General features: G+C 28.0%; 4 protein-coding genes and 1 pseudogene across 4 annotated transcripts; all 5 read right to left on the reverse strand.

Annotated features, from left to right (window-relative positions):
* Positions 1–4,824: 4,824 nt before the first annotated feature.
* LOC111042277 (RNA polymerase II degradation factor 1-like) lies at positions 4,825–6,410 on the reverse strand. The gene is made up of 2 exons (XM_022326825.1): positions 6,399–6,410; positions 4,825–6,326 (listed from the first exon to the last, which is right to left on the reverse strand). The coding sequence occupies exons 1-2, from the start codon at positions 6,408–6,410 to the stop codon at positions 4,905–4,907; spliced, it is 1,434 nt and encodes a 477-aa protein (XP_022182517.1). The 3' UTR covers positions 4,825–4,904.
* A 7,842-nt stretch (positions 6,411–14,252) lies between these two features.
* Positions 14,253–16,257, reverse strand: LOC111042298 (annotated as a pseudogene).
* Positions 16,258–19,603: 3,346 nt separating this feature from the next.
* Positions 19,604–21,337, reverse strand: LOC111042299 (nuclear transcription factor Y subunit beta-like). The gene is made up of 2 exons (XM_022326862.1): positions 21,216–21,337; positions 19,604–21,127 (listed from the first exon to the last, which is right to left on the reverse strand). Exons 1-2 carry the CDS (start codon positions 21,225–21,227, stop codon positions 19,967–19,969), a joined length of 1,173 nt encoding a protein of 390 aa, XP_022182554.1. The 5' UTR covers positions 21,228–21,337; the 3' UTR covers positions 19,604–19,966.
* A 16,002-nt stretch (positions 21,338–37,339) lies between these two features.
* Positions 37,340–43,294, reverse strand: LOC111042313 (atrophin-1-like). The gene is made up of 2 exons (XM_022326883.1): positions 42,693–43,294; positions 37,340–39,318 (listed from the first exon to the last, which is right to left on the reverse strand). Exons 1-2 carry the CDS (start codon positions 42,708–42,710, stop codon positions 38,047–38,049), a joined length of 1,290 nt encoding a protein of 429 aa, XP_022182575.1. The 5' UTR covers positions 42,711–43,294; the 3' UTR covers positions 37,340–38,046.
* Positions 43,295–50,919: 7,625 nt separating this feature from the next.
* Positions 50,920–57,496, reverse strand: LOC111042287 (DNA-directed RNA polymerase II subunit RPB1-like). Its single transcript, XM_022326839.1, has 2 exons — positions 57,297–57,496; positions 50,920–53,074 (listed from the first exon to the last, which is right to left on the reverse strand). Exons 1-2 carry the CDS (start codon positions 57,315–57,317, stop codon positions 51,263–51,265), a joined length of 1,833 nt encoding a protein of 610 aa, XP_022182531.1. The 5' UTR covers positions 57,318–57,496; the 3' UTR covers positions 50,920–51,262.
* Positions 57,497–60,948: the final 3,452 nt, after the last annotated feature.

Consider the following 60,948-nt stretch of genomic DNA (forward strand, 5'->3'; position numbering starts at 1 on the left):
AATGAAATTCGGAGTTTTTCATACTTAGTGTGTATTAAAATCTAAAACAAAATAATAAATATCATAATATAGGTAGTTTTATATTATTTAACTTTCGCTGGAATTTAGAAATTATTAAATTCCTATTATATTTTCATTATTTTCTATGCACTGAAGACGGAATCATTAAAATTGTCTGAGTTTACTGACGATTGTATAATATTGGAACAATTCACAAGGGAAAGTATTTTAGATTTAATATAATATGATGGTTCTAATACACATTTTTTCGTGTCTTAGTGTAACCGTCATCTATTATAAATATTTTTTTCATTTTTTTTTATTGATCATGTATTAATAATATGTTACACAATGAACTGTATAGTCCAAGAAAAATACGTAATATTTACACGTGGGTAAAAAAAATGTTTGAATCAGTAGGTCGGGCAACATTCAAATTAGACGAAACAAATGTCATGCAACGGTTCATATTAATTAATCGTTTGCATAATAATAGAGGTTGATTTCAAATATTAAAATAAACATGTTATAATAATATAAAAATTACCATTGTTAACTATTAGAATATTATGTTACTTGCTATCGATTAATCTACATATTTAAATATAAATTAAAGTAACTCTATATACAATTTGTATAAAATTCTAAATTCTGTAGAAACTGAATGGTTATAATAATAAATTGAAGTGAATTTATCATTTCAGGTATTACAGCTAAAATAGCTAGTTCAAAATAATTGAATCCTATTTTGTCGTTTAAAAATAATCTAGTCATTCTTAAATAAAAAATAAAATAATGGATGGATAAAAAAATAAATATTATTATAATCCTAATTACTACTAAATTGTAGAGATTTATAAAACACAAACAAATTTTATTATTTGAATACAAATAATGTATATTTTTAGTTAATAATAATTTGATGAATATTTTAGATGGTATAGATCCATATCCACATCAAGATCAGGTATGCATTTAAATATTAAATATAAGCACGAATATAAATTGTTTATGTATATCAGTTTATATAGTACCTATATATTATGAATTATAATGTAGTATAACTGGTAGGTACTATTAAAAATATGTCGAATAAGTTAATTCTATCGTGTAAAATATTAATAATCTATTAGTTGTATTTTGTCATATAGAAAGTTGATATATAATTCATAAAAAATTAAAAAAATCATTTATTTTGTATGAAGATCCTTTCACATGTAGGAAACTAATATTATACAAAAAAACTGTTAAATAATATAATACATCGAAAAAATATATTTTAGATTCTGAGCAGAGGGATAAATGTATTGATTTAACAATGTTGTGTTTCTTTACATTTTTTTTTTTTGTGTCTGTCATCACTTTTTGGGGCAGGAAAAATTCGCTTTGATTTTCTTCGATATCTTTTCTGGTAGGACAGTAAATCAAATCAGCACTGTGTTTTCAAAAGTGGCAATGAAAACAAACAAAAAATTAAGGGAAAACGGTAATTTTTGAAACCCGGTTTTTGACGAAATAATTTTCCGTTTTAGATGTAACTCTAAAAAAAATTACCGTAGATGCATGAAATTTTCACTGAACATTCGTTATAGCATTTTCTATTTACCACCAAATATTTAGACTCGTGATGAACTATTTATAGGGATATGCAATTTTCGATTATTATAAGTTTTTTTTTCGATTTATGTCTATGAAAAAATGAAAGCCCTGTAAAAAAACTTGATAATACAATACAAGGTTCCTCATAAGATGTTGTCAGTGGAAATTAAAAAAAAAAGTTGAGATTAAATCCAAACAATTTTTATGAGCATTTAAATTTAGAATTTCGACAGCATAAGTAAAAATCACAAACATTTGTTAATTATTTTGTGTTAGAAATTCATAAACAATTTTCTTTTCACATCTAAGATTTGAAAAATTATTACACGATTCCTTACAAAATTCATCTATCCTTATCAAATAATAAAATTCTATCGGAAAGTTAAATTAAATTTTTAAAGTGTTTAAAGTTGTAATTTTTACAACACTGGATATACACTAGATTTCCCATGTAGCGATTTTCTTATATTGTTGTAATTCAAAAACAAATTACTGTAGATACTTTAAATTTACACCATACGTTTACTTTGTCAATTCATATACTTGATACAATTTTCAAAATATTTTGACTTGTTTTGAACTGTTTATAAAAATTTTTCATTTACATAATATGTCAATATAATTTTATTGATTAGGTCAAAAAGCATGAAAATTTAAAACAAAACTATTGATATATTGTGATAACAGCAGTTGAAAAATATATGCATAATTTTTTTATAAGTATTTAAATTACAAATTTTGACAATATTTCTCAAGTTGAAATTGAAAAGTGATTTTGTAGTTAAAAATGTATGAAATGTTCAACTTGTACAGCTAAGGGTTGAAATGTAAAACAAGGTTCTACGTAAGTAGTTAATTCTGTAACCAAAAAAATTTAAAAACAAACATAAACGTAGCTTTTTTATAGTTATTTTAAGTTCATTTTTACTCAAAATCACATACAAACACAAATCATAACGATTTTAGTCATTTTTTGGTAATTCGGTTCCAAAAGAACCCAATTTTATAAAAGTATACATAATATTTTTCCAGCATCACTGATAATTTAATAATAATATTAATTCAACTTACCAGCTACTGCTGTACTAATAATAAATAATAAAAATATAAAATATCATGGACTGATATACAGTCTCCGTTTAGAATCGTTTTTCGTATACAAATATATCATTGAATTCAAATTTAATACCATCCATTATAGCAAACTTCTAGACACCTAATGTACAGCTGGCGACATCCAGTTAAGTTAGTTTTTTATTCTGGTTTAACATTTTAATAATCATTTAAATATACAATTTTATTCTTCTATTCGTTACTTTTACCTAGCTAATAAATTCTATTATAGAAAAATTATAGTTATAACAATTTAATAATGAATATAAATTAAAGTATTATATTGCAATGGAGAGTAGACTATTACGTGAAATATGAGCAAAAGTGATTTTTATATTTTGACAGTGAAATATGAATCAATAGTGACTAAAATTGTTATTATTCAGACATTTTCGTATTATATGATACACATTACAAAGAATTCTGTTTCGCCACAGATTTCATATAAATCCATATCTTCAACTGTTTAAGAACAGGATAATGTCAGATTTCAATACTATTTATATCATATTATAATATTTAGGTATTGTGAAAAGACTAATTCATTTATTTAGTGTCTCTCAATTTTAAATTACCACCCATCAATAAATGTATCTAACAATTATAAATTAATTTGTAGCTTATTTTTAAAAGCCATAAAATACAAAACAAAAGTATATACTATAAATTAATTAAAATTAAAATGGAATAATTAATATTTAAAAAGAGAGATACTGAAAGGATACAAGGCACTATTTGAGTTATCTATTGATCCACGTGTAACATAATAATGCAAAATAATTTTTTTTTATGCTATTAAGTAATCTTAGAGTAAAATTACGATTGGAAAAATTATAGAGGTTTATATTTTTGTGGGCATGAGTATAATTAATATGACTTTATTGTCTCAAAAAAACATATACCTACTATCCATTTAAATTAATATTTTTTTATTTCACTTCATAAGTTGAATGTAAAGTCAAATAATAATAAAATATAGAACTACAGATACATTTTTTTTACGAATTCCACAATCTGCTATCCCCAAATAGCGAAATGTATGTTATTTTTCGTATTAATTCGCTACTGTAATAAAAGGTAACTGAACTGTTTTATTGTAGTAATTCTAGTTTGTCTTTATTTATTTTTTATAAAGTTCATAAGATACGTGTATTACAAATATTATTATCAATGTGAACATTTATATAATGGTTTTCATTACATAATAGTATAATACTGCACAGTGCCCTGTTAAGCAAAAGTATTCTACATCTATCATATTATTATTTATAAGCATACAAGCAAATTGAAATAAACATACTGCCAAGGTTTTTAAGATTATGATAACAAACATGGTTCAATATCGAAGGTTCTATTATCAAAATATAATCTAAAAACTAACATTTTATGTTAAAGATTGTATTTAGATAAATATATATATATATTTATTACCGTCATATTAAATAAATTGTTAAATTATTCTTTCTTATATCTTCAGAAAATATATAAAATAAATTCACATACTATTTGCCATTGGCTTGTAATTATGGTTTTTACTATTATAGAGAAAAATCAGTTACTGGCGCCACTAACTGCATAATGTCATTAAAATTTAAAGGTAAGTACAATAAGTGTAATTACTTATAACTTGTAATTGTAAAATTATAAATGTTATATAGTGTTTTAGTGTCTCGTACATAATATTGTTATAAAACTATCAACCAAAAATTATTAAACGAATTAACGTATGTGAAATAATGAAATTCATAATGAATACATAATTAAGATGATATAATGCATTATTAACCCATTTACTTGGCTTTTTTGTTCTGAAGATTACAAACATTAAATTGTTTCACTTAAACAAAACCATCATATTGTATGAACTTTAAAATTTTAGGTGAATAATTGAGCAATTATAAAAAATTTATTGACAAATTGAAGTATTTCAACATTTATTTTAAAACCAAGTAAACATAAAATATTTTAATAAATATTTTTTTTTAATGGAATATTCACCCAAACACAAGATACACACCGTAAAGTGAAAACCTGCCAGCTGAAATAATACCGAAAATAAATACTTACACTATACAATAAAAATAGTAAATATACGTATACTGTAATAATAATAATAAATAATATAATATATATACTGTTGCATTATCGCGGTAATGATAATACTGAATATACTGCACTATTATGTGTAACTTCTAAGCGATGACTCGGAGATTGCTGTAATCAACTTTTCGTTGTTGTCGGGGCGTTGGTGTTGATTCAGGATTGTAGATGACCGATTCCTTCAATGGGGCTTGTGTGGTGGATATGACAACCACTGACGACGATTGGGTCGTTGCTGGCTGTTGGACGCGTGGTTGTTCGGTGACGGTGACCTGTGCGGTGGGCACGGTGTAGTACTTTTGGAATTTCGGTTGGGCGGCGGCGACGTATGAGTTATTTACTGGACCGGTGGCAGAAACGGTGGCTGGTTTTTGGATATTGTATTGATACCTGGGTGCTGGACCGCCGAATCGCTGTCTGTAGTCTTGTCGACCCTGGTCTGGAACGGCATACTGTTGTTTGTATACCTGTTGAGCTGGAGCACTGAATCGCTGTGTGTATTCATGTGGTATCAGAGCTGTTGCCACGAACTGCTGTTTAAATTCTTTTTGAGCTTGAACAAGTGCAGCAAATTGTTGTCTAGACTCCAGTTGGGCTTGTGCTAGGTCGGCGAACTGTTGTTTGTACTCTAGTTGAGCTTGAATTGGGACGGCGAACTGTTTTTTAAGTTCTTGTTGGGCCTCATTAAGAACAGCGAACTGTTGTTTGTACTCTTTTTGAGCTTGTGAAAGGGCGGAAAACTGTCGTTTATACTCTTGTTGGGCCTGTGCAAGCACGCTGAACTGATGTTTCAATTCTTGTTGAGCCTCAACTGGTACAGAGAACCGTTGTTTAAGTTCTTGTTGAGCCTGGCTAAGTGCGGCGAACTGTTGTTTATACTCAATTTGAGCCTGTTCAAGAGCAGCGAACTGTCGTCTGTACTCTTCTTGAGCTTGAGCAATGGTGTCGACATGTCTGTACTCTTGTTGAGACTGAGCAGCGTTGGCTGCAGAAATGTCTTGTTGGGTATGAGTTGGAGTGGTGAACTGTTGTTTGTAGTCTGGTTGCACTTGTGCTTGGATGGTTGGCTGAGATGGGATGACTTCCGGTAAGGTGGCTGAGTACGATTCCTTTGTGATAAATTGAGGTTCAGCTGACTGTTGAGTGGCTGCTACGTAATATTGTTGATTATCCTGGTTGGCACGGTTAGAGTTTGTAGTATCGATTGAGTACTGCACTCTAAAGTTTTCAAACGGTGTTTCGTATGATTGAGCTAAATTTTGTTGTTGTACAGCATCTTGGTAAGGCTGTGACTGTCGAGGGACTTCCAAGTTTGAAGACGATAGTTTATTAGGTTGATTTCCGATGTCCTCGAATTTAGTCTGTGACGGTTGGACAGCTGCTGGCAACCCCTGGAAGGGCCCTTCCGGTATGGTGGACGGAAAGTATTGTGACGGTAAACCAGCGCTTAGTTGTTGTTGTTGACACAAGCTCATACCGGTGACAGCGAGCACTATCAGCCCGATGGAGAACATCTGTCGGTGGAAGGGAGTATAAGTATTTTTGAACGTAAATATTTAAGTAAAAATTTATTTTTGAACACTTACCTTGTATGCCATTTTTGGTGGTTTTTATAAGTCTCCTGTGTACTGGGTATGAAGTGCGTATGCTCTGTGAAGCTCGATCGAAGACGACTGATACATTTTACGAACATCAAAAGGGTTTATATATGTTCGTACTTCACGGTAATATCATTGTGAGTCTAATCGGGGGGACCTAATCGATAATTAACAGTTTTTGTTAATGAGATACAGACAGTGTATACTGTTAATATATAGGGATACACTAATAATAAATTAATATTTTTCATTGAATTTACGGACAGTATTATTTTAATTTATATTTTTTTTGTTTTATAACCTCGTCTGCTTCGAACAGTATTAGTATCAGCTTATAAACATAAGCGAAATAATTTTAAATAATAATGATGTGATGTTTGCATTCTGTGACTTTTTTATGGGCTGTACAAAACATTTGGAAATCGAATTGTTTCTCCTAGGCGTGTTTTTAAGAATATTTAATGTTACGAAATATAGTAGAGAACAATATGGATGTATTTTATTGTTTCATATTTTAATTTATTATTTTACTACGACTATTGGTGAACATAACAGTATAAATTATTATAAATTATTAAATGAAATAACTAAAATATTGATTTTATCAAATATTTGGTTAATTTTAATATTTAATAACAAAAAAAAAATATTAGTCACTTTTGAAATAATCAACATCACACATTAAAATATTTTAAAAAAATATTTAGAGCAATAGATATGTATTCAATATAAATTCTCGAAAATACATAATTTTACTTTAAATTAGTAACTTATTATACTAATAATATTTATAATAATATTATACATAGTATATTAATGTTTTATTTTTTTAATATTTTTTATTATTTATTGGAAAAGATCCAATATAATATAATAACTGACAACAAATTATTTTATTTTATTACAAGGTTCCTTATAGGTTGTTGTTAGTGAAAATTAAAAAGAAGTTGAGAGTAAATCTAAACAACTTTTATGAGCGTTTAAATTTAAAATTTCGACAACATACGTAAAAATCACAACAATTTGCAAAATTGTTTCGAGTTAGGAATTCATAAAAATTTTTTTTTTCATACCTAAGATTTGAAAATGTATTACACGATTCCTTATAAATTTATCTACCCTTTTTATAAACGTTTAAAGTTGAAATGTTTTCAACATTAGATATTCACTAGATTTCTCATTTAGTGATTTTCTTATTTAGTTGTAATTTAAAAACGACTCGTTTTTAACTGTTAACAGACATTTTTCATAATCATTTTTTTTTCCATAAATGTCAATTAAATTTGTAAGGTCAAAAAGCATACAAATTTAATACAAGACTATTGATATATTATTACAATAGCAGTTGAAAAATATTAAAAAACACATGCTCAATTTTTTTTATAAGCATTTAAAGTTCAAATTTCTACAACATTTCTCAAATTGAAAATTGAAAAATGACTTTATAACTAAACATTTATTTAATGTTCAGCTTGTATAGCTAAGGATTGAAAATTTAAATTAAGGTTCTACGCAAGTAGTTAATTCTGTAACAAAAAAAACTAAAAACAAAAACATAAACACAGCTTTTTTTATAGTTATTTTAAGTTCATTTTTATTCAAAATTACCTATTGACACAAAGAATATCGAGTTTAGTAATTTTTTTGTAATTCGGTTACAGAACAGCCTAATTTCACATAAGTATATAATATAATATTTTTCCAGCATTAATGCTAATTTAAATCATAATTTTGAAGTGTTATGGGTTCTCTTCTTTTACGTTTTTGACTTTGCACTTTAAAGAAAACAAAAAATGATAATAGTAATAAATAACCACAATGAATTTATCATATTCAGATAATAAAATCTAAAAAAGTGATATTAATTAAATAATATGTTAAAGTTGTTTCTAACCACCCTCCTGTAGTTAGTGTTGTTCATACTATATTATCATTCTCATCACATAATTCTTTTACTTTAATCCAAAATATACAGAATGCATCATTGGAACGTAAATTGTTAAATGACAATATAACACTTTTTATCACATTTACAGATTTACCCAACGTAGCCGATTTGCTTTGAAGCTGCTGACTTAAAACATTTATGATTGATAACACTTCATAAAGTATGAATAATAATATAACAAAATCACTGCTTTGTATTGAATTTAAAAATGTAAAGAATTGTTTATTTATTTATTTTATACATAATATTAAAGTAATTATATTAATTTAATACTTGTAAGTTAAGATATGGGTTGTTAATTTTTCATGAATAAAATTTAAAATGTCTAATTATACCTCTTTGTCATATTGATCTTCAACTTCTTCTTGGATAGTAGCAACATTTGTTTATAATTATTAATAATTGCTTCACAGTTCTTATAGCGACAAATCCAACAGGTATCACAAATTCGCATTACTTGGCCTTTTTTAAGACCAAGTTGTGTTTGGATATCAAGTACAGTGTCTAGTTCAGCACTTTTAGATGGTCAAGAAAAATTGACATAAGTTGTTTCTAATATACTCTTAATACTCTTTGGCCATTCTATAAATAAAATGTTTTTCATTGACAATAGTTAATAGTTAATACCTACTCACTTTCTTTTAAAATGAATTACCTTTATTATTTTGGATACATCTAAAACAACTAAATTAAGTTGATGAGCCAGTGTGTATATAAGGTTGTTGGATATTGCTTTTGCGCTTGAGCTTGTACTCCATTTAGATGACCGGACATGATACTACCTCCATTGTAAGGTTGAAGCACTATATGAACAATTTCCATGTTTATATTTTGTTCTTCAAAGTATTGCATTATAGCTGAATAAATTTGTGTTGAATTTTGGCTACTAGAAACGTCTATAAAACCCAAAAAAACTTTCAAAAACTTTCAATCCTACAGCATATTGTGTACATAATGAGAGTAGTTCTTCTTTTTAATTCCTAAGAACATAATTAGCAATTATTAATTACATAACCCTTATTGTTTCACAACATGTTTTTACTTTAATAATATTTATTATAATATGTAGAATGCACCTTGATTAATATTGATTCATCATTCTCATATTACCTACTAAAGGCAACACCTTGTTTCCCTAAGAGCAACACTATGTGGATTAGATTTGAAATGTACAGACAATTTTTTCTAATTTTTTCTTTGTGTTGATGATAATTGAGCTACAACAGATCTTTTTGATTTACTTGAATAAAAAGATGAACATTTTGTAACATGTAATGTGGCTAAGAGTAATATTGTGTTTTTTTAATCGTTCACTCACAAAATAATTATTACAATACTTTGATAAAAATAAAATAATAATAATTGCTTGAATAATTGGTAAGCATATTTTTAAAAAGATTGAAGGCAACAACTTTAAAATCAAATTTATGTTTGTTTTTAAATAAATATTGTTTTATAATATTTATATATAATTATATATTTAAAAAAAACAGTCACTGTATCAATTCAAAGAACTGAAGAAATTTAATTTTGATTCATACATTTTCGACTAATCAATATAAAAGTTAATATATTTACTTATCATTAAAACTACCTGTAGAAGTCAAAGTTATAAAGTAACACTGTTAATGAATCATATTTAAATTTAACTATAACTTTTAATTTATTATAATCATTAATTCAAACGTTAATACCTAACACAATGATGAATTAAAGCTATAAAATATAAACATTTGCTTTTTGACACTTGTTAAATTCATTTTTGGTCCAAGTTTCTTCATTTACACCGTGTTCACCAAATATTCTACGAGGAAAGCAGAATGCAGTCTTTTTTATAACTGTACTCTAACTACTGGTATTCCTTGAAGTATATACTACTAAAAGCCTTTTTTTGCTGACCAAATTGCGTTCTGGCCTCTAGGATATATCTACTTAATATTTAATTAGTAAAAACCAAATTGTAAAAAATAAATTATGAATTAAATATTGGCAAAACGATACCTTATGTTGTCAAGGTTCCGTTCCCAAATAACCCATGTTATTAATCTCAATAAATGGAAATTTCAAAGGTGTTTACATCAGTCTATACAAATATTTTGTTATTTATGTAAATAAATTAAATAAAAACATTTAAAGATATTAAATGTTAAAACTATAAACTATTGTCACTAATGCACATTAGTACTAACGTGAATACTAAACTACACATTATTTTTGTTTCACATATATCTTCAAATTGTACTTACGACTACTACATTATTCGATGAAGAAGAGATCCTATCTGGGTCGTCCATATTTTCACCACTTCAATCAATTTCATTTTGTTTTTTTTTTGTTTTATTCAATTTATTAAATATACTAAATATATTTAAACACGTTGTATGTACAAAAAATAAATATAAATCACATTAACAGACAAACTAAGTAATGGAATCGACTATCTTCGATTATAGTAGTATAGTACTACACTGTGATTGTCTAATGTCTAGTGTCTACTACTAAGAATAAACGGATGAAATGTCAAACTAAATAGTATTAGTTTATTAATATCATTATTTATATACCAGTAGACAGTAGGTATACAAAAATAAAATCCTATTCAGTATTTCATTAATAAACAGCCAAATAGGTACTAAAAATAAACTTGAATTAAGTCAGCTGATAAGATAATATTATATTAACATGCGCTATAAATAGGAATAACATACTAACATTACAAATGCAATTACCCAATATTGTATACATTAATATAATAGCATAAGTTACGTATGATAGTGGAATTAGTGCATTAGCTTTACCAATACAAAGTGGAATAAACTCATTTTTATAAACTCAAAATTACACTTTTAACTATATTTTTAGTTCATAATAATCTAAAGGTGCTAATTAAGGACTAAGGGGTGCTAAGCACCCCCTGGCTCCTCGTATGTGTGCCAATAAATGATAAGTATGTAATAACAATATAAAATATCCTAGATTGACATGTCGTCTCCGCTCAGAATTGTTATTCGCTTTTCGTTTTTCGTATGCAATGATATTATGTCATTGAATTCAAATTTAATACCACCCATTACAGATACCCTCTAGACAATTAATGTACAACAGAGCGACATCAACTGGACATTGGAGGGGGGTGGAGAATGCAACTTTAAAATTAAAACGTTGGTACCTACATTTAAGTTTTGAAATTTTGTGATTTCGAAATAGGAAGAGCCGGTCGGAATATAGTTTTTCCGGGCCGAATAGTTGCCCCTAAATTACATTATAATACAAAAATAATAAACATTATTATAAAGTTATAGCAAATAGTTCTAACCATTTAACGACATTGCAATTCTAAATGTTATTCAATGAATTGTGGGATTTATGTTTGTAGAACATTTTGTATGAATTCTGCAATATTTATACAACTTCGGTTGATAAAGATTTAACATAATAATATGGTTGTTCTAAATTTCTAAAACCTATTTTTTATGTCCAAGAGTAACCGTCTTTAAAATTTATTTATTTATTTTTCTATTCATCGTGTATTATTCATATGTTACACAATACATTATATTGTCCAGGAAAAATACTTCATATTTACACTTGAGTAAAAAAAAAATTTTGAATCAGTAAGTCAGACATACATTTCAAATAGATTAAACAATTAATGCCGTGCATCGGTTCACATTAAACAACAAATGTTTATTTTTGAATACTAAATTAAATTTATTATGTTAATATAAAATTGTTCTATGTTAAGTATTATGATAATTTTTTTAAAAATATCAAGTAATTTACATTATTGATTGTTTATTATTTATTATTGATGATTTATATAATTCAAATGCACATATTTAAGTATAAAATCTCCCCTCTATATATCTCCCTTTTATTTAACAACTATGCCTCGGATCAACCAGTTTTGCAAGACACTTTAGTTCCCGATTCCGCTGACAATACAGCTATAATTTCAATCCATGAAAATTCCCTAATAGCCTCTGATAAACTGCAAACTAATCTGAATCTTATTTACTTTTTACTTGTAACTCCAAAACAAATAATAGTAAAAACATGAAATTCGCACTGAATATTTATGTTATCAATTTCAATATACTATAACGTTTTCAAAATATTAATTTTTTGAGCTATTTACAGATATAAGACAATTTTGATTTTTATTAGTTTTTTTTAAAATTATTGCTGATATTGAATACAACATTCTTCATAAGTAATTTTAATAGCAGTTGATAAATAATTAAGATCCACAGGCACGTTTATTTTTTAGAAGTATTTAAAGTTCAAATATTGAGAAAATCTAGAAAATTTTGAAATATTTTTTTGTTGAAAAAATGCCAAATGTTCATTTTTTATAGCTAAGTTTTAACATATTAAAAGAAGGTTCTTAATGAATAGTTTATGCTGTAACCAAAAAATCTTAAAATACATAAAAACACAGATCTTTTTTACATACATTTGATGTTAAAATTTGTACGAAATTACATATTACAACAAAGAATAACGTTTTTAGTTATTTTATTGTAATTTAAAAATATTATTTGTGAAACTTTTAGAGTAAGCACACCATTATATGTTATACAAGCAAAGACATTTTCAAATGCGTTATTTTAAGAAAATATGAATTAACCTGCTGTTGTACGAATGCTAACAGTAAAATAAATTACTTAAATCACAATAATATCATAAAATATACTCAGTAATATTGTTGGTTGACAAACCTTCACTGTCTTCGCTAAGTATCGTTTTTTTTATACTTATTACAAGAGTTTTAAATTTTCCCTTACTATTATAATGTCTATATAAATAAAACATGTAAAATAAATTCACATGTTATTTGCCACCGGCATATAATTATGATTGCTACTATATAGAACAATATCAACAACTGTAAATGCACAGGTACGTAATTAACATTTTAAACTAAGAATCAATTATATAAATTATTAAGTGTTATAAGTTATAACTCATAATTTGTTATATATGCTGTTCCTTGAACATAATGGATAATGATGCTATGAAACTAACATATTATTCAATGTTTTTTTTTTTGTTATTTATACAAAAATTATTAATCGATTTAATGCAAGTGGAATTCATAATCAAAAAATAATTAACGTAATAATAATGCATTACTTAGCCATTTCATTGGCACTTAAATATGTTTAATTAGTGGATTTATTATTATATTATATAAATTACATAACGTAAGCTATACAATGTATGTGATTTCACTGATGGGCATGTACTTCAATATTATGAGTGATTAAAATATTAAATATTCTATAATACACTGCATTGAACTATTACACACCATGTTCTGGTCCACGCACCGCCGGTTTTAAAGATTACAAACATTTCAAACTGTTTCCCTCTAAACCGAGATTTTGCATAAACGCTTTTTACCATAGGTAATATTTTTCTCATTACATATAAAACCAATCATTATATTTTATACCATACTTCCATTATCTCATGATATAATATTATTTAATTATGATTTTTGTATCTTGCTACATAGCACATTATATAATATTTAAATATTTTTATGTTGTGGAAAAAAATATTCATAATTATATTATATTAATGCAGTAGTGCTGTATAGACAAACGAGTCTCAATAACCATGTGATGAAATTAAATGGTTTTCTACAGTTATTAACTAAATAATTATACGAATAATTGTAAAAATTGTAGGTGCATTAAAGACTAATAAATTATATTGATATAAAAATTTCAATATTTTAACATTTATTTTAAAACCAAATAAACAACAAACATTGTAATAAATAATTGTTTAATGGAATATTCACGCAACACGATAAGCACACTGCAAAGTAAAAACCTGCCAGCTAAAGTGTGCGGCAATAATACCGAAATAAATAGCTACCCTATATAATAAAAATACATGTTGAAATACAAATACTGTAATAATAAATAATAATAATAAATAATATAATATACTGTCGCGTTATCACGTTAATGATTACACTGAATATATACTGAACTATAATGTGTGACTTCTAAGCGATGACTCGGAGGTTGCTGTAATCAACTTTTCGTTGTTGTCGGGGTGTTGGTGTTGATTCGGAATTGTAGATGACCGATTCCTTCAATGGGGCTGGTGTGGTGGATATGACAACTACTGACGACGATTGAGTCATTGCTGGCTGTTGGACGCGTGGCTGTTCGGTGACGGTGACCTGTGCGGTGGGCACGGTGTAGTACTTTTGGAATTTCGGTTGGGCGGCGGCGACGTATGAGTTATTTACTGGACCGGTGGCAGAAACGGTGGCTGGTTTTTGGATATTGTATTGATACCTGGGTGCTGGACCGCCGAATCGCTGTCTGTAGTCTTGTCGACCCTGGTCTGGAACGGCATACTGTTGTTTGTATACCTGTTGAGCTGGAGCACTGAATCGCTGTGTGTATTCATGTGGTATCTGAGCTTTGGCCACGAACTGCTGTTTAAGTTCTTTTTGAGCTTGGATAAGTGCGGCGAATTGTTGTTTGAACTCCAATTGAGCTTGTGCAAGGTCGGCAAACTGTTGTTTGTACTCTTTTTGAGCTTCGACAAGGGCGGAAAACTGTTGATTATACTCCTGTTGGGCCTGAGCAAGCACGCTGGACTGTTGTTTCAATTCTTGTTGAGCCTTTACTGGGGCATCCAACTGTTGATTAAGTTCTTGTTGAGCCTCTTGAAGAGCGGCGAACTGTTGTTTATAATCATTTTGAGCTTGTGCGAGGGCCGAAAATTGTTGGTTAAACTCTTGTTGAGTCTGCGCAAGCACGCTAGACTGTTGTTTCAATTCTTGTTGAGCCTTAAGTGGTGCAGCAAACTGTTGATTAAGTTCTTGTTGAGCCTGGCTAAGTGCGGCGAACTGTTGTTTGTACTCACGTTGAGCCTGTTCAAGAGCAGCGAACCGTTGTTTGTATTCTTCTTGAGCTTTAGCAAGGGAAGCCAAATGATGATGTCTGTACTCTTGGTGATGTCTGTACTCTTGTTGAGCCTGAGCGTTGATGGCAGAGATGTCTTGTTGAGTTTGAGTTGGGGCGGTGTACTGTTGTTTGTAGTCTGGTTGAACCTGAGGAGAGATGGTGGCTGGGATGACTGATTGTAAGGCGGTTGAGTACGATTCCTTTGTAATGAATTCAGGTTCGGCTGACTGTTGAATGGCTGGCTCGTAATACTGTTGATTATCCTGGTTGCCACTGTAAGAGTTAGGCGTATCGATTAAGTACTGCACTCCACTGTTTTCAAACGGTGTTTGGTATGATTGAGCTAAATTTTGTTGTTGTACAGCATCTTGGTAAGGCTGTGACTGTCGAGGGACTTCCAAGTTTGAAGACGATAGTTTATTAGGTTAATTTCCGATGTCCTCGAATTTAGTCTGTGACGGTTGGACAGCTGCTGGCAACCCCTGGAAGGGCCCTTCCGGTATGGTGGACGGAAAGTATTGTGACGGTAAACCAGCGCTTAGTTGTTGTTGTTGACACAAGCTCATACCGGTGACAGCGAGCACTATAAGCCCGATGGAGAACATCTGTCGGTGGAAGGGAATATAAGTATTTTTGAACGTAAATATTTAAGTAAAAATTTATTTTTGAACACTTACCTTGTATGCCATTTTTGGTGGTTTTTATAAGTCTCCTGTGTACTGGGTATGAAGTGCGTATGATCTGTGAAGCTCGATCGAAGACGACTGATACATTTTACGAACATCAAAAGGGTTTATATATGTTCGTACTTCACGGTAATATCATTGTGAGTCTAATCGGGGGGACCTAATCGATAATTAACAGTTTTTGTTAATGAGATACAGACAGTAAATATATGGAGACATGTTCCTACTGCTCATTTTAATAATATATTAATATTGGCATATTGCTACATAGAATTGTCGTACAATCCGATTTTCAACTATATATTATTTGTTTTAGAACCTTGTCTGCCGGCAAAAGTAGCATATAAACATAAATTAAATGGTGTAATAATAGTGATGTGCCGATTGCATTCTATAACTTTTATGATAGACATACAAAACATCTGCATACGTTTTGAATATGTTTGAAACTTTAAATTTGAATTGTTATTCCTAGGCGTGTTTTAGAACATTTTATTTTATTAATCAGTGTCCAATATGAATATTTTTTATTGTTTCACATTTTTATATTTTGGTTTGATTCTTGTTTAAAGTAAAGTCATTAATTATTATAATTTATTAAAAAAAAAATAACCAAAACTTAGATTTTTATAATATTTTTTTATTACATACCTATTTAATTTTAAATATTTATTAACAAAATGATATGTCCGTTATTTTTTCAAATAATCAACATCATATTTTTAAATGTAAAAAAATATATTTAGATTATAAAATACTGGTAATTTTTCATGAAAAAAATTTTCATTTTAAATTAAAAAACTAATTCTATTGACAATCTTTATAATAATAAACTTAGTATCTTTATTATTTATACTTCATATTAAAATATTTATTGTAACTTTTTAAACAATATAAATTTATAATACCTAATTATTTGTTTCTATGTGTAGATTTTTCATTATAGTACGTTCTTGTAAATAATTTATAAAATTAGTTTTAAATTATATTAAATTTAACACAATTCCTATAAATAATTATACAGACCACATTATAGTGATTTGCGTTAGAAGACACCGATTGTTTATTTAGTTATATTTTATTTGCAATATAATAATTAGAATTTATAGAACATTATTTGAAGTATCTGTTAATAAAATATTTTATGAATTATTTATTTGCTACTATAGGTAATGTACCTATAGTTAAACTTATTTGATATCCAATGGCTTGAATACGAAATTCATTTATCATTTTAAACCATATTTATAGAAATTATTGATTCAATCAAGTCTATAAATGTATGTCCTTATGAAACTTTTTAAAAAACACACCATAAGAAGTTAAACAAAATTGACTTTTACTTTAACATTATTATAATTTAATATTTAATATACATGTGCCTACGTTAACTAAGTACATAATTTAAATACTTTCAAGTTTAATTAAAAACAATTTGTGAAGTCATTCTTTTGTAAAGAAAATTTAGAGTGCACTTTTGTATTGGTTAGGTCGGGATTCTGAAAATATTTGTCACTTTAATACTTAAGTTTTTTTATTATATATTTATATTTCAATTATTAATTAATTTTCTAATAGTATACCTACGGTCGACTAAACTAATTTTTGCCAAAAACAAATTGCATACATTATAAAAAAAATATTTTAAACTTATTTCATGTACTACTGGCTGTTATTACGTACCTATAAGTCAATATACGTAAGTACCGTAGGATGGTAAGAATAGCTTCGTAGCCTTCGTTGTATAAATATTAATAGCTATGAAAATGAATCTAAATATTTTTTAAATGTCATTGTGTATGGTGAAAAATAATAAACGTTATAACAAAAAGTTGTAGGCCCCTGCTAATAGTATTTTTTGAATAATTTAAAAATATTACGACAACACAGCTATAAGTTAAATTTTTTAAAAGATGCCCATTAAAATTTCAACATTCATTGCCTAGTATAATTTTTTATCAACATTCTTTGAAAACAAATTAAAATTTCAATGAATAAATACCTAAAAATTAGTCTAATGATAAATAATATAATGTTTCCAGTTTCTATGAGTAATATATTTTGAATAATGACAATATAACAAAAGAGGTTTAAGTTGAAATCGTTATTTTACGTAAGAATATTCAATGAAGTCGAAATTTGAATTTGAATTCCTCATAAATACTGTGTGAATATATACGATATACATAACATAAACGAGACATTTCATAATATATATATTTTAAAAAAAGTCAACAATTTTGAATACCTATAAACTATAAATAGCAAAAAATTATTTTTTAATTTGTATAACTTGTCTAAATAATGATAATATACAAATTTGGTGAAAAATACAACTACTACAATTTATTATTTTTTGAATTACTAAAATAAAACAAAATTGATTTTGTTTAAAATTTCCTGTTTTCCTTAATGGTTTTTTCCCCGACTATTGTAGTAATTACTAAGAATTTTTATTTTTTATTCCCCAAAGCAATAACTCGATACAATTTTTTACCAGAACCACGCTCAGAGTTGTTGATTGAAGCAGTTTCTACTACTGGAAAAATAGTGTCTTCGAACTAAATAAAAATCCACATAAGTATTATTGTAAAGCTAATACATTCATCTACCTCTATCATACCTAAAACAAAACATATTAAAAATTGAAAATTGCTACTTTTTTTTCTACTAGTATCAACTCTTCAATATCAATGTTGTACCATGGTTATAAGAGTTAAGAGTTCAATATGCTAGTATAGGGTTATTTAAATCTCTTAAATTATTGTCATTCGATTAAAATGTTTTCATCAACATTTTATTTATATAAAGTGGTGATCCAGTAATTGTTTAATAAATTATACAAGGTAATAAAAAATTAGGTTAAATCAATAATATGTAATCACATAGGTATTCAAAAATCGCAACCAAAATATTGTATTTTGAATACTTCACTGAATATTTGAAATAAAATGTACTTGAAAAAGTATTTGATACTAAAAAGTATTTTAATGTCAGTACTCAAATGCCTACGTTTACTCTAATATTTTACAGCACTGCAAATATTAGTGAAATCACAGTTAATTTAAAATTCAAATTAACTGGATATTATACTAAAATGTTTAATAGTTCCTATACTATAAAAGGTGAAATTGAAAAAAAATAGCAATTTTATAATCAATGATATAATTGATTAAAAATAAAAATAAATAATCGTAAAAATAACTCTGTTATACCTGATGTATATTATGTAATTAATTATATTTCAAAGAAATATAACTATTAAATGTTATAACATCAAATATGCAAAACATCAACGTACACTGACTACACTACTATACTGATCAGGTATTATTATCGTTAAATAGTAAAAAATATATGATAATAATATTATCATTACATATTTTTTAATGTTAGTTATTTATAACTCGTTGTATTTTTATTATTATTATAATATTATATACAAGAATCGTTTTTAATGTTGGCCGAATAAAACATTTATAATGTGATTTTTTATCTCGAACATGTCATACATGAACGATTATACTATAAGAGTTGCTGAAGACTGTCTGATGGGATTAAACGCTTTCTAGAATCATTATGTGGATTGGACATAATATGTAGGTTTATTAAAAACAAGTATTTTTAATGGTCTGAAAATTTAAGTGTTTTCACATTTATTCTTAACCAAAGTAATGATAATAATAATACAAATAATTACATTTTTTATTTTTTAGGGACATACGCGTTGCTACACACTGCAGCGCTAAGTTGGCATCGGCATGCTAAAGTGTGCAGAAACATCCCAGGAAATAAATATCCTATAATATCTGTGCTGCAACGCACTAGTAGTTCTTAACGACGGTAATAATAATAATAATAATAATAATAATAGTGATATCTAATAACGCTTAGTGTGCGTATATACAATCGATGGCACTACACACAATAATATCATAATGATGCACCTGCCACGGCCCCTCATCGGAGATGCACTTGAGGCGTCTAAGCTGAGTATCTGAGTGTGCTGTAAGCGGCACCGGGTTGTTGTTGTGGTGAGGATTCGAACTTGTAAGCGAACTGTTCCTTCGTTAATGGGATGGGCGTGGTAGATTTCACTCCGGACGAGAATTGGCTCTTGGCTGACTGTTGGACGCGTGGCTGTTCGGTGGCGGCCACTGTGTAGTAGTATTGGGGTTGTTGTTGTTGTTGTTGGTACTGTTGCGGTAATGCATTGTACTGGTATTGTGGTTGGGCGGCGGCGGTGACTGTCGGGGCTTTGAACTGGACGGCGGTGGTAGCTGGGTGACGAGTAACGTACGAGTAATCTGCAGGGCCGTTGGCGGCGGGGGCGGCTGGCTGTTGGACGTATTGGTATGCGGGGGATGGCACTACGTATTGTTGTTGTTGTTGCTTGTATTCCTGTTGAGCTTGAGCTAGAGCGTTGAACTGTTGTTGTTTGTACTCTTGTTGGGCTTGAGCAGGGGCAACGAATTGTTGTTTATATTCTTGTTGAACTTGTGCAGGGGCGGAAAATTGTTGTTTATATTCTTGTGGAACTTGAGCTGGGGCGGAAAATTGTTGTTGCTTGTATTCTTGTTGAGCTTGAGCAGGGGCGGAAAATTGTTGTTGTTTGTATTCCTGTTGAGCTTGAGCAGGAGCGGCCACCGGGGAAGATTGTTTGGTCACGTATTGAGGAACAGCCGATGGTTGGGCAGCTGGCACGTAGTATTGTTGGTAAAACTGGTTACCCGGGTAAGAGTTGGGGCTGACGATAGAGTACTGTACACCGTTGTAGTCGAAAGCCATTTGGTAAGGTTGGGCCAAGTACTGTTGTTGTTGGGCTTGGTACGGTTGCATGAAGAACTGTTGTTGTAGCCCCTGGTAAGGCTGCACGAAGTATTGTTGTTGCGGGATTGTTTGGTAAGACTGTGGTGGTTGTTGTTGTTGTTGAGGGACTGAAGGAGTCACTGACGATGGTTTGTTGGATGGCTGTTGGGTTTTCTGTCCGTAAGCAGCTACTAAAGTGTCACGTTCGATGTCTTCCAGTTTAGTTTGTGGCTGTTGGACGGCGGCGGACTGGTATTGGGACGGTGAGCTGGAAGTCGATTGTTGTTGACACAAGCACATACCAGCGAATGCGAGCACTAGCCCGGCGGAGAACATCTGTTGTTATTGGGAGAGAAGTGCATAAATATTTTTGAACCTCAAAATTAAAAATAAGTGTGTGTGTATTTTTTTGTTTTTAACTTACCTTGTATGCCATTTTTGATTATGTTTAAGTCTCGTGTGTGTTCTTGTGTTATGTGAAGCTTTGATCAAACACGACTGATACGTTTGACGATCGCCGATAGCGGTTATATACGTACGAACTTGACGGAAATATCGCATGTGTTAGTTCCGATCGCCCGCTTGGTGGGATCGAATTAACGGTAACCAGTTGATAATGTGGCGCCGTCGCGTGCCCAAATACGTAGGTACAACTGGTCCAAGGTATGGGTACTGCAGCGGATGGATGGGTAACGTGAATACGTTTCCGGTTGTTATGTTTGGATTACAATATTGATTATTATTATCTCACCGAACCAATGGCCGTTCCAGTTTTACTTTCATATTATTTTTATTACAATATTGTCTCGTACAGTAGTATAACAGCATCATCTGTAGACGTCGTCGACGGACTGTCTACCGGGTAAAGTATGTTCGGCATCTCATACGGTCAGTTTGAATATTAACAACATGCAACACACGCGTGGTTATGATTTAAAAATTATAGTTTTTTCTGGGTGCATTTGTGGTAAGATTTTATTCGATATTAACATACTTATACACTGTCATCCATATTCAATTTTATTGTTATCTATTTAAAAATATTAATTATTATTAAATAATAACGTTAATTATCATTAAATCAAAATAATTAAAGATTGAATTTTATGGACCATGCATGATGGACATGCACTAATTTAAAACATTTTATTTTATTTTTACATTCATTACTTTACAATTAACATTTTACAGTCATAAGCTTAAATTAAGGTACAATAAGATAATATATTTTACTAAATAGGTACTGATGATTTTATATCACCACATTTTTTTTATTTTTAAACATTGACAATATTTTATGGTATGATTTCCCATATTATAGTATTAAACACACTTATATTATATTATATTATATCCCATGGGTGTATCGTATATAATATAATTATTAATTACATTCCATTTTACATTTCCTATTTATTAATCACATTTATACACAACTACCAATTAGTAATTAATTGTATGTGATTATATAGTAGGTACCTATATAGAAAAAACATTGTCAAATATGAATTTTAAACATGTGTGCATTTTAATGTGAATACCTTTTTTTAAATTAAACATTTTTTTTTAATTTTAACAAAAGTATATTTACAATCTGTAATATTTACACACAATAAGTAAATTTGGTGAACTGAACTAAGATTGTACACGTGAGATTACGAGATTACTTGGGGAGGTAGGCCTGGTAGGCCCCTCAGTGTGGAAAAAATTAGACTTGGGGGAAATGAGAATACCTATACATTTACTTAAATTAGTATATATTATTTTTATATATTTTATTCATAATTATTGTACATTTACACATAATAAAATAATTGTGTATGATAAATTCGAAAATAATTCTAGTAAATACAATATTATATCTATAAATATTTGTAACATTTTCCACGATTTCTTCATTTAAAAATTATGATAATTTTTCATTATTTTGTAATATAATTATGGTTAAGATATAACAACTTATAAAAATGTCAAATACAGCTAAATATAGTTTAGATTTTAATTGATTGATTTGTATTTTTTAATTTTTTAAAAATAATAACAAACTCAGTTAAGTTTATAATATGAAACCCAAAATGAAGTACAAAAATAGATCATAAAAATAATCAATAGGTACGCATTTTAATTTTTTAATTTACCCAAGTAATTTATTATTTCAATATAATTTCTTGTTCTAACTTAGTTATTTTTAGGATCGTAAGTTCATAAATGTTTATCACAATTGCATTATATCTTAAATCTTATTAGTTAATAGAATCTACATACGTGACGAGGAAAATATATACGTATTTCTTATTTATTGTGTATTAAACTTAAAATTGTGTAAAATATCATTAAATAGATCTTATATTACATATAATGTATACTGCGTATTTTGTTATCCAGTAAATTATAAAGATCTAGCTATCACGATCTAGGTATTACCTTTGATTATATATAGTAGTATATATAATCAATGGTATTACGCTTACGCATCTAACAAAAAGTGAAACAAACCACTTAGATAATGAAAATGAAAATTCGATAATTAATTAAATGGATTAATATAATTATTGCTTTAATTTTTTCCCCCAAATTTATCTAATTTATATAATGATTTAGAAAATATGAAATCGAATACCTACAAGGCTACAACAGTTTTAAACTTAATTAATATTATTTAATAAAGAAAATAAATAATCAATTAATATTGTATATTATATTAGTAATAATAACACCATGATGAGTTATCAAAGTAACTTCACAAATATGAAGAAAAAACGTTAAGTACCTATTAAGGTGGATAAATATATATTATATATCCACCTTGGTACCTATCTAGTTATTATCTAACTAAATTTGATTATTCTTGTTGCTAGGTACTTCTTAATATATTGGTACGAAATAAATAGTTTTGACCTATTGTTTAGAATTATTGTATTACATTATGGTAGTTGGTTGAGAATCTGAGATACTGTAAGCACATTATGTAAAACTACTATAAGAATTGTTTTATGAATAATCTAAGAAGTTCAAAATAAACAAAATAATAATACTATGTGTTATCACTAATTCGTTTTGTTTATAAACGTCACTTATATTATATTACATACATGATAAACTTAATGCATACCTACTTGCCTAGAAATATAAAACAAACATGTAATTCGAATTTACTTCTAATTAAATTGCAGAATTATTATAATGAGTATATTATATAAAAGTGTCATCAATGACTATCCTAAAAAATAACTATTATCTAATGTAATCTAGTTTATAGTAACATCTAACATCAGATATTAGTACCTACTTAAAATCTCTATAGCCTGTAAATCTATATCTTAAGATACAGTTAAAATACATAATAATATTGTATATGTTTAATAAAAAGTTACAATCCATATAATGGTTATCATATCAATAAGTAACATCATTATATCATAGCTTTGTAGTGTTGCAGACAATTGTCTTACCGAGAAAATACTATACGTAGTACATTATATTATTCTACTAAAATTGTGTTCATATTAGCTCAATTTTATTTGTAAAAACTACAAAAAAAAAAAAATTAGAATAAAAGAATAAAATATATTTTTATTGCATAGAAGTGTTGAACATGAGTACCTATGTAACGATTAGATTCTTACAATTGTATAGGTATTTAATGATTTAAAATTTTAAACACAAATGTCATTATGCAATACTAATAATATAAATTAACTCTTAAACTCTATACATATTATGACACAAACTTATTATTGTATCATTTACCATCAGAATTTGACAAATTGAGTAAACCAAAAAAGGGAATTGACGTTAAGCTTATATCAGTTTAACAGTCTACACTCTACTTAGTTATGGAAATCATTTTACAAGCAAATCTGCTTTCTCCATCTGTCACAAGTCATAACCATCATTGGCGTCACTGAAACTAATATATTGGATTTGTGGCTAACGGTATTGTGTAATACGAAGAACGTCAGCTACGTGTAGCAGCTGTATAGCTGTATTGATATAGTGTCGTTTCCTTATAAGGGGCCACGTGTTAGAGTTATTTCAAATAAATGGTATCTGCGCCAATATTGTCTCACTAAGAGAAATTATATGAATTCTGTACCGTCATAACACATCATATAAGTATTATTATTTAACTATTTAATGTACAATATAATATTATTCATGGTTTTCTAGGAAATTCTGGGTGTTGTTTAATAATATAATATATTTTATACTCGCAATATAATACACAATATAGTTATCATTTATTAATATATTATTATTTTAATAAATTTTAATACACACAAATTGATTCTGAAAACATGAATTCTTTGATCAGTAGAAAACTAGAAAAAAGATAACGAGGTACAGTAATTTCGAAAGTAATAATTATTGTTGATTCTATTAAGTTATATAATATAGTCCTCCTAAATCTGGAAAATATTTACGATATATACATAATCATAGTTTAAAGGTCTGTATAATTTTAACGTATGTCTATACCCACAATTCACAAATAATTATATTTAGGTACTTCTAATTGAAAACATCATGTTAATTATAATTCAACCATCAGGAAATTATTACCCATGTATACAAATATATATTATATATATTTGAACTAAGTGAACAACTTGTAAGAACCAGTTACAGTCGTAAACGGATTGGTATTTGAACAATGTACCTACTTGCATATTATGAATTTAATGCTTACATAAACATTTTAATAATACATTAGCAGCTTTTACTTTAAGTGAACTTTAAAAACGAGTTTTTTTATGCAAAAATAAGTACATTTGCCACCTTTCAAAACCACTGTTCCTAATTTAAACACACATTTATACTACCTACTTGCTAAAACGGTAAGTAAACGAAGTTCAAATACCTTGTCCAAATCATCTTAGTAAATATATTATTCAATATAATTTAATCACTTTTATATTGAAAAATAATTTATTTTAGAACATGATTATATAAAAATGTTGTCTAAAACACCATCAAAAGGAAATATTTTAAAACTGACCAAGGATGACTTGAACATTATAAATCATTTTCCATACACTGTTTTTAATTTACCGTTTTAAATATTTTCTAAATAAAATTAACTGATGTAGGAAAATACGGTGGGTCTAAAAATAATAGTAATATAAAATATTATAAATATATTTACATTATATTCATGCTATAAATTATAACACATTTTATAACAATAGTCTAATATTCATATAGTGAACCAATATTTCGATAACACTGTAGAAAGTAACTCATACACTAATTACTATATTAATATGCAAATAATTAACTACACAATACATTAAAAACCAAATAGTGATAAATGATCAGTAATGTTTGATATTAATTGCGAATTTTAATGGTTCCACATTTTTAAGTGAAAAAAAATTACCCAGGTAATTACAGTGATTACTGATATCAGTGTTAAGTTTTGAGCTGTTATATCAACGAACTATTTTTAAAATACCTAGGATTAAATTAAAACCATTAAGACCAATAATATTGTATACAATTACTGACAAAAAAAAAGAAACATATTTAAAATATTAAAAAGTATGTTAGTTATTTATTTTAAAAATGAACCGTTACAGCTTTTACAGATACCTACACTTAAATTTAAGACCATTTAAAATTATTTACATAAGCATAATATGATTAATAACATAATGTACAAAAATTTAAAATTTAAAATGTCCATCAAGAATAGAAGGTTAGTTTAGAATAGAAGAATTTCCCTCACGAAAGTGGTAAAGTAAGTCGGATTGATTACAACAAATGAATCTTATTATATAAGAGTATCTACCTGTTGTTCCTAGTAATACACATCGGTTTCCGGTGATATTCGTCCGTGCGTAAACAACAACTTGATTTTTCTGAAAACTGCAGAAGCACAGCAGAATTCACATGAATTGCTCTTAATAAGGCTATTTCTTTTGTCATTAAATTAGAATTATTTTAATTTTTAATTTTATTATTAACCAACAATTGTTATTTTTGGTTTTTACTTCGATAACCAATAAATACAGTTAATCAAAGATCCCGTGTAAAATATTTATGTAAGCTCAAACGTTGGCTTAAATATAGAAATGTTCTGGGTATTATTAAATTATAAAATGTTTCTAAGATAAATAATATTTGTACAAGAATAACTAGGATAAGGTTGTAAAGAATACTTTTTGATGTCATGTTATACTGAACGTTCTTTATCCCATCATCTATGAAACAGATAATAGTACCTAATCTATTATATTAATTAGGTGTCAGTAAAAGAAATTATTTGATAAAGTTGCAATAGTTTTTTTATTAATAAATATTAAATATGGGTTTTTAATATTTTATCTATTTTTTCTATTTATTTTAATAATACCCTCTACAGCTATGTCCTTGGAAGTGATTAACAATCTTACAAATATTAATTTATACATAGATAATTACCTTTTTTTTTTTTTTTATTATAGTATCGAGGACTGGAGGAGGAACTATGGTGCCAGTACTTCTCCTCAAATAGATAATTACCCATATTACACTGTTAACAAAATAATAACAAAATAAATTGGACAAAAATATAACATTCAATGATCAGTTGAGATATATTTAAGTAATCAGTTTATCGTGTAAATTGACATATATTTTAGTACAATAATATTATAATATTATACTTTTTAACACGTGATTGTTTCGATTAATATTATAATGTTACATAACTTTAACATGACATTGCTATAGATATAATCAATAATGTTTTTATTCTGTAACATTACTACAAAAACACAATATTATCAAATATGTAGAAAATAAGCAAATAATAATTTTATAACTAACTGTTGGCGGAAAACTAACACAATTATTTCGATGCAACATTTTAAAATTGGAACCTATTAATATTAAAAATAAAACCATTTACTATGCCATATATATAATATAATAATTATACAATAAATTGATAAATGGATAATATTGCAAAAATAGTTTGGTGTTATTTTTTCTTGTTTAGTTTTTAACGGTTGTATAATAACCATATATTTATTTATATGGCTAAATCGTGGTAATCGATACAGTTTTTATGTGCATTATAGATAAAAAGCTGAGACTGCAGTGTTTTGATGGTCTTCCGATGACATTTGTTTTTTTTCGTTATGATGCAGAAAATGAGATGATGGAGCAAATTGAGCAACAGTGCAACACCGCCTGAGGATTGTTTCTGGTAGAAATTATTCTGAAAATAATATAAATATTACTTAGTTTGTTACAAAAGATTCCATGTTTTTTTAAATAACTGGGAAAAAATAACCAAATGCAGCCAAACTTGGGAATATTTACTCAACACCGGTTTTTTTAAAAATAGATTCTTTTGTTCAGTTAGGGATAATCATGATATAATTATATCATGGGGATAATCTTAGAGAGTTAGAGCCGTAATTTTGTTTTCAAATAGTTTAGAGTTATGTAAAGACATTTAAAATTATTGTCCGCTGAGCTTGGTTGTTTATTCAATTTATGTTGTATTTATACTTATTATACATATTTTTTCCGTTTAAAACTTAAAAATTGCATACAAAGTATCTTATATAATTTGTTAATACCGGAAACGTATTAATAATACATTGTCATCATTTTTGATACAGTTCAAATTGTCAGATTTCTTCACTCAGAATTGATTTTTTTGCAAACAATAGTTTTACCATTCAAATTCAATGATGTTGCTATTAATGTGTAATAATTATTATTTTCTTATGCCTATAAATTGCTGAAAAAGAGTTAAAATATTTTATTTATACCCGTAAAAAAATGGAAAATGGTTATACAAACATGAGTAGAAATTTAAATTATCTACTGTTCTTCGTTTTTATTGTTTTTAAACTACACTAAGAAACAAAAATAATTTAATCAAATACTGTTTTTGAGTAAAAATTCAGATTTCTTACTTAATTTTATTTTTGTTTTTATCTACGCTTTTGAAAACTACTGGGAATTATTTGCTTTTGACCCACTGTAAAATGAATACACTTAATCAGCTCAGGATCAAAAATATGAGTATTATAAAAATTAAAAAAATTATTAATTTAAAATTGAAATGGATATAAAATAGGTCTAACTTCTAATAAATCCAAGGATACTAATTATTTGAAAAAATATTGGTGACTTCCTATTAAAAGTTGGAAGGAATTTATTATTAAGATAAATGTATTTCATATTAAATTTGTGGTAATATTATTTTTAATTATTCCACAATGTTTACAGACGACAAATGTTATTTTGTTTGTATTGTCATCGCGTTAATATAAAATATATATTTACTTATTTAGCGGTTATCAAAAAGTTAAATATCATACAAGAAGTCAATTAGTTGAAAAGTTAAATTTAGTTTAAATCAAAAAAAAATTAGTTGATACTACTAATTTTTATATTTCACAGTAAATCAATAAACTAAAAATATGTTATTTCACGTTTTCGAACTTATACAGATACTATGATTTATTTTAATAAATATTGATTGATTTTAAAAAATCATTTATTTAAGAATATTAATATGAAATATGCCAATGTTGCATAGATTTTGGTGCTCAATCATTTAATTCTTTAGGATTTCCATCATTATCAATATCTGTACTCAATCGTGTTGTAAAAGGAGTGCATCGTGCTAAGTTAGACCGCAGCCAGTTTCTAGTTTTTATAGTTAATTGTAGTTTTATAGAAAATTAGGAAATTTTATTAGTCAAATATTTACTTATTTGAAAAAAAAATTCTACATAGAGTATTTCTATAAGGACATTTTAGGTTATATTCTTGTAGGAAAATATTACAATTAAAAAATCATTTATTTGTTTCGCGATAGTAGATCGTGCAGTTTTTGTCTATTCTGGGGGTCCTTGCACCCGAACGTTGTGGTGTGTAAAAATTGTATCGATTAATAGTTAGTAGCTGTAGTGGTTTCTATTTTCAGCATAAATTCGCTGACGTAACTACCAACGTGGGAGCTTATCCGGGCGGTGCATTCCATGTTACAGTGGAAACGACCACTTGACCACAGGAAGTCGAAAAACTGGTCCGGATCGTCTGCATTGTATCCCGTATGTCACCACGGTTCAGAGAAAGTGGTTTCCCAGTTAAATCCAGTCTGCGCACACTTGTGATTGCGGCGTTTAGCTATACAGATTGTAGTCTGGTTTTTATGGCGTGCGATAATTTCACCCGAGCAGTCAGCCGACGAGGATACATTTTTCGTACATACACATGCAGAAATGTAAATTTTCGTTGACATTTAAGCAAAATAATGTGTGCTATTGGTAGATTCGAAAGTACCCGTATAATGTAGGTATATAATAATAATATTACTATGCAACACAAATGCAAATATTGAATCCTTCAACCGAGTGTATAATAGGTATTACGTGACAACTGACGAGGAACTATCTTACTATTATCATTATTATTATTATTGTTTATAAAAATCGACGAACAATAAAATTGTTTTACTCTAAAATTAAATAACAATAATAAATAAATATTATATTTTATGTAACATGGCAGTATTAATCCAAAGCGAAAATATTTTTATTGCAATATAAACGTTTTGACAGAATTTTAGGTATTCGGCATTGTACGTATAAATATTATATGGGCATTAAAATCACAAATACCTATGGTAAAAGTGAACTTGATGAACGAACAATTAACACTATTGTCATCTAATGACAACTTGTAGGTCATAATTATGAACATATTATAAGAACAAGGCATTATGAAACAAGAGGTATTATTTAAAATGTCGGTATTTAAATTTTAGGCTTTATGTTAAAAAGAGTATATTGGTAACAATTCCACATGATACGAGCATTAAAGATAGTATTAAAGATTAAACATTATAATATGTAACATTGTAATATAATGTATATATATTATACTCGAATTAACATTTACAGCAAAAAAAATAATAAATCGAAGATGGTCTAACTTTTTGGTGATCAAGGTTACCAACCAATTAATTTAATAATAATACTTACATTTTAATAAATAAGTATATTTTTTTCCTTAATTATTTTATAAAATACCTACTAGATCCAGTTTGCTACCAGAAACCTCCATTGAAGTAGGATGTGATCATATACCAATTTTTACTGGAAAAAATGCCTCTAGAGAGACAATAATAACCACATACATAATTGCAAAATTAAAACATTCGTTTCTACGATCAGAATATAAAATGCAGACGCCATAGTTATTTGGTCAAATTAGTGGAGTCTCTTTAGATACAAATTATAATATTATTACAACAATTTAATTATATCTTAAATATTCTTCACAAATTCAAGTAGGTTATATTACATAACATAATTCAATTTCATTAAAAGTACAACATTATAATATTTTATGCAATTATTGAATGATATAGAAATGAAATAATATTATACCTGTAATACTGCAGTATAATATGAATTACTCCTTTTATTCATGTAGCGATTAAGTAATGTGATACAGTCTACATATTTTTATTCATCAACTAGTTTTCAATAATAAGTGAGTTATGATTCTCATTAAACATGTAAATTGTATATTTATCAATAATTTACTAATATTTTACATAATCGTATAAAGTAATATTTAAATTGTTTATGTTTTAAATATGTCATATTTCTTAAGCATTATTTTACCAATACGTTGAAAATATGGACAGACTAAAAAATGTATAATAGATCAAAATAATTTAACTTAATACCTTCCTGTTTTAGTATTTACTTACAGAAAACCATTTTTTATTCAGTGTTATAATATAAATTAAAACAATTTGGAATAAGAAATGTTTATGCAGCTATTTATTTTTATGTATTATGATAGCCGGGGTCCTTAGATAGGGACCCCAAATTTGTGGAATTTCCAGAGTCCACTTTTCCAACTCTGTATCATTTTTGAAACACTTTAGGTATATGTAATTTAGTTTAAAACTATGAATTTTAGATTCTGAGAGAAGCGATTAATGTATTGGTTTTAGAACAGTGTGTGTTTTGTTTGCTTGTGGACACGTTTTATTTAGAGAAATTGAATTTATTTATTTTTATTCTATGCAGCTATTCACGCGTTGTTATTGACTTATAAGTTTATAATAACTATAATAATAGTATATATGAATGAATATTTTTTATAATTACTACAATTTGTTTTTGCCAACATTTTAGTATTAGGAATATAAATATAACTTAAACATAAAAATATAAAAATCAATGAATATGAGCGCATTCGATACCCGAAACAGAAAATGATAAATAAAATAATTTTGCGGGTACCAGATAGGAGAGGACCTTTGAAACGAGGGAGACAACGATGGCGTGACTGAGTTCATCTGTAGGACCCGAGTTTGATAAAAGAAGAGATGATGGGATGAAGTGGTAATTGCAGCAAATGACCTGAGGTATAAAGCCAAAAATAAAAAGCAATATAAATGTATAACAACTATCCTTAGAGAAGGCTTTGTACAATATACTGTATATTCTTATAATAAATAACAATTGTTATTGACTAAATTGAAAATTAAGTGTTCAGTGAAATATTATAACTATGTACGGTTTTGTTGATTCAACTAATATTAATATTTAATATGAATATGAATAATTATTATTATAAATGAAAAATATTTGATATGGTTGAGTAATTTATAAATTATAAAATAGTTATGTTACATCGTCCATCACTATTAAACGAATATTAAAGTATTACCTTCAGTCTTATGAAAATTAATCGTTAGACACTTAAACTGTAAAATTAGGTGTGTTGTTTAGATTTATATTACTACGAGTAGTTAACGAATTCATTCTACGAATTTATTCTACAAAATTAAATGAATATTAAGAAATAGTACAACTATTCAAAATTATTTAATTTGCATGTTTCATACAAATCCTAAATCAAAATATTTTGTAGGTCAACAAAAGTAAACCAGCCTAAAAAATTATTTTTTTATTGTTTGGTGTAAAATAATAACTTAAAACATCAAATAAATTTAAATCAATAATTTGCTTTTATACTTTAATATATTTGTATTAGTCTCCCCAAGAATACTATATTATAACATATTAGAATTAAAACCAAAAATAACTACCAAACAAAAGTTTAATTTAAGATTTTTATTGGATACCTGTAATGATTGAGGATAACACAATAATTAAATGTTTAACTTATTTTTTTGTTTCACATCTAATATCAAAAGTAATATTAAATATTTCACAGCTAAGTTAGTCAATTTCTTATCACTACTAATAATTTAAATCTAGAGTAGACTAGTGTTAAATGTTTCATACATTACATACGTCGTTCTCTACGCTTTGTCTGTAATAATTTTATTTCTAGACTAAAAATTAAACACCGATGAGGTGATGAATAAAAATTTTGTTATAGAAATAATTGGTAAAAATGTTCAATGTTATCGATAATTTTTGAATTAAAATATTAATTGAATACTTGTTTTACGTTTTGTTTATACATTTTATGCAATACATTTTATAATAAACTTGGAGTAATGAGTATAATACTTAACCTAATGTGCATCGTAGTATTGTACATCAACATCTATGTCTATTCTTCTATTTCTGATAACATAAATTATAACATTATATATACTATTACAATCATTATGATACAAATATATATATTGTTAATATATTGATTCATATATATGTATTATGTGAAATGCCATATATGAAACAAATATTGATTTCATGTATATTGTGAAGTCTATATCTTTCTTATAAGGTTTTTATATATTTTTCTGAAGAATATATTTTTATTGAAGTGTAACAATAAAATATTATGTAAATTATAACATTATAATCAATAACAATACAATTTGTTTTTATTTAATAACTAATATTGATTATAATTCGATTGAGCTTGAGTTTTTTTGAAGAAAGTTTTGACGAATTATAGTAATTTTGTACTTAAAACATGTACATCTATAACAACAAAATCAACATGTTAAACTTATTTAAATTTTAAATTTTACACGTATGCAAAATAATACAAATAATGAAAAAATTATTTTAGTGTGATTTATTGGCCTAAAGATATGTTTTTTTTCTCGTTTTCTTATATATTTTGATTTGTTATATTTAAATTAATATAATGTAGAATTAACAATTAAAAAAAAATTTTTTAAACAACTACTAGCATAAAAATAATATAAAGATCAAACAGTTGAAATTGTTAATAATATTATTTCTTATTTAGTACTTTTTTAACCTTTTAAGACTGAGTCTGTATAGAAATGGTTCATTCCAAAACCATGTTTTGCCTCTCAAAGGATAACCATGTAAACATATGAATAACTTAAAAAAAAAATGTCCAACCGTAAATGAAACAATCTTTTTTAGACTAGCAAACAGCTTAACTTATTTATATGAATACAAATATAACTATGGGGCTAATTACCCAGCTATTGAAGCCTTTATACTCTAAAAAAATATAATTTTTCTTGGTCAAAATTATATGTACATTGCATCATCTATACATGACTCCTTAATACCGTAGTTAAATAAATAACATGAACTGTTAATTTTTTAATAAATAGTTTTAGTTATTTTTAAGTATGTTTTCACATTAGGCAATATAAGAAAAAAAGTTCAATTTTAATAGCTAAAATTTGAACATTTAATAGGTTCTTATATGGTTTCTTCTAAATATTTCCTATTCAAATCTAAAAATCTAAAAAATATACCATCATAATTTTTTTTGAACATTTCAGTATTAACATTTGTCAACATTGAATATTCAAACAAAAAATTACGTTTTTAGTTGTTTTGTTGTAATTCAAAAATATTATTTACAATAAGGACTTGAAACTGCTACGTATATTATTATATAACTATACTTTGTATAGACATTGACTTATTCAATACATTCATATTAATTTATGCTATTGCCTATTTATACCAATAGCATATTCCATTAGACCGCTCTATATGGTAAGTAGGTATTGACTATTGACTCAAAAGTCAAAAGTTAATAATAATAATGTATATGGTGTAAAATATAATATTATTATTATTATTTAATAACTATAATATATAATAAACATAACGTTCTCGTTAAAAACTAATTCAACTTACTTAGTACTTTCCGTATCACTTGTAGTAAAATAAATAAATTACTATAATAACAATATATATAAAATATATATAATATCATATAACAAAAAACTTATATATAGCCTAATATACCGTCATCACTCAGCATAATTTTACGTATGTAATGTTTTGTCCTATACCTATACACTCGATAACTACTATACAGTAGACCTAGTTCCATATTTTATTTAAAATATTATTGAATAAACTGTACAATTAACTGTAAATTAATAGTTCATGTTATTTATTCACGTTTTATGTGCTATAACTGACGTCAACTCTGTCAATTCATGAGGTGAATTTCAACAATTGAAATTGAAAGTGTGGAGTGTATTACATATGGCGTTTTGTTTTCTATCCTGGAGCAGATTACCAAGACTAATTTTTAGACGTGTTGCAAATCACATGTTATTTTTATATTTTGATTACATACTCACATAAATGTAGATATCTATTTGAGGCACAAATTACAATTTCCCAAACTAATACCACAGGATTTGCATAAGAGGTGGGGTTCTTTTTTAGCCATAAAAAATCCGTCGGTTAGATATCTTTTTCAAAGCCCAAATTACATAGGTATTGTTGACTTATAGGTCATTGCAATAAACATTAGTAATACACCATCTCTAAAAATCTATATCGATGATAACAGTGTGATATGTTTCATTATTTTTTTTTATGACCACTACCTGTGCTGTTATATGAATAGTAATAAAAAACCCTTTCATGTCTGAGATTTTGTAGTCGTAGTGGTATGTAGTTATTTTTTTCGTCCAGACGACCTTCAACATTTTAAATGTTTATTTTACTACCAAAAAAATTAACAATTTGTAGATAAAAGAAATGTTAATGACAAGTCAGGCCATAGATAATTGAAGAAACGGAATAGTCTCTAAAAACTGATAGATGAAAGCGAAATCTGCCTTCTAAATTCATCAGGTATAATAAACGAGAGGACCAACACACATTGCTCGCTCACAAGATGGACAGACCTGAACAAATAATATTGTTTAAAGAATAATGATAAAAAACAACCGTTTCCACAACGAATACGATTCGAAACACTTTTTAGAACAACTTGAGTCAATTCATCACACACGTACATTATTATTATTATTTTTATTAAAAGTATTGTCTATTTTAGTGAAGAAATTTTCAGTTAGGAAGTCCATATTTATTATCATTTTTATTAATGCTTTTCATTGTTCTTCGGAAACCTTACACCATCAACAATCGATAATATTAATAAAAATTCGTCATTCCATTACGTTTTTGGTTTTCATATTGTATTCTTCGAATTGTTAGAACATGAAATATTTCCTTAAAAAAAAATGATCGTATTAAAAATTTATTCTGCGAAATTTCTTTTCAGGCATCAACTTTTCATGAGATTATCCAATACAATATATTCTATACCAATAGTCTTATAACTTACATTATTTTTAAATTTTTATTTATGTCTAGCTAAGTAAGTAAAATAAAATATATGCTATCTGTTTACACGTATTATTTATTGTTGATATAAATTCAATGTAAAATCATTAATAAGCAATAATAACATATTAAATCTTATACTTTTGTTACTTTGATAAGAAAAAATTATTACACATATTATGAAAATTATTAAATTGAGCAAAATTTCATTGTTTGCCAAATGTTTTACCAAAACATTTTTTAATTGGTATTTACCTATACACGAACAATTCAAATAAAAATAAATTTCATACCGTTTTGTAAATTGTAAAAATATAAACAAATATTTTATTTAAAAAAAAACACTATTCAAACTAAATTATAATTAATAAAGTTTTATTTTGAAACATAATTTCACAGTTTTTAAGTTGATGTAAATTGACACAAGTTAATTTGACAACTGAATTGACAGTTACTTAAAACTTACAGACATCCTAAATTTATAAAAATAAATAACATTAAACAATATTTTTTATGGGGTCGCTACTTGCTGGAATACAATGTAATATATACACGGGTTTCAAGTTTTTGAGTTACAAACGGCGCAAAAAAGTTTTTTATTAGTTTTAAAAATATTCCAAGTATGTTGATCTTGTAATAGTCTTTAGAACATCGTTCAATCGATGAAAACCTGTATGAATTATTAATTATTCCTTCAAAGATTTTTGAAATGTCGTTTAATCAACGGAAAACGAAACAAACAATAAATTTAGTAAATAAAATAATATATCACTATGCACACCGTAAAAGTAATGCACCATCGCAGTTATTATTAAGGATAAACCGTGTCAAGTATTATTGTTGTATTGAAAGTATACTATGAATGTTGGTGCTTATGTTATATTATACAGTACGATTCAGCAAGTATCATTCACCTCTATTTCTTCATTTAATAATGATTTTATTCAAATTCAAATTTTTATAATTTGTAAACATATGAAAGAACATATTTTCAATTATTTAGATTTGTATACCTGATACAATTTATTAATTTTTTTTCAAATGGGGTTTGTATTATTATAAATATTGTGAGGTAAGCAAATATTTTTTTTTGAAAAAGTTGATATACCTAGATCAAAATCTGAACAAATGGTTTCTGAGATATTACAATGTATAAGCTAGTTATGGATAATAGTAAGTTCTTAAAAATGGTTTTAAACAAATATAAAACAGATATAATATTAGACATAGTGTTTATTATACTTTAGACCATTTTAAAAACTAAAAATTTTAAATATTAACTAAAATGTTTAAATCATCATAGCACCCATCTTTCAAACCCATGATGGGTTAAAAAAATTGTTTAAAAAAATCATAACCCATTATAATAATGGACCCTAATAGTTAATATATAAAGTCAAATAACGTAACAATTACACTTTCGAAGTGTGATTGATATACATAAATATTTTTAAATAGGTTAACTAATTAACAATTGATTACTGACCTTTTTAGTTCTTAAATGGCATTAAAATAAAATTTCTAGTGCTTGAAAATATGGTCCAAGTATTATATTATGTATACTTGAGAATTCTAAAAATTTGAATTTGAATCAAATTATGATTAAAGGAAAAAATTAAGGTGAGTATGCTTGGTGAATCACCCGTATATGGGAATACGCAGGAGAATTAATACTAAAACATTTCGTACGCAATTCATATTATTATTCACGTTAGCACATCACGTGACCACGATCCGTTTGATGGGTTTTACGGTGGTCTTGTCACCGAACTCGGGCGACTTGTCTTCGCTTTTGGTTTCGGTGCTGCCACTACCGCCGTCTCTGCCATCGTCGTCACGGTCGTCAGACTTTTCACCGGACGTCCCGGTACCGTGGCCGACCTTGTCCTCGAGCGGTTGTTGCGCTGCCGATCCAGCGGCCGTAGTGTGTGACACATGCGTCGACCCGGAACCTTGGTACGACGTCGGCTGCATTAATGGTATCGACGACGACGACACCTTGTGCTGGTGTTGTTGATGGATCGGGTGTTTCGGAAGCGGTTCATGCGACCGATGGAACAGTTGCGCCCCCGGGAACTTCCCGAGTCCGGAGATGCCGCTGCCGCCCAAACCTAGGCCGCCACCGAAGCCTCCACCGCCGAGACCGGACGGAAAGCCGGCGACGAGTGGAGGGCCACGTGGGTGTGTGGTGACGAAACCGCCGGACTGCTGCACAAACTGCTGGCCGGGAGGACCGTGCTGGTGCTGGACCTGTTGGTGGAAACCCGGAAATAGAGATACTGGCGCCGGAAGCGGAGACGGCGACCCTGACGAAGGGACCAAGACCAGAGTCTGGTATGGGGCGCCGGGCTGGCCGGAAGAAGGTATGAGCAGCATGATCGGCTGACCGATGGAAGAGGGTGTCGATTGATAAGGTGGCTGGTGCATGGGCTGCTGCAGTGAGTTCGGCGCCAATTCGTAGCTCTGATAGTGTTTTGGCTGTTTGATCAGGTGGTGATGGTAAGTTGCAGAAGGTTGTTGTTGCGCTTGTATTTTACCACCGCCACCGGCGCCCAGAAAGTCGTATTGCATTTTAGCCATAGACTCATAGCCGATTTGCTGTTGTTGTTGCTGTTGTTGTTGCTGGTTTTGTTGCTGTTGCTGGTGCTGCCGGTGTTTGAGATCGGACAGTGGATGTTGCTTGGTCATTGGTTGTGGCCCGAAAAGATCCTCGGCCGAGTACGCCGCGGGTTCGGGCTGATGCGGATTTTGCACGAACGGCGAGTACATGGAACTGCTCAGAGCTGGGTGGTTGGCCGGAAAGACAAACCTGTACGGAAACCCGGCCGCTGAGGTCTGAATGGAAGGTCCAAAAATTGATGAAGCCCGAGACTGCAACCGTTCCGGGTAGTAGTACGGGTCCCCGCGCCGTGACCTGTCATCTGCACGTACATAGTGCACCCTAGTCTTCGCGCTGCACGCCGCCAACGCGGTCGTTGCCCAAAAACATACCTGAAACAAACAAAATTGTAATTAAATAGTGTATTTATTTTTCTTACAATTTAACATGCTGCTCTATCTAGGTACTGCTGCAGTCGCTCCGAACCATAATACATTAGTATACTATTACAAACAGGTCACCAAGAACTCACTAATTACATCTTTCAGGAAACGTGTTCGGTTTAAAATCTAGTGGTTGTCAAATATATAAAGCATTGTGCTGTAATGACTAGATGATGCTGTAGGTATTAATGTGATTGCGTGTTGTCTTTGGCAAAACCATAAAACAATTCTATTGTGGTTACATGGTTTTTCACGTTATCTCAAACGCGGATGGATCCATAAATATATATGATTTGGCTTAATTTACTACATTTTACATGGGTTGGTTCAATCCCCTCTACCGTAATTTATAGAAGGTACTGTTCATTAAATTGAGCTCCAGTAAACAGTTTACCAAAAATTGCAAGTTATAAACTTATAACTAATTATGCTTTGGTAACTTTATCAGTAGTTCCTTATTATTTTACCCTATACATAACTACAAAAGCCATTAAGTATAAGTATAATAATAATAAATAATACGTATTATTACATGCGTGTATATTGTATAATGTAAGTATATAGTTTACAGAGTGATTTTCATCAAGCATGTTCAGTGCTCACCCCCTTTTATTCTTTAATAATGCGCATCATTTCAAAGTCTGATTTTTATAAGCCTGACGGACCATATTTTCAAATAATTAGACTTTTATCAAATTCAAGTAAAACCACGAGGCAACACAATCTTCTTTTTTCCAAATCAGAATCAGTATTTTTTACTATACAATTTTAATCTAATGGTGTTTTTGAACATTCTGATGATTGGCTGCACCTATTTATACCTAAATTATAACGAGTAGCTTATGATTATTTAAAATAATAACATGTATGAGGTAAGTAGGTATCATAATAATAGACATAATAATATATATCATTATAATAGTTTTGCATAAATTACAAATTACATATAAAAAATAATATTTAATCCAACACTCATTATACTTCGACAGTTTCTAAAAATTATAAAATATAAACAAATTAATAATTATTCCTATAATTTTCAAATCACCCAATATCTTTCCCTTTTTTTGTCCCAATATTTTCAGAATCCTACTATAATCATAACACTAAGTTTAATGACTCAAAAAATACTTGTGTGAATTTCGAATTCGATGTAAAAACATTTTCGAAAAAAAATTATATGTTTAACAATTCATTGTACAAACGTTGGCTCTTATTTTTTAAAAAAAGTTTGGATACCTCTTAAATTGTACAAAAATATAATTATTCTAATTATAATGAATGCAATACTAAAAGTATAAATGAGATGAATATCGAGTATGTTTGGTTAATCACCATCTAATATTATATATTTATATAATATCTATAGAAGATAAAAAAAAATAGTTAAAGGAGTTATCATTTGAAAATATAATTGTATACATTAATTTGGGCGATGTTTGGTCAACCGGGGTAAATACTAAACAAGTGTTATTAGTTGCTAATAATCGCAAAATAATTTAGAACCTAAATTTACATTTCATGAACCCTTAAAATTGAGTAAATAGTTATTTTGCCTGTTCGATGAAAAATATTTTATTAACATTTCAAACGCTCAGACTATACGATAAATAAATCAACTAGGTACATAGAATTGTAAGTTAAAATGGAAGTCATTCGAAATAATGATTTGGTAATTAGATACGATGATAACTATAATCTCTAAATACGATAAAATCGTAAGCCGATACGAATCATTGGCGTGTTATAAAAATTGGGGAAAGTGGATAATATTGCCCACTGTATTATTATTTAAGACAAAAGAATAATCATTATTTAGCAGGGCGGAAGAATAATATCCACTGGAAATTCGATAAGGAAAAAAAATCAAATGACTAGCAAAATCGTAATACTAAAAAAATTATTGGTATTTAATATTTGTATTGTTTTTATATTCCCAATTGTTCCTTAATGTATTGAAAATTAACATATCTATACAAGCTACATATTATTAAAATGTATATAAATAATGGATTTGTATGTTAAATTTCTTTCAAACTTTACGTACATAGGTGCATGCATACATACGAACCTTTTTTGGATATACATAGCACTATAGCAGTGTATTAAATTATGCTACACTGAGTCTGAATTAACAATAAATCATTTCATTTAAAATTAGCTAGTCGTAGTTAATAATTTAAAATTGTACTAATTCTTTTTTTGTTTGCAGTAAGAGAAAAGTCTATTTTTAGTTTGACCAAACTATATATTTGTCTTAATTATTATACAGTCATTCGTATTTCATTTATTACCTTTGTTTTTTTTATTTATTTAAACAAAAGTATATATAAATTATATATAATTTGCAATTTATGTACAATAAGTCAATTTTGTAAATAAAACCAAGATTTAACAACATGAATTACGGTGAGAGGGAGGTGTGAAAACTGAAAACCATCTAACCTACTGAGGGATTATTTATTACCCAATGATGTACAGTTTGTACGAAGTTATAAATAAATATTAAATAGTATTCTATTATCTACATTCAAATAATATATATTTTAAATAATTTTAATATTTCATATTATTTCTAATAATAAAATAATTTTAAAATGTATGTTGTATTTAAAAGTAAATATAAATGTAAAAATAATTTATAAATACCTGCTTAATTTAATTTTAAAGGTTATACACTTTTAAATTAAAGCTGTCTCATACATTGAAAGAAATGTATTTTATTAATTAGGTATTTTTGTTCCAAATTGAATAATGTTTATTCAAATTAAAATGAAAATACTATTAGTTAGGATGATCAATATTCTTTTAAATACACTCCATAAAAACGTATAATAATAATATATAAAGTAATAATAAAAATTATAATGTACTTGACTGTTATGATGTATTATTTTTAATTAAGATGTTTGTCTTTAATTTTATACTTTTATTTCATATGATAAAATAGACATAAAATAAATATCATTGATCAAAGATACCTACATATAAGTATATAACACAAGGAACAATACGTACAGATTACAATTTACATGTGATTATTCCATGAAGTATTGAGTAATAAAGCTTCAAAATTATTATTTCTATGAACTTTAAAATATCCATACGTATTATAATTTATGAAATATTTATTTCGTATTTCATGATAATGCTGTAATAAATACGAACTATAAGTAAATTAAATTGTATGTGCCATTAATGTATTTTGACCACTGGCTTATGTTATATTGGGTTGAAGTGAATAGTGATGTATTATCACCTATGTAAAATAAAGTTAAGTCTTAAAATATTATTTCTACGTATTATTAATAATATACACTTACTGCAAACGTAGGTAACATGATAACGACAAGATTTTCCGCGATCACTCTCTACACACTATTGGAGCCGGGAAACGTGCGAAAATGACCACAGCTACATTTTCGAGATGTATTTCCCTCGCGACCACATGGGAAACGGTAGGAGGGGATTCTGCTCCAAATCGCGCACGGATTGTTGGTAATTTAAATCGCTTTCATTCAAGCAAACGACGAGGAAACACCTCCATGATCTTTTCCCTACTGTATATACCTATATATATAGTTATGCTTCCTAAATATAATAATCGAATAGGTTCACCGATCACGCGATGTAAACGCGCCATGTCACGGGCAATGTCATTTGCACGCAGCTACCCCCACCACTGTTGTGTTGATTGGATTTTGTCACTCTTGCATTAAATGGTTCGGCGAAATTTACCAAATGAGACACGTACAACAGGTACCCCATATTTTGTATATTTTGTCATGCATTGATCAACGATATATTAAAAAATGTATATTATGTATACCTATAACAAATACTGTAATACTGTAATTAAATGTATTATAATACGGAACAATAATCATTGGTCGTTGGTACATATTGTATCTAAACATTCTAAACATTATATACTATGACAAAAAATATATTTGATGATAATTTAAATTTAATCGTGAACATTATTTAGAACCCCCTAATAGCCTGATGTCAAAATATGTGTAAAATATTATTAAACCATTAATCATTTGTATTACTCAGGTAATCCGGAAAGGGGGAGTATAATAGGCCACTTAATATTTGACTAAACATAAAATCTAAAATATGAAAAATATTCATTTATTCACCACTATTCTACAATTAAATGTTATTTAAAAGATAATATATCTTTGGTAATACAATATCTCTCATAAGACATAATATTTGCATAAAAACATTTAATCAACTAGTTTTTTAAAAAATAAAAAATGTTCCTGTACACCCACATAGTTGAATTAAATAAGACTATGTTTCAAATCTTAACATTGAACATGGATAACTTAATAGGCACTTCAAATTACGAGAAATAACATTTTTAATTGCATGTCGTTACTTCTTAAATTTAATCAAAAATAATAAAATAAATAAATATTTGTATACAAAAAATATGCCTTTTAGTGGCTATTACAGTTTTTCTGACTACTGTTTTGTTTTATAATTTAAAGTCAACCTTTGGTAGCTATTTAAGAATTATTTAAATTTTAAATTTCAGTCTACTACTAGATATTTCTACAAATGTAATAATAAACTACAGATTAAAAACAAATAACGGGCGCTATAGATTTTACGCACAAGACTTTTATGACGTCCCTCATAAGCTAATTATTTTCAAACTAAGCAGCACAATTGAAAACTGTATACATTTTTAATTAAAAAAACTAAAATACGGAGGTTCCTACATTAAAATATTGTAAAATGTATGAAGAACTAGTTATTTATTCTCACCTTGAAATTAATTATAGCCATTCTCACAAGAAAATAACAGATAGATGAAATTCAAAAACAAAAAATATTTATTTAATCTAATCATCTAATTTATCTCGATCAAATATTTCATAGGGGGTTTCATATAGATATAATATATAGTATGTTATAAAATCACATTACATTTGCCTCCTATGTTCCCCTATACTGGGTAGAATATTATGGTATATTATAATATGATCCAGTAAAACCCTATCAGCAAGAGTTGTTAGAGTCGCAAATCGCAATACAATGTAAATAATCTAATTACGATTCAAAAGATCTATAACCTTATAAATTCTAAGATCATGCAAGCTACTTTCGTCTGAAAATCAAATAGTGTAAAAATAGTTAGTATAGATACAAATAAAATATTCGTATCTCCAAGTTATTAATAGAGTAATTAATAAATTAATAACTACATATTAAAAATCATGTTATAATATTTAAAAAAAAAAAAATTAGTTTGTAACTGCATGATAAATATAATTATAATTTATAATTCATAATTCAATATGAATCAAACAAATAAATTTGAAACTATGCTATCGGCAGATCCATAAGTTTTTAAACAATACTGGAACAATCCCGCGAAAAGTTAAATTATCCAAGGAAAGCTACTAATTTGCACTTCTATATTGTACAGAAATATTTAATTAGTCAAAACGAAGAACATACAGTTAAGTAAAATGTTAGAAATGCAATAATATTATGATAATTATTTATAAATGATAATTTTCCTCACTCAAAGGTTATATAGTCTAAAGTATATTGTATATGTATAAATTGTATTTTGAATTTATATATTTTGTATATTTTATTTCAAGCCAAATTCAGACAATACGAGTAAAATAAAATGGATCAGCACCTTATTTTCTATTGGGGAAAAAATGAATTCTTACAATGTAAATATACAAGTGGCCACGTAGGTAATAAAACAAAGTTAAAAAGTACTGAAATGTTAAGTTAATAACCAGCATTAAATATATTATTACAAAGCACTCAAAACTAGAAATGTCACTTTATACATTTATGGACAGTTAACCGGATGTTAATTAAGTATTAAATATGAAAATACACTTATGGTGTATTTATAAGTACTTTATTCATACGCTTGCATTACATTTATGACTGACCTACGTAACAATAATTATTTGTAATCTCATAATTCAACTTTTAAATTTAACAAAACAAACTAAAACGCTTAACGGCTGGTCATTTTATACAGGATACCTATGTCGTTAATCTAAGAGGAAGTGAAAGAGAAAAGGCATTGTTTGTGCAGGACATGCAAATCGCCTTACAAGAAAAAGATACTTATAAAAAATTTAACAAAATGGTATAATTATTTTTCTATGACGCAATTCAGATTTTTTGTAACCGGAACAATGTGCGTAAATGCACGTCTTATCCATCATCATATTAGCCCCATTGTTGGTCGATTAAAGATTACCGACGGTAATTTTGTTATACAAACAACATTATGTGTATCAAGGCCCATTATTTAAGTGCAAGTATATTATGTTTATGAATAACGTAATATTATTTGAAAGAGTTTCGACACCACAAAATGCAAAACTATTTTTCGCTCGAAAATAACAGCAATATTTTTAGTATATTTTTTAAATACCTACCTACCTACCAATATGTTTGTGTGCAATATGATAAACCTATGATACATTAACATTGAAATATTGCATTCGAATTCGAAACTCGTGCCAATAACGAAGAAAGACTGGGAAGTAAAAGGCGTATAACTGGTTTTCGCGATATAACTGCGACGAATACTTTCTAATGACAAGGTCGTTGATGAGTATTTTTGTTTAGTTTTGACATTATTGCCATTGAATAATATGATCAAGATTTTTGGTATTTTCTTTCAATAACAAATTCTATTCACACGAATGAAAACAAAATAACATTTAATTTATAAATTTAATAGAAATCGTAGTATGTTTAAACATAAGCTCAGAATCAGATATTTAAACTTTAAAGCGTAGGTATATATACATTTTGAATATCAGCATAGATTTGTAATAATATTAAGGACGTTATGTATCATCTACTCCATCAAATATTAAAATAGGCTAAATAACACCATTCTAAGTCCAACATTTTAAAGTTATGATTTTATTTACTTTATCTCGGTGTGATGATAATAATAATTTTGTTTAATATGTTAAAACATTTTTAAAACTATTAAAATGATAATTTTTTTCATTTAGCCTCAGCATCGTTGACTATTAGCTTTTTTCGGTACAAATACTTCAACTTACATTATAGCTTACATTTTTAATGATAATTGGTCTCAATCCTATGAATAAACTTATCAATATTAAATTATATCTTTATAGTTATACAAGATATAGAACGTGTTATGAATGACAGATAGGAAAATCATAATATTAATATTTTTGGTTTACTGTTTTAATCCAAAATGAGTTTTAAATAAATACTGTCTGGTTATAATTATTTACTGAAAGAGAAATAGAACAAAATGTTATTTATTCTTCACTGGGAGCGTCTCAAATTGATGATAGGAAAGTGGAAACTGTCATTGATCTCTACAAATTAGCCACACAATCGCCGGCTTATAAGTATTAATTAACTAACTTCTATAACCGTATCAAACTATATAGATATACTCTTCTTTAATTAATAATAATATTAATTGTTGATTTTATTTTTTATGAAACTAAAAATGTATTACTCTATCAAATAGACAATTATTGCAACACCATAACAAGATTTTGTAGTACCTAAATATATTTTTATAATACATTAAAAAACTGATTCTTTAGACTAGAATTTGTTATACCAAATATTTTCAAACACATAATAACAGATTATAGATTATTAATAAATACATATAAATTCCTTACAATTATAATACCTACTTATCGATTTTTCATTCCTTATAATAAACAACAAAATACGAAGTTGACGCAAAGCTATAGTATTATATTGGAGTGTATGCAACACAAATAATAAACATTTTTCATTTTTGTATTATTAGACCAGCTTTTAAATAATAAAGCTTAAGTCTTTAAGATAGGCACAGTATAATATATAATTGATTTCACGCTTAAATTTGAACATAGAATTTATATTTAAGATAAATTAAATATTTGATAAAAATAAAATGTATACAAATAAGTACCTAGTCAAACGTTAAGGAGATATTAAATCCAATAATGATACAAAAATATTGAAAATAAACTAAAAAATAAAATAATACATCTTCGTTTATTGTAAATTCCAATGTATAGACGTATAGACGTATAGTAAAGGTCATTGGACCTAACCTACACATTAATACTTCATTGTAGCATTAAAATATGTTAGGTGTTTCAGTTATGTTATGAACATTTGTTCATTAAATAAATGTTAAGGAAATCGTCGTAAAACATTTAATATTAGAAATAAACGTCGAATACATAAAATGTAAAAGTTACAAGTGTATCTTAACTCGTAAGTACCATCCTTGATTGTATTATATTACCAAATAGTACCAAAGCTAGTTGTTATTTTTACATTAGCCTAAATCAACAACACTCAAGAAAACAGCAGATCATAAAAAAAGAAACTAGAATACTCAAACAAATATCAGTGTTTTAAAAGGTTTACACATTTTAGCTGTTCATAGTTATACAATTATTTTTAATTTTGACACCGGTTTTTAGGAATTGTCATGTTTTAATTAACAACAAGTGAAGAAAAGACTGTTCTTTGAGCGTGATAATTTCCCTGACCTTTGTATATTTTTTAAAAGAATTACTTTATATTATAATAGCCTTATTTTTAAATTTAAAATATTTAATTCATATAAATATAATATTATTATGACAATAATTAATATAATGTTTTCATTATTTTATATTTAATAGTTAGTTAGGTAGTATAATATAATAACGATATAGGTGCACTAAATTCTAATTAATTAGTACATAGATATACTAATTATAATTAAATATTGAATAATGAAAACATTATAGGATTTTATCATGAAACCATCAATTGCAGGAAAAATATGTGTATTTTATAATTTTTTTTTTTTTTTATTATTAGCTATTAGTATACAACTATGACAGCTCGACTATTACAGAGATAAATTTTATAATTTATTGGTTTATCTTTATTTTAAATTTGATGTATAAGCAGTACATTTTAAAAACAGTAACACCATCAAATTTGGAATTTGAGTTTGAAAACATATATTCATGTAAAAAATGCTGGTAAACGTTCAACTGTCAAGTGTACCTCTTTATGGGGTTTAACCGTACAGCCATGGTCATTATAAAGGATATGTCAAATTTAATTTTAATGATAAGTAAATGCATACGAAAACCTATTTTGAGCGGAGGCCGTAGATGGTCGAAATCATTTTATTATATATGTATACTTGTTAATAAGATTCAACTGATTTTCTTGACATAACAAAAGATATATTTAATAATAATAGATAGAATCTTGATCTTTGATCTTTATCTGAAATAAGTGTATGCAATCATACAATAATTATCGTGCATCTTTGTTGATGTTATTATAAATTGGCACATTTCACACGCGGTACGTCGATGATATACTAAAATACCGATATAGGTATGTTAATGTAATTAATTTATAAAAGTATTCTGAATTATTTGTATAAATATAATAGTAATTATTATTATTATATTATTACTATTTCAAAATAAATTTTATGACCAAGGTCAGGTCAGTACGTATAATGGTGCACGAAAAAAAAAGTTGTTAATTATGTTACTTATTTTTGTTACCATATTTTTGTTGTTTTAATTTGTTAAAAAACATTTAAGAGTTAACTGTTCAATTTTAAAAATTAGTAAAAACCTACTTGCTTTTTTTACTACTTGAATATCTAATTCAAAGACTTACTTAAAAAAGACTTATTAATATTATTTTAGTAATATTGTTAATAATACTATAAAATCAGTAAACATATTTTTTCCTAAATACAACTACTAAAATATCTACTTTATTTATTTTATCAAGGTTGGCAACACTTAAAATAATTATTAGTAAAAATTAATTAATTTGGAATCGATATGTTTTATGAATGATAGAACGTTTTATTTTTAAAAAAGGGAATTGGAAACAATAGATTCTATCAGTAGAACCTTTAGTTTCCAAACGAATTTTAAGTATTTTAAGATGTTACAAGCAATTTTAAATTTTAAGATACTTTTAACTCGCTTTAAAATTTAAAAAAAAAACTTAAAACCTATGAGCTGCCCTCGATAATAATCTTTCTTTTAATTTTAATAAGAAGTCAATCCACTCAGAGTAAAATAGTCTATATAGACATATGTAACGCACTTGCAAGACGGAGACAACACATGCGGCTATAACGTCCTCTTAACATTTAACGAATTAATACTGAGCTAATAATTCCTTAAATATGATAAGTGGATAATATTTTTTGCACTATTAAGTTAATAAATAATTGTTCATGCTAATTTTCAATAGTTTATAATAAACAAATGATCTCTGAATAACTTTTTAAATTTTCATTAATTTTTGATAAATATTGAATATTTAAAGTTGTATGTTGTCTGACCTAACTCAATGCTTTTCTATTTTCTTGATTTAATATTTATCTAATAACAATATTTTCTTATTAGTAACTAATTTAACCTAACCTATCAAAATTAAATACAAGTTTAACTATATGTATTATGCTAACTACAGTAACTGAATAATTTCAAATTTCAATAAACCCTTTACTACCTATATATAAAAATATTGTTTTCGAATAAATTTGGGTTAGATTAATCGTTGAAACTGAATACTTACAGAAATAATAACGGGTTTTACTCTATCTATCAAAACTCGCAATTAATTATTAAATACAAGTTTAATTGTGTAATTTTAATGTTGAATAAATATTAATAAAGTTCTCAATTAGTATTAATGTTGAAGATGTATGGATGTGTTAAGTCAAGCATTTTAAGTATACACATACAAATATACAATTTAAATCTGAATTATTGTAGATTCCAACATTAACTGCAAATACTAATATTAATATATATTAATTTATATATTTATTTATATATATTATATTTATATTTTTTTAATTTTTTTTTTTTAAAATTTATATTGATATAAGAAATTAATAGCCAACCATGTAAAATTAATACAAATATGTAAGAACCTACTCTAACTAAGGGGTAAATTAGTAGTTTAGTCGGGGTTTTTACAAGTATGGCAAAAATAATGATTACTGTAACTTAGATTAGATGGTTAAAAATAAAGGTAGTTATTGTACAATGTAAAACTATTAAGCTCAAACTCATACTGCTTATAAGAACTTATACTCTGTTCAGAAAGAAAACACTCCATTACCACATGAAAATAGGTTCTACTTCCTTAATAGAACCGATCTCAATGGTAGAGTGTCGCGTGGGCATTCTCAGAATCTGTATGTTCTCTTGGTAGATAGAGTATATAAAATAATAATTATTAGATAAGGATTTAATATACAATAGATTTAAAGTTAATGTCTATTATTGTTTCCACTTATAAGTTTACTATCAATATAGTAAAAAATATAATTTACTATAATATCCAACTATTGTTTAAGAGCATTTTGATTTTAGCGTTCTATCACAGAATCAAGTCTAATGTGATCCGACTAAACATTTAAATTAATTTTAGAATCATTTGTTTCACAATGTAATATTAATTGATTTTTATTACTATTCAGGTATAAAAATTATAAATCATAAATATATTTAAAAAAATAGTTATAGATATATTTGGTTTATATAATTCATAAATATAATGTTTGATTGCTGTTAATTATGATCTCTGTTCAAATAAATAACGTATTATTACACTTATAATAATATAATTTTAATCACTAATTCATAAATGTAATTTAAATAAAGCCCTTAATATTAATACAAAAACAAATATTTGTGAACTAACATGTTTCAAATTGTTCAACAGTTCAAAATAACTTGATTGTATAATTCATTTTTAAAAAACACAAGTTTCAAATTTAAACATACAATCTAAACGTCTTTTATCATAAAAATTAATTTATCTAAAAAAGGAACATTGTATTGTGTCAATATTTAGAACTGTATTCGTATGAACTTGGCTTAGAACTGTAAAGAGAAGATGACGGTGATTCATATTCGCTCTGAGAGTAGGAAGAAGCAATTGGTTTGAATGAACCGGATGAATAGGATGGTGACTTATAAGAAGATGAAGATCCTTCATACGATGAAGATTTGTATGGAGATGAAGATCCTTCGTAGGATGATCCGCCAGAATATGGAGACAACTTGTAAGGGGATGACGGTTCATATGATGGACCAGAGCTGCTGTATGGCGTTTTGTAAGGGGACGACGATTTGTAAGGCGATGATGATCCATACGATGGTTTGTACGGGGATGGTGAACCATACGAAGAAGAGCTACCGCTGTAAGAAGGAGAGCTACCAGCGTACAGAGACGAACTACCGTATGAGTGAGAGCTACCGCCATACGAGGGAGAGCTACCACCGTAAGGAGAGCTACCACCGTAAGAGGGAGAGCTACCACCGTACGATGAAGAGCTACCACCGTACGAGGGAGAGCTTCCACCATAAGAGGGAGAGCTACCACCGTATGAGGGAGAGCTTCCACCATAAGAGGGAGAGCTACCACCGTACGAGGCAGAGCTACCACCGTACGAGGGAGAGCTACCACCGTAAGAAGGAGAGCTTCCTCCGTATGAGTGAGAGCTACCACTGTAAGATGGAGAGCTACTACCGTACGAGTGAGAGCTACCACTGTAAGATGGAGAGCTACCACCGTAAGAAGGAGAGCTACCACCGTAAGAAGAAGAGCTACCACCGTAAGATGGAGAGCTACCACCATAAGATGAAGAGCTACCACCGTACGAAGGAGAGCCACTGTACTTTTGTGGTGAAGACGAGTAGGACGAAGATTGTCCATAAGATGGTGCGAACGCATCGTACGGCGACGATGGTTTGTAATGGGCAGATGGGGATGGTTTGTACGATGATCCACCGTACAATGAACTCTGTGGCAGGTACTTGAATTTGTTATACGAGTTGTCGGATGGGTACACAGAGGATGGGTAACTACTGGGTTTGGACGGTGAACCGTATGACGATGATTGTTGTGATGAGTAGTATTCGCTAGACGTGGACGGGTAGGAGGACGGCGAGAACGACGGATATTTGTTGGTCTTGAAAGATGAAGAAACGTAATTGCTAAGTCCCGCGGACGTTTGGTAAGATGGTGCAAAGTTGGTTTGCAAATCGGCTTCCGGTTTGCCGAATGTCACGGGTCCTGATTTATATGGTGTTGAGGACGATGCGCTATATGAAGCGACCGGTGGTGAACTGTAAGCAGATGTGGCAGCCGATTGACCGGAACCGTAAGTGGACGATTGACCGGAACCGTAAGTGGCCGACTGACCAGCACCATAAGCGGCCGACTGACCAGCACTATAAGCAGCCGACTGACCGGCACTGTAAGTGGGTGACTGGAAGCCATAAGTCGTGGCCGGATAGGCGCTATAAGCCACCGAAGTCAGCGGGGCGGCGTAAGCTGGAGCTGGCGAGTATCCGTAAGCTTGTTGCTGCGGGTAGAACAGCTGGTTGGTGGGCACCACTAAGGCACCGATGGAAGCAGCCGCCGGCACCGCGGCGTATTGACCGGTTGCGATCGGAGCCGCTGCGGCGTATTGGTAAGCCGCAACGCCTTCTTGTCCTGCCGCCGCACCGTAATCTACGGCCGGAGCATAACCGCCGGCGTAAGAACCATAACCATTGACTGTGTTCCGTTTATCGATTGGTTTCTCTGTCGGTTTGTCTTCTACGTTTACTGTAACCGCTGCGCAGCAAAAAATCACAGCCGCCAAAAACTGTAAAACGAAAAATCAATTATTTAGTTTTTACTCACAGTAATGTACATTTATTGCATACCTATTGCCCCCATTGTAAAATTAGTTAAGACACTCTCAGATACGTATAAATAGTATAGGTAATAATAATAATATAGTATCAATTCGTTCTTTCGTGCATCGGTACGCTTAACGAACCTAATAACGCCTCTAAAAACCACATAGAAAACAATGCATGATCCATTATATATCGCAATTATACATACGAAATGATTGCAATTTTTAGTTTTCAGTGAATTATTATAGATTCAAAGAAGAAATATTGATCCCAAAAAAGATAATGAACACGGTATTGAAAGTTATGATATAAATGGTGTTGACGAGTAGAGCAATCAGAGTGCAAACTTCTCTAGTAATCTAATAATAATTAAACAGAGGGTATAAAAATAAAAATAATTAAATACATTTAGATGATATTTTTATGTTTTATTTTTTAATTTGCAAATTACTATTTACTAAGTCATGTATTATTCAAACTTCAAAGCATAAAATGACGTAATCGATTGATCAAAATATATTTATTTAATTTTATTGTGTTATATTATTATTGTACAATATTGTAATCAATCAGAATTTAAAATTGATAAAAAAAAACTGACAACTTATGCAAAATATTTTGGAAATTGGTCGTGATATTCTATATAAAAAAGAACATTGAGAAATGTATGGAGAATGGAGATACATACGTAACGTTTGAAGACATAAAAATTGAATTAAATATGTATTAATATACTAAAATGTTGACAGATTTATAAATAATAACCAAATTTTTATAAGAGTGTAGGTATATATAAATATCCAGGTATAGGTACACTACTAATTTTCATTAAATTGTACCTAGTTTGATAATAAAATAGCTAACGTCATAGTTGTTCTCATAATAATGGAATAAAATATTACGTAATCCATTTTATTGCATTATTTGAATTCAATAGTGGCATGTTATCCAAATCAGTTTACTATATTTCAAATTCCATTCATTCAAAGATGTGTTACACTAAGACTAGAACTTTCTTTTACTTGGAAATTCATCAGGTTTAAGCTATAGAATTGCATTGCATAATCGTTTAAGCAAAAACAAAAAAAAATAGAAACCATTCAGTTTTTTCTTTAGCCAACTAATAACTATTCCGGTTTATTAAGCGAAATGCAAATGTTATTCCAGTCGCGTAAACATAATATGAAGCTTTAAACCTTTCACTGATCGATTTTGACAAACAAAATCTCCATTTAAGATAAACATATATAATATTATATTATATAGGTTGTTGTTCGTTAACGTGTTAGCATCGCAGAATCGTTTTGTTTTTCTAATAATAGAAAGTACTTCATAATAGTAACATATACCACCGTCCACAACACTTTTGTTCTACAAATTTGCATCACATAATTAATGGTCTGTTAAACTCCTACGGTGAACGGTGATAGATACAAATCAAAAAAAAAAATGTAACTACGATGTTGTTTTTATAATAAAACGAGTTTGTTCTTGAAAACCATCTATTTAGAATTAGTTGTTTATAAATGTATAAACAAAAAAAAATGATTCGTTAAATTATTTAATATTAAAATTTTGTTTTAATAAAAAGTTATTTATTATAATTTATAATTATTTGGTTAAAAGTTAAACTTTTGGTTTGTTTCTTGTAATATATATAAATGTATATATTTTTATATAAACCAAACATATAGTTAGTACTTCAGTATTTATGTATATTTACTAACATCATGCAATTTTTTTTCTAATTAAACTTTCTATTTGTGATGTTGGTTTTTTAGTTTTTTCACAAACGTTAATTATATTACACTACTAAAATAATAGCTACCTACCTACCTACCCACCTAACTGTGTATGTACTTAACTCGGCTAATGATATATATTATTCAATCTCTTTAATCAATCATCTCGCGTGAATTTGCGACACCGTGATTTTAATATTATATGTTTTTATCTAAAATCTCATTAACATACCTAATGTAATGCTATAAAGTATAAACAATTGTTACGTTCAGTAATTCCTTCGAACTTTCTTCTTTCAAATTGACTTAGTTATTTATGCAATTAATTGGAACTACTTACTACTGTCTTAGACGTAATGTACAAGTTTCATTTTTATTTTTCATGTATTATTAATATTTTATTTTTCAATGATCATTACCACTTTAAATATCATTAGAGTTTTCTAATATTGCTTTAATCTCACTATATTTTACTGTTTGCTTATATTCTCGAATAATATTTCTTATATATATATTAGACTATTGGTTTAATTTAACGAGTGTATTTATCTGTACAAGTTTTCTCCGTTTTTACTAACTTACAACATAGAGAATATGTGGTCAGCAGAACCAATTTTGTGTTATTATAGCATTAAAATTATAATGAATTATCCAACATTGTACTAAACATAAAGGCAGGGACGTTATCTGTAATAATTTATTGTACCTATTAATTTAACAATATTATAATTTTATTGATGAACTGACGAGTATTTAAAATTTTAAAATTACCATAACTCACTTAAAAATTTAATTATTGTAAAAAACCAACATATGTAAGACCAAAATAACACATTCAGGTGTGTCTCAAATAGTGCTTTTAAGTATACTAGAGCATAATCTACATTACAAGTAGGTATTCGAATATTAGTCTTAAAATTATGTACTCATGGAACGCATACATTTTGGTCTATGCTAAATTAGTAGAATTGTTTTTACTACACGTGTTACAATACCAAAATTAATCAATAAAAATTGTCAGTTTGTCCCATATTTTAGTGAAAGTTACAAAGAAAATTACTTTAAATAAACCAAATAGGTTTAAATTAGACCGATTGGAGATTACGTAACTTAAGATTTAAGAACTCCTAAATTTATTTAAATTAAAATACTGTAATAACTCTATTTGAGATTTTGGTTGTTTTTAAAATGTATTCATGTTTTCTTTAATAATTAAATATACTCAAATAAAACAAAAAAAATGGGACTTATGTGACTTATCTCTTCAAAGTTTGGTTGATTATTTATAGATTTATTTTTCTTTTAATGTATAATGTATCGCACTTGTATTCTATATATTAATTTTCGTCGGCTCTCATGAACTTAAATTATATAATATGTTAATCGAATATTGTGCGTTTATACGCCACTTAGGTACTATATCTGTGGCTATGAATCAGACCTCAGGGATGGATTGTTTATGATACTGGTAAAAATAAAAAATAAATATTCTTGTTAAACCGCAATTAAGCTATAATGAATGAAATGGAAGAACTTGATCAGATCAGGGAATTCCCCAAGGCGGCTTAAACGAAGATGGTGTCCCGACCTTTTAACTGAAACTTAAATAGCTAAGCTTAGTAAGTTAGAGGAAAAAAAATAAAAAAATAAAAAAAAAACTCAAAATAGGTAGTGTCACCAATGGGTGGCTTCTTCCCTCAAAAATTCAAATGTAAATACTTTTTGTCACATTCGCTTATTATTCCGTGTAAGAATAGATTGTAAATTTCTTATAAAAAATGTTTAAAAAAAAACAACTTGATCAGATAAGTAATACAACTCATGAGTATATTTTAAATAAATATGCATTAAAGTGTCAATAACTCTATTTTTTTTTCTTGACCCTTGAAGTATTTTTAAGTTGTGTTTGAGGTATATACTCGAAAATTACATAAGTTGAATTTATTTTTATTTTCTTCGAGACCCGACAGACTAAATTACCTACAATACCTAAAAAAACTAAATTGGCTATAAGTTAATATGCATTATTTAGCATATATCTGTACCCAACATGACAATTGTAGCATATAATATGAAGCCTATACGGTCCATTAAGGTCGGATTGCATGTGTCTTAGCTTACGCACCCCATAAAAACTAAAATTATTTATATACAACAATATACATAAATATTAATGGTAAATTTAGATTTTGCAGTGATTTAGATTAACAGTAATAATAATTGACATTCTATGATCATAAAACGACCAACGTATAAATTAATTTAAAAAATCGTGGTTTTGTATTGAACAAGATGAGTGAATAGCCAATACCTTATGATACCCGGATCTAATAAGTCTATATTATCTATCTGTTCTGCCATAGAAACAAATATCGTAACAATTCGTAGTAAAAAGAAAAAGGTTCCCTTTATATAGTATTATGTCGTATTTCGAATGACTTACCGGCGTTAACTTCAACAACATGACGTCAGTGAGCGGTGAAAATCGTAATCCGATGAGATAATGAAAACGAAAAGACGTACAAGAAGAATGTTATATTTTGATGTTCGCCGTGCGGCGATGATATTAATATATTAACGGACGGTCTTCTTCTTGCTGTAGGACGGTCGGCAATACGAATCGCACATCGTTCTGCTCGGGTCCACGTTATATATATAGCGGTAACCTGTAGGAAGGTACGAAACGCCCCGCCCGCCAAGTCTGAGTCGGCCGATCGGTCTTTCCCCGTCGTACACACCTGTTGCACGTCATAAAGACAGTCGCATGTTATACATATTTTTAATAATAATAATAATAATATCGCTCTACGTGTGTAATAGCTGCGGGTACCTATGCACTACAGGTACCTATTATAATACATACCTACGGCTTATACTTTTACTCTCAATCGCCACTGCGGATATATAGGTACCTTCGATGTCAGTTACCCTTGGCAGCCGGCTCAATCTGCTGCCGATGAACTTGTCCTCCGCGGCGGCGCGACAACGATACTACGATAATTTATAATATTATATTATTATCATGCTTGTGGTCGTCACGTAATGCGCGGCACGCGATGATCGCCGCCCGCCCACGCGTGCGACCGTTCCGGTTCGATTGACGTTCGGCCGGTTTACAGTGCGATATAGTAGTAGTATTATTATATGTAGCTATTTTTGTTTAAATTTTTTCTTTTCTTCCGCAGGCCTGTTACCTGTACCTATACGTGGCCAAATAAATTTCACGACGTTAAAAAATATTATTAGTTATTACTTTTTAAGTTATTGTTCTATAGGAGCCACTTCGTAGTGTAATATAATATTACATATTATATATTTTTTACTACTCGGGGTTATGATTTATAATGGATAATAGTCTATAGGCCTTGCTAGTCGACAAACCAAACACGCCTCCTTCAATATTGTATGGTCGTGTAACTATGGGTAAAAGTATGCAGTATAACAACCGACCACTTTCGATGTTCGGAGCATGCGGTCCACACATTACTCGTGGTCCAGATCTGATTGCAAACGTTACATCATCTCCGTATGATAAGCCCTACGTTCAGTAACCACCATTTTGAGGTAAAATTACATCCGGTCGAATTCCCTGCAGCTGGGTTATAACTTATAATAACGCGATCTGTGACGACATTCGATCATTTTCACATCGAGTTCTTGCTCACCACGATGTAGATATTATTTAATTTCTATTCTTTTATTCTTTGCTTGTTTACCGTCCACCTCAATCACGCAAACTTAGTAGTAGGTATCTAGCTATGTAGCCATGTAGGTACTCTTATTGTGCAATATTATAATAATTATAGATATGCGGAGATAAATGGTTTGGAGTCAAATATTAATACTCCATAGTCAACATGTTAGCTATTATTACCAATAGAAAAATGAAAATGATGAATACTTGCATTGTTGTTTAGACCTAAAAGCTAAGATTAGATAGGAATATAAATAAAAAATGATTCTGATTTCTGTATTTAATATTATAAATGCATAGAACTTTTCTATTTTTGTTTTATATCATAGTGATAGCACTGAGTCTTTTAATAAATGATTCATTTTTAATAATATAGATTAGTCATGATAATTGGTAACTGATAACTGATAAGTGATAACCCTTAATTTTTATGTAAATGAAATATTAATTAAATTATCCATGCATTCGAACAGAAATCTATAATATAATAATATTATCCTAATAGCATAATTTAATTAACTACAAATATATCTAATGCACCTGCTAAGGCATGACAACGTAAGCATGCATAAATAATTATTGATAAGAAAAAAATGTATGGTTTCAGCTACAGGGCAAAACCAATTTAAGGGAAATGGATTTACTCACTACTCATGTACATTTATGTTTTAAGGTGTAAAATTAATAAAACATAAATTTTTGATGCATACAAATTACAAATTAATATCATAACATTGCTCTTTAGGACACAAATTAGATTATAATTGCTAGTATTTTAATTTTGTAAATTTTAAAACAGCTTATTCCATATTATTTGAATACGGAGTGCTTATACATCACTTATAGTTATGTTTAATGGCTTAAAAATAAATGAACCAAATTGTTTGCAAAAAAAAATACATATTTTTTTTCAAATATTCTAATTTAATAGTAGGTAACAAAAATTAAAAATAATATCACGCTTTTTATCAGTGCCATCATTTGCGAGGGAGAGGTCCCAGATGTATAGTAGCACCCCTTACATTTAAAATAATTTCAACTGACCTGCCAACGTCGGCAGCTGTGTACAATAATTGATCATAAATATTTATAACTAATGGTACAATGTATGCACCGGAATAATGTACTCATTTATATTGTGTATTGATAAATATTTGAGATTATACTTTGATCAAGTAGTTAATTAGTTAAAATTCAATATCCATAACATAGGTACCTATTACAGTTTAATTATTTTACTAATAATTAACATAAAATGTAAGTTGTATGAATTGTGATAGAACCAATATTAAAAGTTGTATGAATTGTGATAGAACCAATATTAAAAGTTATTCGAGGTAAGTTATTTGTTTATCATTTTGGTAACGTCCGTGAGGGACCGCTAATATAATTTAAATCGAATAGCTTGAATCGAACCTTAAAACGTATTTTATTAATTATTAGTAAAATCTGTAAAAAATAACAATTTCATCAAACGAAAGCTTAAACGAGTGAAATCTTATTTACGTACAGCTGTTGGCGATGAAAGATGTTTAATCTTATAGTGACTGCAACTGAAAAAGAAGAAACTATAACTTAGAAGAACCAATAGCTGCATATCCGCGTATTTATGATAATAATTTATGTTTATTATTAGAGTTATTTTAATTTAAGTAGGTATTTAACTTTTTGCAAATAGATATTAAAAGAAAAATTTACAAATGTAATTATTATGCACGTTATGTGCTTATTTGTATATTTTTATAAGGGTTTTGCCTTTAAGCTTTTTTTTGTAATATATATTGGCTTCTAAGGGTAAATAATAATTTTATCAATAATTTTTAATAGTATTTTTGCTTTTAAATTTTTTTCAACCAATGGTAGTTGCTAGTTGATGCGTTTTATGGGATCAAAAAAAAAAAATTAAGATAATAAAAAATTGTACAGCTTGCATCCCCCCAAAAAACGAAATTATTGTAGCTATTATTTTAGAAAAAACAAATATGTATTTATTATGTTTAAATATATATATTATAATATGAAATAATAATATATGAATACAAAGTTTAGTCATTTGTGATTCAATGTGATTAAAATTATAAACAATTTTACTACCTACTTCATATTAGTAGGTATAAATAATATCATTTTTTCTTATTTTGTATGGTGTGATGTAGTCTTAGTAATAAGTTATTGCTAATAACTATAATAATAAGTAAGTTCAATACAATTTTAAAGTAATTATTTAAACAATTTTATAATATTTTGTGCAAAATTGTAGAAATAGATTTTTATTATTTTTGCTATGATTGTCGTATTAAGGTGCCTATTAATATAAAAAAACTATCATTTCCCAAGGGGACTTAAAATGGATAGTTAAATGATGAACTTAAAAATGAATATATAGTTATTCAACATTTTG

This window comes from Myzus persicae, unplaced genomic scaffold (genome assembly GCF_001856785.1).
Source record: "Myzus persicae strain clone G006 unplaced genomic scaffold, MPER_G0061.0, whole genome shotgun sequence".
Taxonomy (NCBI): Eukaryota; Metazoa; Arthropoda; class Insecta; order Hemiptera; family Aphididae; genus Myzus; species Myzus persicae.

Bases quoted from the DNA above. Each gene is read 5' to 3' on its own strand.
- LOC111042287 (XM_022326839.1), bottom strand. From the start codon at position 57,317: ATGTTGTTGAAGTTAACGCCG. The intron at 53,075-57,296 runs GTAAGTCATTCG...TTCGTTTTACAG, and splicing joins TGTTGTTGAAGTTAACGCCG to TTTTTGGCGGCTGTGATTTT.